The 72,089-nt window shown below is 37.7% G+C and overlaps 4 protein-coding genes across 4 annotated transcripts; all 4 read right to left on the bottom strand.

Annotated features, from left to right (window-relative positions):
* Positions 1-20,784: 20,784 nt before the first annotated feature.
* On the bottom strand, positions 20,785-21,708 carry LOC114632364 (taste receptor type 2 member 106). Its single transcript, XM_028780898.1, has one exon. It carries the CDS (start codon positions 21,706-21,708, stop codon positions 20,785-20,787), a length of 924 nt encoding a protein of 307 aa, XP_028636731.1.
* Positions 21,709-31,277: 9,569 nt separating this feature from the next.
* On the bottom strand, positions 31,278-32,129 carry LOC114632317 (taste receptor type 2 member 104-like). The gene has a single exon (XM_028780853.1). It carries the CDS (start codon positions 32,127-32,129, stop codon positions 31,278-31,280), a length of 852 nt encoding a protein of 283 aa, XP_028636686.1.
* Positions 32,130-38,192: 6,063 nt separating this feature from the next.
* LOC114632417 (taste receptor type 2 member 105-like) lies at positions 38,193-39,143 on the bottom strand. The gene has a single exon (XM_028780922.1). It carries the CDS (start codon positions 39,141-39,143, stop codon positions 38,193-38,195), a length of 951 nt encoding a protein of 316 aa, XP_028636755.1.
* A 1,912-nt stretch (positions 39,144-41,055) lies between these two features.
* LOC114632416 (taste receptor type 2 member 114-like) lies at positions 41,056-42,081 on the bottom strand. Its single transcript, XM_028780921.1, has one exon. The coding sequence runs from the start codon at positions 42,079-42,081 to the stop codon at positions 41,056-41,058; it is 1,026 nt and encodes a 341-aa protein (XP_028636754.1).
* Between the last annotated feature and the right edge of the window lie 30,008 nt (positions 42,082-72,089).

The raw sequence follows: 72,089 nt of genomic DNA, 5'->3' as shown, positions 1-72,089 counted from the left end.
TAAGATGGTGGTTCATAGACTCATAATGCCTTCTTAGTCATGAAGATTGTGTGAAAACCTCAAGTAAATGGATAAATGACTCTAAAGTTAAAAGTGCCAGTTAATGAGTGTTTAATATGGTAAACACTTCATATTTACCTTCTCACCTAATTTTCAAAACCTCCCTTTAATATAGGCACTGTTTTCATTATTGTTATTATTAACTTATGTCAGTATGTGTGTGTTTGGGATAGGATCGCGCTATGTATCTTGAGCTAGATTTGAATTTAGAACCTCTTGCCTGACACTCTGAATTCTGGGGATTCACCGTCTGGGGATATTCTTGTTTTTAATAGCTGAATAACATTCCATTGTTTAAATGAACCACATTTTCTGGATCCACTCTTAGGTTGAGGGACATCTTGGCCGTGTTCCTCTTCTGTCTGTTATATGAATGAGGCTTCTCTGAATAGTGGAGCAGGTGTCTATGTGGTGTGGTGGAGCATCTTTTGGGTATATGCTCAGGAATGGTATAACTGGCTCTTCAGGTAGAATCCCTGATCATTCACCAACCCCAATGACATTTTCAGATTTGAATGAATAAATGGACATTTAGAAGAAAGAAAGACTACCCCCTCTCTCAGCATGTTCATGGGTAGAGACTGCTGGAGCTCACAGTGAAACATAAGCATACTGTATATGAGAGTCATTAGGGTACAGAAAATATTCTTAACACCATTGCTGTAAGTATTAGATACCCACATAGAAGGGAACAGAGTGAACCCCTCCTTTAGATATTGTGAAAACATCAAATGAATGTAGGCCATAACCTCACCCCCTACCCCAGATAAGAGATGAATTAATAGCACTTCAAAGAAAATCTAATGGTAAATCTTCTTGAAATAGTATTTGACAGAAATTATCCAATATGACTTGAAAAGCATATCCAAAGACACTGAAAAGATATACCGGATTTTGTTTGCCAGGAAAAGTTGTAAAAATTGTGTGTCTTGCAAGGTTACACAGAAGCTATATCATTAATACGATTTATGTGTTTTGTATAAATTTTAATTTGACAACATTAAACTTTTTGAAGATAAGGAACTATTAATAACTACAGGCCTTCTATTAAGACAAGGAGATTTGAATGCATTTAAGAAAATAAGAAAAATACTGAAAAGAAGCTAAGGACCTTTTGGGCCTGGGTTATCTCATTCAGGATGATATTTTCTAATTCCATTTGCCTGCAAACTTCATGATGTCCTCGTTTTTAATAGTTGAACAGTATTCCATTGTTTAAATGAACCACATTTTCTGCATCTATTCTTTGGTTGAGGGACATCTGGGCTGTTTCCAGCTTCTGGCTATTAAGAATAAGACTGCTATGAATAGTGGAGCATGTGTTTGTGTGGTGTGGTGGAGCATCTTTTGAGTATACGCTCAGTAATGGTGTAACTGGGTCTTCAGGTAGAATTATTTACAATTTTCTGAGAACAGCCAGATTGATTTCCATAGTGGTTGAACCAGTTTGCAATCCCACAAGCAATGCAAACGTATTTCTTTTTCTCCATATCCTCACTAACATATACGATCACTTGAATTTTTAATCTTAGCCATTCTGATTTGTATAAGATGGAATCACAGGGTTGTTTTAATTTGCATTTCCCTGATGAGTAAGGAATTTAAGCATTTTTTTTTTAAGTGCTTCTAGGTCATTTCAGATTCCTCTGTTGAAAATTCTGTTTAACTCTGTACTCCATTGTGGTTCAAAACTCGTGCAGGGGCGCAGGGCGGGTCAGGTGTGCCCACGCCCCGAATGCCAATGTTGTCCCTGGTTCGATCTCGTCAGTGCCACGCGACGAGCAGCCTACACACACTGTAGGCAGCTGCAGGGTCCTGGAGCAGTGGCACAGGTGAGAAGTGGGTGTCCGGAGCAGGGACGGGGCAGCCCACGATGGCCTGGAAGCAAGGACCGCCACTACAGGGGAGAGGTCTCAGCAGACTGCTTCTGTAGAGGAGAGCGGGTGGGGAAGGCTTTCCCGAGTGCTTGTTTCCCACTTACACAAAGAGAGTTCAGAGTCCCAGGAGACATGTGGTATTGAAGACATGGAGATTTTATTGATCATGTTGATGGTTGTATCGGAATGGTGGTGCTCTCCCACAAAATACCAGGAGGGGCTTGCTTATATTGGAAAGAGGAGGGGCTTAGGAGGTGACTATGCCCCGGCCTTTAGGTAATTTATTAATATGTATATCTTGAGGCAGAGACCTGTTAGCCACGCCCTCTACCTGTTTCTTACGTGACCCACTGCATCTTAGGTCTCTGGGTTCTGGGAGTGTGGCCAAACACCCCAAGATTTGTATAGTCCCACACTCCATTTTTATTTTTTCTTTTTATTGGCTATTTTATGTTTTAATTTCAAATGTTGTCCCCCTTTCCAGTTTCCCCTCCACAAACCCTTATCCCTTTCCCCCCTTCTGCTGCCTCTATGAGGATACTCCCCCACCCACCCACTCACTTCCACCTCACTGCCATAGCATTTCCCTACTCTGGAGCTTCGAGTCTCTACTGGACCAAGGGCCTCACCTCCCACTGATGCCAGATAAGGCAGTCCTATGCTACATATGCAGCTGGAGCCGTGGGTCCCTCCACGTGCACTCTTTGGCTGGTCCTTTAGTCCCGGGGAGCTCTGTGTTAGTTGATATTGTTATTCTTCCTATGGGGTTGCATTCCCTTCCTCAGCTACTTCAGTCCTTCCCCTAATTCTCCCCTTGGGGTCTCTGTGTCAGTCCGATGGTTGGCTTCAAGCATCCACATCTGAATTGGTCAGGCTCTGGCAGAGCCTCTCAGTGGACAGCCATACCAGGCTCCTGTCAGCAAGTGCTTCTTGTTATTAGCCGTAGTGTCTGGGTTTGTTGTCTGCAGATGAGATGTATTCCTAGGTGGGGCGTTCTCTGAATGACCTTTCCTCCAGTCTCTGCTCTACTCTTTTTCTCTGCATTTCCTTTAGACAGAAACCATTTTGAGTTAAAATTTTTGAGATGAGAGGGTAGTCCCATCCCTCAACCGGGGGTCATCCCTATTTCCTGGGTATGATCTCTACAGGTTCTAGCTCCCCTTTGTCAGGAATTTTGGCTAATGTCATCCCCACTGGGTCCTGGAAACCTCTTGGGTCCCTGGCCTCTGGGACTTTCTAGTGGTGACCCCAGTTCCCTATAATTCACTGCTACACACCTCCATTCAATTTTCTGACACTCTGTACTTCTCCATGCCTCCTCCCATATTTGAACTTGCCCCCCCCTTTTCCCTACCTCTCCTTGCTCCCTCCCAAGTCCCTCCCTCTACTCCACAAAACTCAAGTGACAGCAGATGCTTGTAAGGATGTGGAGGAAGAAGAATACTTCTCCATTGCTGGTGGAATGACAAACTGGGTACACCCACTCTGGAAATCAGTCTGATGGTTGCTCAGAAAGTTGGAAATAGTTCTACCTGAGGATCCAGCTATGCCACTCCTGGGCATATGCCCAAAAGATGCTCCAGCATACAACAAGGATGGGGTCTCTGTGCTCAGTCTGATGACACGTGCTCTATTATGTTCATAGCAGCCTTATTTATAATAGCCAGAAGCTGGAAACAACCCAGATGTCCCTCAACAGAGGAATGGATACAGAAAATGTGATACATTTACATAATAGAATTCTACTCAGCTGTTAAAAACAATGACTTCATGAATTTCTTAGACAAATGAATGGAACTAGAAAATATCATCCTGAGTGAGGTAGCCCAATCACAAAAGAACATACAAGGTATGTACCCACTGATAAGTGGATAGTAGGCAAAAAGCTCAGAATACTCATAATACAACTCACAGACCATATGAAGCTCAATAAAATGGAAGACCAAAGTGTGGATGCTTCAGTTCTGTACCCCATTCTGTTACTTATCCTGTACCAAATTATGTTATTTGGTTTTTTGGAGTCTAACCTTTGAGTTCTTTATATATTTTAGATAGTAGCCCTCTATCAAATGTAGGGTTAGTGGAGATCTTTTCCCAATCTGTAGGTTCCTGTGTTGTCCTATTGACAGTATTCTTTGCCTTATGGAAGATTTCAGTTTTATGAGATCTCATTTGTCAATTGTTGATCTTAGAGGCTGAGTCACTGGTATTCTGTTCAGGAAAATTTCCCCTTTGCCAGTGTGCTCAAGGCTATTTTCTACTTTTTCCTCTTTTAGATTCAGTGTATCTGGTGTTATGTGGAGGTCCTTGATCAATTTGTCCTTGAGCTTTGTACAAGGTGATAGAAATGGATCAATTTTCATTCTTCTACAAGCATAGTGCCAGCTACACTAGGCCCATTTGTTTCAAATTCTTTATTTTTCCCACTCTATGATTTTGGCTTCTTTGTCAAAGATCAAGTGCCTATAGATGTATGGGTTTATTTCTGAGTATTCAATTCTATTCCATTGATCAATTCATCTTTCTGTGTAGCAATACTTTGCTGTTTTTATCACTACTGCTTTGTAGTACAGGTTGTGGCTAGGTATGGTGATTCCCCAGAAGTTCTTTTATTGCTAAGAATGAATAAAAGTTAAAAATATCTCTCTGGGTTCCCTGAGGGACAAGCCTGACTGCATAGGGGTTGGTGTCAAAAGTATCCCCTCTCCAGGAAAAAGATATTGGGATGGGTACGGCCCTCATGCCTCACTGGACAACGACAGGGGGACTGGAGCCATTACAAGGTCCCCTTAAATTACTGGAGGTCAGGCCTCTATCCCCACCTTCGCAAGATTAGATTCACCACAGACCGTCTATACTTAAAGAAGGGAGGAGATGTCAGGGGCTTCCCTGCTTACACACTGAAGGCCTAAAATCTGCCATAAACCTAAAGTCAGCAATAGGCCTGTCATACAGGTATACTAACACCAAGTCTTGGGTCTCTGTGGAAAAACATTAAAACAGATGGCTATAAGCTATTGTATACAGGCAGCTTTTGTGACAATTTACCAGCCTGAGTAGTCATAGACCTTGTAAATAGGAAGCCTTGGCAGATAATACCAACCTAGATAAGGACAAGTGAATCATAGGCAGAGTCATAGTGACCTGTCCCCTGAACCTTCACCCAGCCGATACCCTGTTCTGAAAGACATCTGTATTCCCCCTAACACCCACTCCCCAGTGTCCTTTTTGTGTTTATAACCCCTGTGTGAATGAGTATAAATTGTGATTTGAAAAAGATAAATTATTTAAAAAAAAAAAGAATCGTTTTTGCTATTCTGTGCTTTTTGGTTTTCCATATGAAGTTGGGAATTGCTCTTTCCATGTCTGTGAAGAACTGTGTTGAAATTTTGATGGAGATTGCAGTGAATCTGTAGATTGCTTTTGGTAAGATGGCCATTTTTACTGTGTAAATCCTACTGATTCACAAACATCAGAGATCTTTCTGTCTTCTATGGTGTTCAATTTCTTTCTTCAGGGACTTGGAGTTTCTGTCATACAGATCTTTCACTTGGTTGATTAGAGTTCCAACAAGATAATTTATATTATTTGTGGCTATTTTGAAGGGAGTTGTTTACCTAATTTCTTTCTCAGCCCCTTTGTCATTTGTATAATGAAAGGTTACTGATTTGTTTGAGTTAATTTTATATTCAGCCACTATGCTGAAGTTGTTTATCAGCTGTAGACGTTCTCTGGTTGAATTTTGGGGTTGCTTATATATACTATTATATCATCTGCAAATGTGATACCTTGACTTCTTCTTTGCCAATTTGTATCCCCTTCATCTCTTTTTGTTCTTATTGATCTAGTTACAACTTTGTGTACTACATTGAATAGATATGTGGAGAGTGTACATCCTTGTCTTTTCCCTGATTTTAGTGGGATTGCTTCAAGTATGTCTCCATTTAATTTGACACTGGCTGTTGGTTTGCTATATATTGTTTTTATTATGTTTAGGTATGGGCCTTGAGTTCTGGATCTCTCTAATACTTTTAACATGAAGGGGTGTTGTATTTTGTCAAAGGCTTTTTCAGCAACTGATGAACTGATCATGTGATTTTTTTCTTTGAATATGTTTATATAGTATGTTACATTGATGGATTTTTATATATCGACCCATCCTTGCATCCCTGGCATGAAATCTACTTGATTGTGGTAAATGGTGGTTTTGATATGTTCTTGGATTCCACTTGCAAGAATCTTGTTGAGTATTTCTCCATCAATATCCATAAGTGAATTTGTTCTGAAGTTCTCTTTCTTTGTTGGGTCTTTGTATGGTTTGAGTATCAGAGTAAGTACAGGTCTATAGAATGACTTAGGTAGTGTTCTCTCTGTTTTGATTTTGTTGAATTGTTTGAGGAGTATTGGTATTAGCTATTCTTTGACGGTAATGTGGAATTCTCCACTAAAACCATCTGTCCCTGGCCTTATTTATTTATTTATTTATTTATTTATTTGGTGGGAGGATTTTAATGACTACTTCTATTTCTTTAGGGGTTATGGGACAGTTTACATACTTTATTTGATCTTGATTTAACTTTGTCATGTGGTATCTGGCTAGAAAATCATTCATTTCATCTGTATTTTCCAGTTTTGTTGGACATAGTCTTGTGTAGAAAGATCTGATTACTTTTGGAATTTCCTCCTTTTCTTTTGTTATGTATCTCTTTCCATTTATGATTTTGTTGATGTGGATACTGTCTTTGTGCCCTTTAGTTAGATTGGCTAAGTGTTTATCTATCTTGTTGAGTGTCTTAAGAAACCATCTCTTGTTTTTTGTGGGTTTTTTTTTGATTCTTTGTATCACTCTCTTTGTTTCTAATTAGTTGATATCAACTCTGAATTTGACTATTGCCACTCTCTGCTCTCCACTGCTCTTGGGTGTGTTTACTTGTTTTTGTTCTAGAGCTTTCAGGTGTGCTCTTAACTTGCTAGTATGGGATCGTTCCATTTTCTTTGTGAAAGCACTTAGTGCCATGAATGTTCCTCTTAACCCTGCTTTCCTTCTGTACAATAAGTTTCAGTATGACATACCTTCCTTTTCATTGAATTCTAGACACTCTTTAATTTCTTTCTTTCTTTCTTTCTTTCTTTCTTTCTTTCTTTCTTTCTTTCTTTCTTTCTTTCTTTCTTTCTTTCTTTCTTCCCTGACCGAGTTATCATTGAGTAAGCAGTTGTTCAGTTTCCATGACTATGTGGAATTTCTTTTGTTTAGGGTTGTTATTGAATCACCCTTAGATCATGATGATCTGTTAGAATGCTTGGGTTTATTTCAGTCTTCTTGTATCTGTTGAGGCTTGTTTTCTATCTTATTATATGATCAGTTTTGGAGAAGGTTCCATGTGTTGTTAAGAAGAAAGCATATTCTTTTGTTTTAGGATGAAATATTTGGTAGAGATCTTTTAATCTATTTGGTTCATAACTTCTGTTAGTATTATTGTGTTTAGTTTCTGTTTCAATGACCTGTCCATTGGTGAGAGTGTGGTGTTCAAGTCTTGCACTATTATTGTGTGAGGTTTGATGTGTGTTTTAAGAGTGTCCTTCCCCATCTCTTTTGGTTACTTTTTGTTGAAAATCTATTTTTTTTTTTTGGAGAAGAAAGAGTCCATTTCATCTTATATCTTACAGTACATTATGAATGGTAGTCAGGATAGGAAATCAAACATGAACTTGGAGGCAGGCACTGAAGAAGAGGTCATAAAGGAATAAAATTACTATCTTGTGTAGACTGATTTCATTCTTTTTTGTTTTTATCATTTTGTAATTTATAAAGTATAAGATACACCTAACATCGAGTCTATCATCTTTGACAATTAAATAGACCACTCTGTCATCTATCCTAACTTAAAAGACTTATAAATCCATATGTTTTTGTCTTGGTTTAGTTTGTATACTATTTGAAAACTATCTTCTCAAATATATTTTCTCAATGTTAAATAGCCTGGATTGGCTATGAGACTATAAGTAGTCTTTCAACCCCATCAGAAATCTGAGAATGGGCAACATCTGAAAATATAGAAAGCCTAACTCAGTTTCTAGAACTGAGATATGTAGAGACAGCTGCCTACCCATATAGCTCCAGTAAGTCAGGAGGTTGGAACATCAGTCTTCAGCCTTCTGGCCCAGGATCATCAGACAGACCTTTGAAAAATAGAAATTATTAAGGACTAGCTTATTCTGTATCTAAGCTGCAGAACTAAGCTGTCCTAACCTGTGACTTGTGTTCTTTGAAGAATGGTACAGGTCTGCAGGAAAGATAGGCAATTTCTTCCCAGTGGCCACCTAGCCACAATGTACTACCTCATCTGGAGGTAGAGACACTGAATTTCTTCTTTGAATCCACAGAAGGAGAGCTGCTAGGAGCAGATATGTCTTAACAATCAAAAAAAAAAATGACATTGAGTGTCAAATTCTGTGGATTTCTGACATTTCTGAAAACCAACTATCTATGTAAAGTAATCTGGACAGTTGTTCATTAACTACTCGCAGCTATTTCTAATTAAATTATTGGACAGCACTCTAACAATAAACTCAGAACCATGGATTTGCTATTGAACCCTTAACTCACAGGCTTAAATATCTCAGATCAGTTTGTAATGACATTATATAAGGACTGGGTCCAAGCATTGTACTTTTAAAATTTTTGTATCAATAGAAGAAATTTATACCAATAATAACCTTGATTCTGTATCAAATTAGATTCTGTACTAAAATAAAATATTATGACTTCAACTTAGTAACTATCATAAAGATTTCTACCAAATGTGATTATGATTACACAATCAATTCTAGCTATTTCTTCCCTGTCCCAATTATGACCATTTTAACATTCCCCAGAAAGACAGCTAGAATAACCACCTCTAGACCCCCAAATTCAGAGGACTGGGGTAATGAATCTTCATAACTTCTTTTTGCTGAATATGGGCATTCAGATATCTTTGAGCATGAAACTGAGGGAGTTGGTTGGTCATAAGAAGGCCACACCTATTATTGCTTTATCTATGATGTCTGTGTTCTGACTTGATCTGGCTGAAAGTCCAAGAAATCAGGAGTTTAAAGCAGGTCAGTTCAGCATATCTGCTGATGAGTCTCACCAAGGCTGTATATTTTCTAATATATAAATCTCAAAACAAAGTCTTAGCATCATCAAGATATCATTTTTTTGTTTGATTCTCTGTCATCTAGTCCTCTGGGGGGGGTCTCCCTTTGTCAGATTTGATCCATATATCTCTAGAAGGTATATAGACACTAATCATCTTATCTAAAAACACAAAGACAAAAATCTTTCTCCCAAATCAACATGTCCTTAGTCCAGTAACCAGAAAAATCTTTATTTTACCTCTCTCCTAGAGGAATAATATAATCACAACACTCAAAATGACACCCATTTTGAAAATTCACACAATCTAAAAAAAGTGAAGTAAACTAAAATACTGCATTGCTTATTCTTAAGCTTTTTCTATTTTGCCATGTCAGGAAATTAATCCAAAGTTCTTGTGGAGTCCATGTTCAAAGAATATGAGTTGTCCTGCAGGACTTCAAATCTTCCCTAAAGCAATTGTTTTCATATAGTCTCCCTGCTATCCAAAAAAAAAAAAAAAAAAAAAAAAAGAACCTTTTGCTTATCGTGAAAGCCAATTTAAGGCCTTTTTTCCTAGTTAGTCATGTCAAAATAATCGAATAATCAACCCAAAATTCCCGTGGAGCCCATTTTCAAAGAATATGATTTAGTTATCCTGCAGACCTTATACCATCTTTAAAACAATTGATTAACACTTCTATCTATACCTGCTTATAAGCAGAGAGCTTGACAAACCAGAATTTTAACTCAAAATTCATGTGGAGCCCATGTAAGGAAGAATATGTGTATTCTTTCCAGAGCATTATATCTTTATGCCATCTTTAAAGCAATTAATTCAAACTTTCACTAATATCTGCCTGTAGGAAGCAGGTAGAGTTTACTCGTTAAGCTCTGTGTCTAGAGCAGCCATTCTGTTATACCATTTAACACTTGTGCTCTCTACCTGAAGACATAGACTTACCCAGTCTGTTAGTCTGTGTCTTTTTATTGGGGAATTGAGTCCACTGATGTTAAGAGATATTAAGGAAGAGTGATTGTTGCTTCCTGTTGTTTTTGATGTTATTTTTATGTTTGTGTGACTATCTTATTTTGGGTTTGTTGAAAGACAATTACTGACTTGCTTTTTCTAGAGTGTAGTTTCCTTCCTTGTGATGGCGTTTTCCATCTATTATCCTTTGTAGGGCTGAGTTTGTGGAAAGCTATTGTGTAAATTTCATTTTGTCATAGAATATCTTGATTTCTCCATTTATTGTAATTGATAGTTTTGCTGGGTATAGTAGTCTGGGCTGACATTTGTGTTGTCTTAGGGTCTGTATAACAACTGCCCAGCATCTTCTAGCATTCATAGTTTCTGGTGAGCAGTCTGTTGTAATTCTGATAGGTCTGCCTTTATATGTTACTTGACCTTGTTCCCCTACTACTTTTAATATTCTTTGTTTTGTGCATTTGGTGTTTTGACTATTATGTGATGGGAGGAATTTCTTTTCTGGTTCAATCTATTTGGAGTTCTGTAGGCTTCTTGTATGTTCATGGCATTTCTTTCTTTAGGTCAGGGGGATTTTCTCCTATAATTTTGCTGAAGATATTTACTGGAATTAAGTAGGGAATCTCTACTCTCTTCTATACCTATTACTCATAGGTTAGGTCCTCTCATTCTGTCCTGGATTTCCTGGATGTTTTGGGTTATTAGTTTTTTTCATTTTGGATTTTTTGACTGTTGTGTCAATGTTTTCTATGGTATCTTCTTCACCTGAGATTCTCTCTTCTATCTCTTGTATTCTGTTGGTGATGCTTGTATCTATGACTCCTGATCCCTTTCCTAGGTTTTCTATCTCTAGAGTTGTCTGCCTTTGTGATTTTTTTATATTGATTCTATTTGCAATTTTGACCTTGGATGGTTTTGTTCAATTCCTTCATGTGTTTGGCTGTGTTTTCTTGTAATTCTTTAAGTGACTTTTGTGTTTCCTCTTTAAAGGATTCTACCTATTTATCTGTGTTCTCCTGTGTATTTTTTTAATGGATATATTTATGTCCTTCTTAAAGTTCCCTGTTATCATCATGAGATATGTTACTTTTCTGGTGTGTTGGGGTATCCAGGTCTCACTGTGGTGGGGGAACTGGGTTCTGATGATAACCAAGTAGCCTTGGTTTCTGTTGCTGATGTTCTTCCCCTTGCCTCTCACCATCTGGTTATCTCTGGTGTTAGCTGGTCTTGCTGTCTCTGACTGTGGCTTGTCCTTCCTGCAATCCTGTGTGTCAGTACTCCTGGGAGACCAGTTCTCTTCAGGAGGAATTTGGGTATGGAGACCTGTGGCACAGGGTCAGCTCTGGGATTCAGATGGAAACCTGAAAGATCTGATCCCTGTCTGTTCCTTGGTTCCTGTGCCCTGATGGCTCTTAGCGGGTCCCTCTTGAACAGAGAATTTGAGCAGAAGGTAATTTAGTCTTACCTGTGCTCACAGGTGTGTTGACACTCCTGGGAGACCAGTATTCTCAGCACTGAGTATGGAGCACTGTGGCACAGAATCAGCTTTGGATGCAAACAGAAACCAGAAGGTGAAAGTCTATTTTATTGGATATTAGAATGGCAACTCCAGCTTGTTTCTTGGGACCACTTACTTGGAAAAAATTTTCTAGCTCTTTACTCTGAGGTAGTGTCTGTCTTTGTTTCTGAAGTGTGTTTCTTGAATGGTACAAAATGCTGGATTCTATTTACATATACATCTGTTAGCCTGTTTCTTTTTATTGGGAAATTGAGTCCATTGATGTTACAAGATATTAAAGACCAATGATTGTAAGTTTCAGTCATTTTTGCCGTTGAAGGTGGTATTATGTGAATGTTATTTTCTTCTTTTGGGTTTGTTGTGAATTAATTAATTTCATGTGTTTTCTTCGGTGTAGTTTCCCTTCTTGTGCTGGAGTGTTCCTTCTTGTATCCTCTGTAGGGCTGGATTAATAGAAATATATTGTTTTAATTTGGTTTTCTCTTGAAATATCTTTGTTTCTCCATCTATGGCTATTGAGAGTTTTGCTGGATATAGTAGCCTGGGCTGGCATTTGTGTTCCATTAGGGTCTGGATGACTTCTGTCTGGGGTCTTCTGGTTTTTAGTATCTGTGTTGAAAAGTATGGTATAATTCTAATAGATGTACCTATATATGTTACTTGGCTTTTTCCCTTACTGCTTTTAATATTCTTTCTCTGTTCAATGCATTTAATATTTTGGTTATTTGTGACATGAAGATTTCCTTTTCTGGTCTAATTTATTTAGTGTTCTGTAGGCTTCTTGTATATTCATGGGCATCTCTTTCTTTAGGTTAGTGAAGTTTTCTTATATGATTATATTGAAGGTGTTTTCTGGTTCTTTGAACTGGGACTCTTCACCATCTTCTATGTCTTCTATTCATTTTATTCTTAGGTTTGGTCTTTTCGTTGTGTCCCAAATTTCCTGAATGTTTTGGTTTAGGAGCTTTTTACACTTTGCATTGTCTTTAACAGATGTGTCAATATCTTCTATGGTATCTTCTACACCTGAGATTCTGTCTTCTATCTCCTGTATTCTGTTGGTAATGCTTGCATCCATAGCTCCTGACCACTTTCCTAGGTTTTCCATTTCCAGGGTTGCTTCCATTTGTGATTTCTTTCTTGTTTCTATTTCCATTTTTATCTCTTGGATTGTTTTATTCAATTCCTTTACCTGCTTGAATGTATTTTTCTGTGTTTCTTTAAGGGATTTATTTGTTTCCCCATTAAGCTCCTTTAAGCGTATCTACTTGTTTGCATGTGTTCTCCTGTATTTCCTTAAGGCAGTTATTTTTATCCCCTTTAAAGTCCTCTGTCATTTTTCAGGTGGGATTTTAGGTCAGAATCTTGCTTATCAGGTATGTTCGGGTATCCGGGGTTTACTGTGTTCAGAGAACTGGGTTCTGATAGTGCCAGATTATATGGCTTCTGTTGCTTATATTCTTAGGCTTGCTTCTTGACATCTGGTTATCTATGGTATTAACTGGCCTGTTTGCCTCTGTATCCCTGGTTATAGCAGACCTCCTGAGAGATAGGCAGGGTATAGAGTATGGGAGGGTGGCTGGCATATTTACCTGAAAGGAAGGTGGAGCTTGGGCAGAGGGGATGGATGCTGTGCCTGATAGTCTCTGTCGGGGTCCAAAGTTGTGTGGGTGTTTGGGTAATGGTCTCACCTGTGTCCCAAGCTATTGCAAACCACCTGGGAGACAGGCAGGGTGTAGGATGTGGGAGGTGAGCAGTCACTCTAATTTGCTGAAAGTACAAATTTTGAAAAAGAAAAAAAAACGTGCTGAAGAAGTTGATTAGTAGTAAATCTCAATTTACTTTGAGCAAATGTTCATTAAAAAACAAAACAAATAAACACTCATATATAAGGTGAGCCCTCTGGCTGTGGTCCTCCAAAATGAGTAGTAAGAATGAATATTGTCAATAAACAAGAGACTCTGGAGGGTGGTAGTGTACAGAGTAAATGAGAAAAGAATGTGTACTCAGCAAAGGGCTCAAACGGAGATATTTATCTTTAAACCATGATATTCAATAGAAAAGAAATCGCCAAGTTTTGTTGCTGTGAGAGTTACTAACAACATTCTCAGATATACAAGCATTGGAACTGAAGAATATAAACACATTTCAATAAATTGTATAAGCAAAAATTTTAGTTTTAATGATATCTAAGTTATGTGCCATTGCAAATGGTGGTAAACTCAGCATATGGGATAGAATCACATAAGAGTTTGAGGCTAGCCTGTTCTGTATAGTGAGATTCTGTTGAAAAAAAATCCCAAGACTGGTCATGTCTTAGACATTGTTAATACTTGGGGCAATTTCTTGCTGTCAGAACACACTGAAGACTTGAACTTCAGATTCCCACAAACAAATATATAATAGAAGTGGGTTCAAAATAGAATCCTAAAATACAGGGCAAGTAAGTATTAAATTTAGGTAGTAGAATGCTTGTCCAGTATATAAAAGGCCTGGTTTTGATCCCTAGCATGGAATAAAGTCAGGCTGGTTGGTTCATCATTTATAGTCTCAGTGCTCAAGAGGGAAACACTTGAGGCAAGTAAATTCAAAACCAGGGACAGGGATAGAGAGAGGACAAGATGTAGCTATGAGTGTCTTGTGGGGATGATGGTGAATCCACCAGGATTCGCCATCAGAGCATTTAGATTTACTATGACTTACAAGATTAGGATTTTAGTTGTTGTGCCAAGCAATTGAGTTACCATTGATTCTGAACTAAGTTTGTGGGGTGTTTTCCTTCATATGGTGGCTCAACTGGGTTTTAGAGAGAAAGGTATGGTGACAAAGTGTGGGTTTGCCAGATGTTTACCACAAAGGCCTTTGGAGTTTTGAAGCATGAGGTTGTTGTGGTAGAGACCTGCCAGAAGGAACTTAGCAAGCTGGGTAGAGAAATTTTGGAGCCCTGAGTCAGAGAGTCTCCATGAGATGAGAACAGGCTGACCATTGCCCACCAGTGTATAGCCAATCAGCCTGCCAGCACCATATGGGCAATAGCATGGGTTCATTAATTAATATTCCCCGAAACAGGTGGCACCCAACGTGTTGGGTAAGAATCCACTAGAAATTTAAGATTATTAGCCTGAGAGTTAGAGTTTTATTTTCTAAGTGAGAAAAAAGTGGCACTGGGACAAGTCACATGGACTCAAGCTCAGGAACCTTGAAACAAAGAAAGAAGGCTCTGAGGTCCCCTGATGTGAAAAGAGACAAGATGGCTGTTTTGAGTCAGAAAGTCAGAGAATGGAAACTGTCTACTTGTTGGGGCAGATATTGATTTAACTGTGAATTTAAAAAGTTGGGATAATTTGCTTTTAGAATAGATTTATATACAGATTTTTTCCAAATCATGTGGGGGGAATTTCACCTGCAGTTCTTAACTAGGATAGGGAAAATTAGTCACTGACTCCAAATAGGGAGGGCAGTGATAGCTGCCTACTATGTATAGGTAGAAGTCTGTGGCTCTGGGTAGAGAGCATCACAGATAGATATCATAATAGGTATTAATAAAATAAGTGTCTGTGGCTCCAGGTAGAGAGCTCAACAAATAGGTGGTGTAACAGGATGGCTGCTCTAGGCAGAGAGCTTAACTAGTAAAAACTACCTGCTTCCTATAGGCAGATATTAGTGAAAGTTTGAATTAATTGTTTTAAAGATGGTATAAAGATATATTGCTCTAATAAGTCTGAAGGAGACTCATATTCTCTAACATGGGCTCCACAGAAATTTTGCGTTTATACCCAGACAGGACAATTTAGGAAAAGCCTAAATAGGCTCACACAGTATTTGTTTAGTTTACTTCATTTGTTTTAAATTGTTTTTTTTCTTTTTAATCAAAGTCATCCAGAGCTGAACAGCAAGTTTGAGGTTGACCTGAGCTATATAACACCTTGTTTCAAAAAGGAAGAAAACCCATTATGACTAGGCAACCAAAATTATGCCAGAGAGAGCAGCAAAGCAACTGATCAGGCCTGGAAGAACAGTGATTAGTGTCTGTGAAGTTGCAACAGTCTTCCCCTTGTCTAAGAAAGAATGTTAAGCACACATATTTTTTTCTTTTTACATATTTTAACTTTTATTCATCTTTTTTATGCTTATTAACAGTACACAGGAAATTTAGTGATTTAAAAAGAATTAAACAAGTAAACAAAACATATGTTTCATTATACACAGATAAATTTACTTATAAATTTAATAAATATTCCTTCTTCTTCCCTTCTCCCTCTCTGTACCTATATATCTGTCTGTCTGAAAATATAAGAATTGTGAGTATAGTAATTATAATCATTTTTTTGTTCATATCGTTTCATTTTATAACATTAGGCTTAATGAAACTATTATTTTATATAAAAATGGAACATTGCTATAAAAGGAGTACGTATAATTTAAAGTAAACTAATGTTGACAAAAAATGCAAGAAGAGAAAATAAAAAAACCCATAAATGTGACATCATATAAATTAAAATGGATTTCTCCAAACATCACAAAATATTTTCTAGATAGCAAATTAAGAGGAAATAACACAAAACATATATGGCATAATGTTAAAGTATAAGATAATAAAGAAAAGCATTAAGATAATGGTAAGGAAGATCAGATAAATAATTGCTAAACAGTGTATGCTGGCAGCTAAAACCTCAAACTCATTATTAAATACATATTCATTTGTAAAGTGAACTTTTGTAATAAGAAAATGTGGAAATAGTAAGATTGGTTGATGATGGATATTTAGTGACACTTAAAATATTTCTTTACTCTTTCTTGAGAAAGTTATCGGTTCTGTAGAATATTCAGTGTATTAGAATTTTGGAATTTTCCTTAAAAGAGGACTCCCACAGTGTCTTTGGCAACTTCAGTGCACAAGCTCTTTTCCCATCCTGATCTCCTTCTTTCCAGTCTACTCTTCCCTTTACTCAGATGTGATCCAAATCCATCTTCACTTCAAAGAAAACTCTTACCCAAGGATGCAGTCGTTTGCTCAGCACCAATTAGAGTTTTTATTTTAGAAATATAACAACAGATATTTTAGTCATTGCTTGTTTTCTTTTCCTAGAATATATTATCTGCTAAGCTAGTCTTGTAATTTCAATATGTATGAAACTGCTGCTTAAAGAAAGTTTTGTTGTTTGTTGTTGGTTTTTGCTGAGTCTGGATTGTCATAGCAGGGATGGCAAGGCATCGTTCTCACCCATGGAACAGAGCCAGCTTGTTTGTATAATAATGTACATACTTTCATGTTCCTTCTTTGAAAAATGTCCTCTGCCAAGGTTAATAACTCCATGATAATCAGAGACAGCATGAGTCAGGTAGGTGAAGGTGTGGCTATTGTATTAGCAAACATGGTTAATGCTGAGAGACCTTCCAGACAGCCCTTAAGGCTGTGGAAAAGAACTCTAAAAATCTGAGTTCAAAAATATGTAATGTCTCAACTATGCAGAATACAAGGATGCAATATGAATTGTGTAAGGAAATTCACAGATCCAAGAGTAAGGCAGCTGCACTATGAGCTAGCTTGTCAGAAAGATACTAGGGAAGGTGATAGAGATTTATGGAGTGGTGCTTGCAAAGTGAGATTCTACTCAGCTAATTTTTTTGTTTGTGCTTAGAGAGGCAGGTAGAGTCTTGAATTCAAGGTCAGCCTGAAACAGAGGGAGTTTAGGTTTGGGCACAGGTGTGATAGAAATGGTAATTTCAGGGCAGGGTCTCAAGTAGCATATTGTTTGTGCTTAATCAGTTATGCAGATCTCTGAATTCTTTTGCAATGTTAAAAAAAATGTGCTTGCTGTCTTTTTCTAAGAATCTGGGGACTAGGTATCAGAGGATGCAGATTTTAATCAAAAAGTAACCTGGAGTAGACTGAGATTGATATGTAAATAAAAGACTTAGCTGTTGATCTGTAAGGGATGTGCTATCCAGAGAGTTTTTTTTTTTCAGATTTCTCAATACATTTATTTTAAAAAATCAGATTAAAGATGAAAAGGAATAACAGCTTATTCAATTATATATTTTCTTTTTTTTTTTTTACTTTTTATGTCTTCTTATTAATAAAAACAAATGTCATGTATAAACAAAGAATAACAAAGACAAATGACCTCTTGGCCACAATCCCCTGCTTCATAGCAAAGTTTCCTCGCTTTCTTTTTTTTTTTTTTTATTATTTACAATAGCAAGAGAAAGCTGTCTTACAGAACATAGGGCTTCAGCTTGTAGCCCATTGTTTGACTTCAAGTCATTTGTTTAACCACTCTCAAGTACCCCTTTTTCAGAATGATTCTCCAAGCCAAAGCTGGTCCTTGGCATTTTTTGTTTTTGAGGGTAGGGGTTAAGGGATAGTACTTCAGTCTAGCATCCCAAGCACTTGGGAGACCAGGGCAGGAAGATTGCTGTGAGTTTGATGTATGCTTAGATTAAAGAATGAGACTTTAATCATATATATTAGTATTTATGTCTTATAAAAAAACATAATATAAATTCAAATGTTTACAAATAATTTTAAAGCAGGATGAATCAATTATATATTAATGTAATTGATACTCAGAGCACAGCTCTCCAGCAATACAGACAATATAACACATTTTCAACTAATCTTGTAAATTTTGATTAAAAAATATGTAGCAAAATTTGAGATTTAAAAAGTTATTCTAGGGCTGAACAGACAGTTCTGTGCTTTACAGTGCTTGCTGCTCTTTTAGAGACCTAGGTTTATTTTCCAGCACCCACATGATGGCTCACAACCATCTATAACTTATTTCACTGCCAGGGGATCCATTAACTTCTTCTGGCCTCTGTGAATACCAGGGACATATGGACAGATATGCATGCAGACAAAACCATAAAAATATTGATATGGAAACTTCACACAGAAAACAAATTAAGCTTTTATATTCATAAATGTTAAGACATCACTCTAAGTGTAAAGTTCACACACATTTCTAAAAGAACTAAATAAGAAACTGATGTGTTATTGATGTGTTACTGTGGTTTTGACATAAAATTCACTTAAAAAAATCATTCGAAATGTGTGTGTGTGTCTGTGTGTCTGTGTCTGAATGTGCATGTGTATTTGAAACCATAAGGTAGAAAATTTCTTACTACACCCAAATTCTACCCTGAGTTCAGCCCCTTGTCTCTTGGTCAAGGACAACCATGAATTCTTAACATCCTCAATAACAGAATCTATTCTCAACTTACATTCATTCATTCACTTCATTATCTGAAATCACTGCACTTGAAGAGTCTAGACTCCCTCTCCAGTGCTTTACTTCCCTCTTCCTTAGATAAACTGTTCTACAGGCTGTTTGTCATAGAGCCCCGTCCATCTGCCATTCAGATCATGGAGACTACATCAAACCTTACCCTTAGTATTAAGGATTTGGGGGAGGGATTTAAATAGTGAAAGTAAAAGTAATGTTGTAAGAAGTAAAATTGTCTTCATACAACCAGAACAAAACATAACAAAACAAAACAACACCCATTGCTTCCCCAGTTTCATTCTGTGTTTAAGATTGAGCTTAACTGTTCAGTTTTGCTTTTATTGGGTCTTCCTGGGGAAAGGGTTTCAGTGCTCCATAGAGGTCAGAAGAATCCTAAAGCAAAGTCTTGTTTCTCGTGTTTATCCTCATTTTGAAGGACTTTATAAGCAATGATTCCCAGTCAGACATTTTCCCTTTGGGAAATGTGTAGGAACAAGTGGCAGGGCCAGAAGATTGATTAAGTCACTGAATTTGTACATGGACTTAAAAGTCCATCAAAGAGGAAGGGTTTTTCAAAAAACAAAACAAAACAAAAAAAACAAAAAAAAGAGGAAGGGTTTTATGATATATTAAAAACCGAAATTGAGGCATTGGGAGGGTGAGTTAGTAACTTAACCAGTCATCCTCTGTAAGCAGGCAAGCCTTCCAGTGGAGGGACTGGGGCATAAATGCAGCCATAAATCTTCAATCTATAATTTATCTTGCCTACAAGATATTCAGGGGTAAAAATGGAGCAGAAATTGACTGAATGGCCAAACAATGACTGGTCCAGTTTCAGATGCAGCCACTGGTCCCACTCCATGAGATGGAGGCCACCCATGATAAAACCACAGAACCCAGAGACTGCATAATCCAGAGACATAGAATAGGTCCAAACACAACCAGCAGAAAAAAAAAAAAGAAACAATTCCTAATGATTCTCTGTTACACCAGAATATCATAAACCAGAGCCTCACACACACATTAGAGAAGCTTCATCCAGCAACAGATTTGAGTATATGCTGACATTAATCCAAACATTGGGCAGAGCTTAGGGAATTCTTTAGAAGATGAGGAAGAAGGATTGTAGGGGTCAGAGAGGTCAAGGTCAATACAAAAAACCTCACAGAATCAACTAACCATGGCTCATAGGGGCTCACAGAGAATGAAGCAACAATCAGATAACCTGTATGGGTCTGACCTAGAAGTCCTGTTATGGTTGTATAATTTGATCTTCTTGTGGGACTCCTAACAATGGGGCTGTGGGCTGTCTTTGACTCTTTCACCTGTTTCTGGGATCCTTTTCCTCTTACTGGGTTGACTTTCCAGCCTTAATATCAGGGAGGTGCCTAGACTTTGTGGAACTTGATATGCCATTTTTGATTGATAAATCTGGAAGGCTTTGCCTTTTCTGAAGGGAAATAGAGGAGGAATAGATTTGGGGATGTGGAGGTTGTGGTGAGGGACTGGGAAGAAAGGAGCAAGGGGATGAAATTGCTGTTGGGATGTAACATATGAGAGGAGACTAAACAAACAAACAAACAAACAAACAAGTAAACAAAACCAAGCCTCCCCACACAATTGTGTAGCCAGCATGGTGGTGCACCCCTTTAATCCTAGCACTCAGAAGGCTAAGGCAAATGGATCTCTGAGTTCAAAGCCAGTCTCATCTACAGTGTGTCTTCCAGGACAGCCAAGGGTACACAGAGAAACATGTCTTAGAGAGACAACAACAAAAAACAAAACACAAAAGGAAAGAGCTGTATGAATTTTACTGTTTAACCATATCTTCAGTTGTCCTCCTCCCCAAAAACACAATTGCAAGTTTTTCATGCTGTTCAACAAGACTTTTTTTTTGTTTAATTAATGCAAGAATGTGGAAGTGAAAACTCTCTTCAGAGATCTCAACATCTCCACATCAGGCTATTCTAACCATTCATTTCTCTGTAAGTCTATCATGTCACTCTGACATCCTTGTCTTTCTTGTGACAGTTTAATTGCTTCAGTGCCTTCAAAGAAGCCTTCTTCAGCTGGCTGTTTGCTAGAATTAGGATAAAGGAATGACAGCAAGGATACATGCATGAAATTATCAAACCCAAAATAAGTAGCAGTTTATTCCTGGATCTTAAAAAACTCAATGTTTCTATCAAAATACCTACAAAATGCAAGATTAACAGGATAATAAAAGAAATTAAAACTTTCAGGACTTTCACATGAACTTCTGTGTTAAGGCTTTTGAATCTTGAGACATGCAACTGCATCTTCCTGTTGTGTCTCCAAAGTGAAATAATTAATAGGAAGCATGCAATGATAGCCACCATAAAGAAGAATAAGACTCCCAGGTAGACAAGAATGTGGTTTACAATGAACTTACTCTTACAGAGGTAAAACTGCCAGGAAGTATTTCTGTGTTGCCCATTACCATTAAATATTTGCACTATTTGTGGAAAAGCAGTTGACCATGATATAAACAAGCATCCCAGGATAAAGATAAATATTGTATTGATTCTTCTCTTCAAGCAGAAGAAGATGTAGTGAGAAAAATTTGCTATCTTCAGGAGATAGAAGAGGTTGAGGCTGGTGGCAAACCACATACTTGTATGATGGATAATCATCCACAGGTAAGCAGTCACTGTTATGTGGACATCAGAGGCAACCATATCTGGAGAAAATAATTTTATATATCCATCAGAGATTATTATACATATGACACATATTCTGCAAATAGCCAAGCCTGTGAAAATAAAGCCAGCTGTGGAGAACTTCTTCCTGAGACAGTTAATGCAGTTAGCATGCAGGATAAACCCATTCCCTAGAACTCCTAGCACTGACTCACTAGTTGCAAAACAAAGGAGAATTCCTTCTGCTACAGTCAGCATCTCTACAGATCCCTAAGGTTGCTTCTGCTGTGACTATAACTATTTTAACTTTTTTTTTTTTTAATCTGCTGCGGAATGTTGCTTATAATGGAAGCTTGACAGATAATAATGTTTTTCTTCTGTCTTTAAAGACTTCAGAGTAGCCCACTAATACCTTTTAGTGGAATCAGAAATATCTGTTCTTTAAGGCTCAGACTGTTTATGGAATATGTGCATACTAATGTATTCTTTCAGTTTGTTAATAAGCAAATGAAAGTTTCTGTTTCATGGATTTCACTTGGCCACCTGACACTGTTTTACATTTACTAAACTGAATGGTGATATGGGAGTGCCAGACATACACTGACATGATCCAAATCAACAAAACTAACACTGCACTTTATCCTTTTCCATAGCAACTCACTGTTAGCTGGGCTTGGTGGAAACTGCCTAACCCTTTATGTAACTCCTGGAGAGACTAAGACTTGGAAATCATTTAAGCCTAAGGGATCCAGACTGGTTTGCATAACAAAGTGAGAGTTCACAAACAATCAAATTCACAAACTCTGAAAACTCCAACATCATACAAAAAAATAAACAAAAGGGTAAAAAAATTTATAATTTTCATTATTACAATAGTATATAGAACACTTGAATAAACGACTCTTTTAAATTGATTAATTTTAATTGAAATCTAAGTTTAGCTGTGGATAGGGTAAAATTTACAACTTTAAAAATGTTTTGTATATTTTTATTGGCATATGATCATTGCATATTGGAATAGTTTCACAAAGACTGTTTCATTCAAGTATCATGATGTATTTCCAGTTGATCCCATCTTCGTGCAAATGACATTCTTGTTTATGGCTCAATTGAACTCCTCTGTGTATATACATCACATTTGGTTTACCAATTTATCTATTGATAGATCAGCATAGGCTGATTCTGTACCTTCCTGGTTGTGACTAATGGTGCAGTAAACAGACGTACAAATATCTTTGTTGCATGTTGATTTAGAATCCTTATGATAGATGCCCAGGAATGATATAATTTGGTCATTCAGTCATTCTATTAACCTTTTATTTAGCTTTCACAGATGGCTCTTTATTTAGATTAATAGATTGAAACTTTACAAATACTTAGCAAGATAGGCATAGTAATAATTAGTGCATTGCATTTAATAGGAGAAAAGATCAGTCTCAGAAAGACTGATGTTTGATTTATTTCCTTACCACCCTGAATGTACACAGTATTATCTGTTCTTGGAAAGTAATCAGAGTTAGTGATGGCATGTACTGTGTAAGAGTAACAGTGATTTAAAGAGTAAATGCTATGTAAGAATTGGAGGGCGTGAGGGTTTGAGAATCTAATCTTGTAACATTTACATACATATGCATCATACCTACATGTATTCTACAGATGCATATGTATTTATACACACACATACCTAAGGTCAAATATACATGCATGGGATATAAATAAATATATAGAAGAACACACATGCCCATGATGCAGTCATTAGCAAATTACTTTGAAGCACACTTAGTACACAAGGTAATACAGGCACGTGTTTACATGCCGTATGCTCTTTAGCCAGGTTATTGACCCTTTCTGTGGCCCAGTTTCCCTGACTGTTAAAAAGGACAGGCAAAAATATTAACACTGAACTGGAGTCAATGTGAAGGGTTTAACAGAAGGAATAGTGCATAGTAAAGAGCCTATACATGTTAGGAAATTAGCTGTTATCTTATTATGCAAGTAGACTTTTTAGTTTCCATTTTCCATCTATCTCTCTACTTGTCTCCTTGAAAGAGAGTCACGCTGTAACCCTGGGTTTTAGATCTGGTTTGATGTGTATTCCTTCATGTTGAGGAGTTCCAATCAGAAAACACTTGCTTATTCATGCTTTCCAAGAATACATAGTTGAATTAAATGGTTGATAAGAGAGCCTCTATATTAGCCTTCATAGCACCATCTGGCACTAGAAAAGCTAAGATAGCATGGATGAAGCTTCAAGCTCAGTCCCAACTTGATTTCTCTATGCTCTGTCCACAAACCTGGGGTGGCTTCAGCAACTTCTGTACCTACATTTGAGGGGAAATGAATTCTATAGAGGCTGGAATAATTCAGTCTCACTAGCACTGTGTAAGTCTTTCCTTTCCACCTCATCTTCATTAGTACTAATAGTCCTTTGATGATTATTCTGAACAGGATGAGTTAGAAGCTGTCCTAACTAAAGAGTCAAAAGTTACAATGAAAGTTTCAAGTCATAGAAAAAGAAAATTGAAGATACTAGATTATGGAAAGATGTTCCTGGATTGGCAGAATTAATATTATGAAAGTGGCCACTCTACAAAAATTAATCTGCAGATTTAATGCAACACCTAATAAAGTTGACCATATTTCATAGATCTAGAAACATTTCAAGAATCCTAAGGATCATTAAAGACTACAAATAGCCAAAGTGATCCCAAAGAGTAAGACAGAGCTGGAGGTATCATAATACTTTTATTGACTTTAAATTATGACATAGAACTATAGTGATAAAAATGAGCTTGCTACTATCATCAAAGCAGGCAGGTAGAACAATGAAGCAGAACAGAGGGCCCATAAATATGTCAACACAAGTATTACTTTTGACAAAGGACACAAAACACACACTGTTCAAAAAATTACTCATACTACAAAATCTGGAAATAACACATCTGCCTGGAGAAGAATTAAATTAGATTTATTTCTTTCACCTTGTACAAAATTCAATTTGAAACAGACTAGAGACTCCTATTTAAAACCTGAAACACTGAAACTTCCAGACAAAAACATACTCTTCATGACACTGGAAGGAACTGTCTGACTGGAACATTAATAGCACATGATCTAATGTCAAATGTCAACAGATGGATCTACATTAAATCAATGGAAAATTTAAGTTTTATATACCTGATGGCTAAATGTGCTGAACAAACTTCCAAATGTTTATTGACCACTAGACTTTCTTCTTTTGAGAACTATATCTTTATTTTCCTAGCCTATTTCTTGGTTGGATTGCTTGATTTTTCATGTTTACTAAAACTTTTTTATTTATTATAGATATTAACCCTCTTATTCTGTCTCTCTGTCTCAGTCATTTCTTTGTCTCTGTCTCCCTCCACCTCCACAGAACTAGCAGTAGATTTCTCCTATTCTTTTGGCTATTTATTCACTCAATTCACTGTCTGCTTTGTAGTGCAGAAGCTTTTTAATTTCATATAATCTTACTTTCCATTTTTTTTTGTTTTTGTTTTCCACTATAGTACAGACCTGTTCAGAGAGTTCATGCCTGCACCTATGTCTTGAAATACTTTTCCTGTTTTCCTCTATCAGATATGAAGTTTCATATTTTACACTAAAGTCTTTGGTCAATTTGAATTGATTTTCATGAACACTGAGAAGTATGGATCTACTTTCACTCTTTCAAATGTGGATATATTTCCCTGATGCTATTTGCTAGAGATGCTGTTCCTTCACACCCAGTATGTGTTTTGACAACATTGTTGTCAGAAAGATTAAGTGGATGCAGCTGTGTGGCTTTATTTCTGCATTGTATACCCTATTCTATTGGTCTCAAAGTATGTTTTTTGAAGAACCATGTTGTTTTTGTTACAGTAAATTAGTAGTACAACTGGAGATTAGGCAATACAATTCATATGGCATTGTTCTTTGTGTTTAGGATTTCTTTGACTCTTGTTTCCATATAATTTTAGTATTCCAGTCCTGTGGTGAAAGTCATTTTAATTTTGATGATTTTGTTTTACTGAACCTATGAATTATTTTCAGCAATATAATCATTTTTATATTTTCATCTATGCTAATCTACGAACACAAGAAGTTACTTTATATTCTAGTGTCTTCTTTGAGTTTTTAAAAAATATTTTGTAATCTTCATTGTAGAGGATTTCCACTATCTTGGTCATGAAAATCACTATCTTATCCCTTGGTAGTTTTGTAGGAATTGTAAATGAGATATTTCCCCCACTGCTGATTTATTGTATAGTATGCTTGTTATTGGTAATAAGAAAGCAATTGAATTTATATGTTGATTTTATATCTTGCTATTTTCCTAGAAGTGTTTATAAGTTCCAATGTTTTATTTGTTGATTCTTGGACAATGTTATATCCAAAAGGATAATTTGACTTTTCTATTTGTATTTTTTTTAACTTCTCCTATCTCTTTGTTCTAGGTAGTACTTGACACACTACACTAAGATTGGGGCAAGTTAATCCTTTCATCTTATTCCTAAAAGGAGAAATGATTCCTGCTTTTCCTCACTTTGTATAGTATTGGCATAGTTTTTTCACATGTAATCTTTGTTAAAATATTTTTCTTTTATTCTTATTTTTTTCATGAAGAATTTCTGTACTTTATGAAAAGCCATTTATACATCTACTGCTATGATCATGTGATTTCTCTGCTGTTTTAGTTACATTCCTCTTGCTGTGATAAAATATTATCAACAAAGAAACTTATAGAAGGAAGAATCAAGTTGTGTTTTCAGTTTCTCAGGGTAAGAGTCTATCCTGGCATGGCAGTATGCACAAGGCAAAGTGACAGGAGAAGGAAGTTCAGATATTTCATCTTAATTCCAAGCATGAAGCAGAGAAAACAAACCGGAAATAGAGTGAGTATATACAATCTCAGGCCACTCTCAGTGATGGAATTATACCAGCAAGAATGTACCACCTACCCTACCCCCTGACCCCTCAAGCAGTGTCAATAACCGGGGACCAAGTGTTCAAATGCCTAAGCCCGTAGGGGACATTTCACATACATACCACCATGTGTGCTTTATTCTATGTGCTGTATTGCTTAAATTGTTCTTTATACATTGATTCATCTTTGTTTTCTTGGATGAAGATGGCTTTAATGTGGAGAATGACCTTTTACAAAATATCCTATTGAATTCAGATTTTTAAATATTTTATGGAGAGTTTTAATATTCATGTCTATCAGAAGTATTGACCTTCAATTTTCTATTGCTTTTTCCTGTTCTTATTCTGTTTTGGCACTTGTGCAATACTGGCTCTGCAAAATCAGTTTGTTATTGTTATTTTTATTTTATAGAGAAGTTTAAGGAGTCTTTTAATCTTTTTAAATGCTTTATGGTCTTCTACTATGAATCTCTCTAGACTTGTTCTGTTAGATGGGAGATTTCTTATTACTGCTTTAATCACATTGCTAGTCATATACTTGGTTAAATATATTATCTTGGTCTAATATTTTGTTAGGTCATGTGTTTCTAGAGACATCCATTTATTTCATTTATTTTAGATTCTCTAATATATTGGAGTATAGTTTTTTGTTGTTGTTGTTGTTGTTGTTGTTGTTTTTGGTTTTCTAGGCAGGGTTTCTCTGTATAGCCCTGGCTGTCCTGGAACTCACTCTGTAGACCAAGCCGGCCTCGAACTCAGAAATCCACCTGCCTCTGCCTCCCAAGTGCTGGGATTAAAGGCCTGCGCCACCACTGCCTGGCTCGTTTATAACATTTTAAGACTGGTAGATCCACAGAACATGCTTGGGAACTGCAGTTTTGTCTCTTAAAGATAATAGAGAGTTAAAATCAAGCAAGTAAGTGAGGAATTTGCTTTTTCAAAGATTAAATCCAAACTGAACAAAATTCTACCTCAAAACTTATCACTGAAATGTAATGAACTTGGTGTCAATATATTCTCTTCTCAACTTTGAAATTTCTTATAGCCCTCTAAAATAGTAATAGGATGAGCTCTTATTGAAAAGATGAACAAAACAATGCACCTCACCATTGGACTTAAAATTTTTTTTGATTCATTTTACTTTAATGATCGGTGTGATTTCCATGGATGTGCCATATGTGATTTAGTTTACTTTATCACACATATTTGTTTATTCTGTCATGGGTGAATGGCTTGTGTGTTCTTCATTGGCTTCAAGTTTGGAAAAAAATCTAAGAGATTCAACTAACTTTCACTGATTCATAAAGAAAATCGACTTTTTGAGGTATGGGTCACGTTTTAAGCTAGCCTGTTTAACTTGTTAGGATATGTATAAGTTAAAGATCATTGTCTGAGAGGATCTTTTAATGTGGTAGGAATGGAAGCTAAGAACACTTCTGTCAGCTGAGTCATGGTTTTATTTATTATTTATTATTTATTAATTTATTTATTTAGTTTTATTTTCCTGGATATTTTCTTTATTTACATTTCAAATGTTATCCCCTTTCTTGGTTTCCCCTCCTGAAACACCCTATTCCACCCCCCCCTTCTTCCTGCTTCTATGAGGATGCTCCCCACCCTGGGCATCCTACACTAGGGCATCGAGCTTTCACAGGACGCTTGACCACTGATGCCCGACAAGGCCATCCTCTGCTACATATTCTGCTGGAGTCACGGATTGCTCCATGTGTACTCTTTGGTTGGCGGTTTAGAACCTGGGAGCTCTGGGGTGTCTGGTTTGTTAATAACGTTGTTCTTCTTATGCAGTTGCAAACCCCTTCAGTTCCTTCAGACCTTTCTCTAACCCCTCCATTTGGGACCCTGTGTTCAGCCCAATCGTTGCCTGTGAACATCCACCTCTGTATTTGTCAGGCTCTGGCAGAGCCTCTCTCAGGAGACAGCTATATCAGGCTCCTGTCAGCATGTGCTTCTTGGCATCCACAATAGTGTCTGGGTTTGGTGACTCTATATGGGATGGATACCCAGGTGGGACACTCTCTGGATAGCTTTTCTTTCAGTCTCTACTCTACATTTTGTCTCCATATTTGCTCCTGTGAGTATTTTGCTCCCTCTTCTAAGAAGGACTGAAGCAGCTACACTTTGGTCTTCCTTCTTCTTGAGCTTCATGTGGTCTGTGAATTGTATCTTGGGTATTCCGAGCCTTTGGAATACATGCCTCAGCTGACGAACTAAAATGTTCTTAGCTTCCATTCCTACTACATTGATAGATTCTCTCAGAAAATGGTTTTTAACTTATACATTTCCTCACAAGTTAAACGGGCTAGTTTAAAGTATAATCAGTACTTTGAAAAGTTGATTTTCTTTATGAATCAGTAAAAGTTAGTTGAATCTCTTAGATTTTTTCCAAACTTGAAGCTAATGTTCAGTTATCAGTAAGGGCATACCATGTGTGTTTTTTGTGACCAGGTTACCTCACTCGGGATGATATTTTCTAGTTCCATCCACTTGCCTAAGAATGTCATGAAGTCATTGTTTTTAATAGCTAAGTAGTACTCCATTGTGTAAATTTACCACATTTTCTGAATTCATTTCTTTGTTGAAGGACATCTGGGCTCCTTCCAGCTATCATAAATAAGGCTGCTATGAACATAGTGGAACATGTTTCCTTGTTAGAAGTATTATAAAAATATCATTGTATGTATATTCTTTATAAGAACATTTTATGAAATCCTGCATTTTTTTTTTCCATTATCACTTGGGAACAGTAAAGTCTTACAAAGTAAAATAGGATCTGCTGTCTGGATAATGAGTAACCAAAGACTCTTGAAGAAAAAAAAGCAAACTAGTAAAATATGCATATAACCCTGAAATTATCAACTTGTGAAATTATCAATTGACTCAAAAATATCTAAGACATTTTGATTTTAAAAATGTCTGAGTTTATAAAGACGCGTTACCATGCCTCCCAAATACTGTATTTTCTTTACTTCTCCCCTTGCTTTTTTTCTATCTTTTTCTCAAGCCATTTTTGGGTTTCAATCTATACTAGCTTATCTCCGGTGACACCTTCACATTCCGAAGACCCAGTCCAGCCATTGTGGACTATTTTTAAATTATTGTTCACTATTTATTTTTCACTATATTATCATTGTACTGATACTTGCTTCTAGTCTATATTTTCAAAATCTAATAGTGTTATTCTTCAAAAATATTGGATGAAAGTATATAATTCATGTTTCATAATGCTCATTTTATATCTATTTGACACAGGAAAAACTTAAGCCAAGATAAGTACAGACAACACAATATAGATAGAAATTTATGATCCATCTTCATAGTTACTCATTATACACATTCATAAGCATTCATTACACAGGAGTTTTTTACAGCATGGGAAATCAATTATTTGTAATGTAATTGGTAGAAAAAGATTTGCTGCTGAGTATGGATTTCAGATGATCATATCTGATGAATTTTGTTGAAATTGGTTAGTGGCATTAGATTTCTTTTGTAATTTTTATTAATTTATTAATACAATATATTTTGATTGTATTTTTCCCCTCCTCCAACTCCTCCAAGAACCTCCTAATCTCTTTACCCACCCAACCAGGTGATTTCTGCTTTCTCCAAAACAGATATTTTTATTTTTTTGTTTCACTTTTATCTACATATACATTCTAAAACATGATAATTAAAATATAAAATATTGCTTCAGAAACTTACATAACAATGAATGAATCCTTCATATGTATAGGAGTATAAGTGACTGACCACTAACATAAAACCAGTGTACTTTTGTAAGTTGTCAACATAATACATTCACCTAGATCAGTGGTCTGGAAGATCTCATCTTCCTATTGCTGCACCCTTTGCTACACTTCCTCATGTGCCAAACCAAACCATAAAATCATTGTGTTGCTAATTCCTAACTGTAATTTTGTTGCTGTTGCAAATTGTAATGTGGATATCTGATCTGTGACTCCTGTGAAAGGCTTGTCCAGCCACCCAAGGGGTCAAGATTCACAAGCTGAGAACCACTGATTCACATTATTAGGTTGAACAAAAAAAATTCTCTCTAAAAACAGCAATAGACATATGTATCTGTGAGTATAAGTTTATATACATGAGTGTATGTGTGTATGTGTGTGTGCATGCAGTCACATACGTGTGTGTTTGTGTGTGTGTGTGTATGTGTGTATGTGTGTGTGTGTGTGCTGAAATCCTAAGGCAGAATGCTAAACTGCATAGATTTGCTCCTGGTTTTCTCTTTTTCTGTTTGTTCAGAAGCAGAGTGAGACTGTGACCTTTGGGTCAATTCCAGCAGAATCCTTCCTCAGATATCTTTGCTCCATGACTTGACTTCATCTGAAATCACTGGTTTTGATACACAAGAAGACTAGTTTTTATCAGTTCTATATTCTCTTCTTCCAAGACAGCCTGTTTCCTCAGCTATTTCCCACAGGTCACATCTACTCTCAGGACTGTCCCACCACTCCAAGCATCTACTGTAACTAACTGGAAAAGGAAAAGTAACATCCAGACTTAGACTGGGAAAGGAAAAGTAACTATGTGAGAAGTAAAAGTTGTAGACACAGAGAAGCATCCCTCTGGCTCCCCAGTTCCATGTTCTAAATGTCAAGATTCATCATACATGTCTGCCTATCCCCACCCACTTTGGTTTTTCCAGTGAATGGGAAGTCAGTTGTATAAGACTGAGGAGTCTTATTTCCAAAGTTTGATCGCACTATAAAGTCTTACACTGGAGTAGCTGCAGTCACATCAGTTGCCAAAGGTTTCAAAGACATTTAACAATTCAAGTAAAAGACAGTATGAGAGCATAGTGGGAATGGAAAGGATTCCCTTGCTGAACTGTGCCAGAACATCCATTTCTCTGTTATGTCTCACAGCATTTTGACTCCTGCAGTACCCTCACAGAGGCTTGCTTCAGCTCTGTGATTGTTAGAATTGGGATAAAAGAGTGACAACAGGGAATACATGGATGACAAAGTGAAGGCAAAAATAAAGAGAAGTTTATTTTCTGTGAGAAACAAGCATAATGTTTCTATGAGAACACCCATAAAATGTAAGATAAAGAGGACAATAAATGAAATTAAAACTTTCATGGCTTTCTTGTGAGCTTCTGTGTTGAGGTCTTTGAATTCTGATCCAATGGATTGTGTCTGCCTGCTGTGTCTCCAAAGGGAAATGGTTAACAGGAAACAAGTATTTAGGGCCACCATAAAGAGGGAAATGGGCCCCATATTGGCAAAAACATAGTTTATAAGTAACTCACTTTTCTCCAGATGGATCAGCCAGGATGTGTTGCTCTGATGTATTTTAATATCTTTAATCACTTTCACAGCTAATGGAAAAGAAGCTAGCCATGTTATAATTAAGTATCCAATTAGAAAGACAAAAACTTTATCAGCCCTTCTCTTCAACCAGAGAAATATGTAATGGGAAAAATTTGCTATCTTCAGGAAATAAAAGATGCTCAGGCTGGTGGCAAAGCAGACATTCAGGTGCTTAATAATTACCCATATGTAATTCATGCAGTCATGTAGATTGCTAGACATAAGTACAGACAGAAAGAAAACCTTTGCATATGCATCTAAAGTTATTATCCATATGGTAAAAATCCTGGCAATTGCTAAGCCAGTGAGAATAAAGCCAATCTTAGAGAGTTTCTTATTCCTGACCCAGTCTGTGCAGTTTACAAGTACAATAAACGTGATCCCTAAAACTCCCAGCATAGCTTAACTAGTGGCAACAGAAAGGAGTGTGCTTTCCAGTGTGCTCGACATCTGTGCCAATTTCCGAGACTGTTGTTGGACCTGGTGTGAGTCACCTGTTGCAGAATTTTTGCAAGTAGTAGCTACTTGATGTAGAACTGATATTTATCTTCTTCCCTTAAATAAGAACTCCAGAGGAAATCAAGTGTGTGTGGTGGTAAAATGAGAAATAATGTTGTAGTGTTCACCCCTGTGGCTTCTGTAAGATTCAGCTAGTCTACAGAAGTCTGTGGGCTAAATGTCCTCTTGCAATTTGCTAAGATGCAAATTGAAGTTTCTGTTTCATGGATTTTATTTGTCCATCTGAGACTATTTTGCATTTAATAGCCAGAATTATATAGTAAGAGCATTATATATTTATATATAAAATATAAAATACAAAAATCAATATTGCCTTCCACCTTTTAAGTATGAAAATGAGAAAGGAGATGGCTCTCTGTGATTTAAGGGAGGGTCCATTGTAATTATGAGATAGTACTGTAATACATGAAGAAGACAGTGCAGTCAATCAATAGGCTACTAAATTAGTAGAACATTTTGAGCAAGAGACTGAAAAAATGATCACTTCCTTGACTAGAAGAGCAATGTATAATCACCTCTTCAGTTTGGCTGAGGATGCTTGTAAGGGAAATATGGAGTACACACAGATTTGACTCTCAAGAAATTCACTCAAAGAATGACAAATCCAATAAAGATTAGTCTCTACCTTAGTCTCTACCTAGTTCCTTCCTTAAGTCTTTTGAGAGGTAACTGGGTAGGATAACAAGGTTGTATCCTCCTCTTGGGATGACTTATCCCCCTCAAGAACATTCTTAATGAATTTGATTTGTTCTGCTCAATCCTTGACTGACTTTCCTATTCTTGGTCTGAGACAGAGAACCCAAAAGTCAATGGCCCAGGACTAGTTTGATGATTTTGGCCATAAAGCATCCTTTGTTCCATGAGTTAAGCTAATGAGGGACAAAGGAGCCTCCATTATACTCAAAGAACACACAAAATTTACAGGTACTTCATAGATTTGAAGCAGACTGGAGCAGGCTTAGAAAGGAGTTAACTATTTCCCTCACAGTCTTTTAACTATATCCCTCCTCTCTGGACATTTTGGCAGCAAATTTTCAAAACTACCCATTTTAATATTCTTTATCAATATAAAATATTGACACTTCTCTGCTCATTTGCTAAAGACACATGCTGTAAATACTATCACATATAAAATACTCCTTGAAGCTAAAATCACTTCAGGCAACGGGACATGCCACTCTGCAGCTGCGCTGGCCCAGATATCACTATGGACCTAGGTGGCAGTGTAGGCTACCCAGATCAGCATGGCCCTTGGAAGAAGCATGGCCCACAACAACAGCGTAGTTTCAGGATGCAGCATAGACCACAGACATCTATATTGCCATTGGTGTAGCGTGTAGTTTCTGCTAGCCTCCTTTAAGCTCTGGGTCAACTGATCTGCCAGCCCCACCCCTCCAATCCACAGATGAAACATACACACATACATTAACTTAATTTTCAACCTAACTTATGGCTCAATTGTGGGGTGCTTCTAATCTCCCATGGCTATCATGCTCTTCCCAATACTCTTAGCTCAGCCCCCTAAATCTGTCTTCAACTTTAATTGCTCATTTACCTTCTCTTTGTTCAGCAATCCAAAACTACCTTCAGCTTTAGTTGTATTTCTAATCTTCCACCAGGGGAAATGGTCTGTGGCCACTCTGCCCTGAGATCTCACATGGCTGATCACCTTTTCTCCCTCTGAAGCATGGTGAAAATCCTCCTCTCTCCCCTGTGTCTTCTAACTTGCTTGTGGGGACTTGGAAGTCCTGCCTCTTCTGCCCAGCTCATTAGCCACTAGCATCTTTATTGATGGATCAAGAACCAACTGGGGAACAGGACCGTAGCGTTAGAACCACTCCCTACATTGTGTCCTATATTTATAAGTTTAATATGATTAAGATAAGAATTTTTTCACATGTGTTTCATTGTAGAAACTTTTATATCCAATTTTTATTTTATTTTTTATATCAGTATTTTTAAAAATTCTCAAAACCTTTGACCACAAACCATTCAAAATGTAGCATGGGGGAGTTTAGAAATAGGTAAGAAAAATTTCAAATTTAATTTTAAAGAAGGCCAAGACTGGAAACATTCACAACCTTCCTTTATAAGTTAAGTTGGGAAGATACACTGTGAATATGAACTCAAGGGCCTACTATACATAAAGTTCTAATGAAACCAGGTTCAAAATGTAATTAAAAAATAAATGAGAGCCAAGTCAACCTCCAGCAGGAAGACAGAGCATCAAATGAGAGAAAGGGTTGCCATCCTGCAGTCAAAACTCTGACCCACAATTGTTTCTGTTTGAAAGAACTGCAGGGATGGAAATGGAGAGGAGCCTGAGGATAAAAAGGTCCGGTGACAGGCCTAACATGGGATACAGCTCAAGTGGAGGTCCCAAGGCCTGATACTATTCTTGTGGCTCTGGATTGCTGACAGAAATGGACCTATCATGACTGCCCTCTGGAAGACCCACAAGCGGCTGAAAGAGTCAGATACAGGTATTTGCACCCAAGCAATGGACAGAAGTTCCTGACCTCTGTGGTTGAATTAGGGAAAGGCTGAAAGAAGCTGAGGAAGAGGACAACCCTGTAGGAGGAACAGCAGTCACAATTAATCTGGACTCCTGAGATCTCTCAAACACTGGACCACCAAAATGGCAGCCTATGCCAGGTGATATGAGGCCCCCAACACATATACAGCAGAGGATTGTTGGGTCTGTTTCAGTCAGAGAAGATGCACCTAACCCTCAACTGACTAGAGGCCCCAGGGAGTTTAAAGGTCAGGTGGTGTGGGGCAGTGGGCTATGAGAAAAAGCCAGAAAGCTTGGTAGAAAGATCTGAAGCCCCAGGAACCTTGGTCTGAAGAGGGCCAGTAGGACGGGAGGCTGCTTCAAACTTTCCCAAATCCATATGGCTCTCTTAGCTTCCACTCCCCACAACCCCTCCTATGGAGAGGTCCATGTCCTTGATCACGTAGGAATAACACCTCCATGCAAATAAGGCATTCCCAAGCTCTCAAACCAAACCAAACCAATAGAAGCTACCTGCTCTCCCCCCAAAACTGTATATATCCCCCGGAGCTCAAAAATAAAGGTGTTGTGTAATGTGAGACCTTCCTGCTGTCGGAGTGCTTTTTCACGATTCCTCGCCAGTCGCTGGCTATCCTGTGCATTTCAAAGGATGACAACACTTCTCTCCTCCCTGTGGGCAGAGCTGTAACACTTTTCCTTCTGTGGGCACTCCCGAGCTGCCCTCGGAAAGAGGGAACCTAAAGAGCTGTAACATTTGCCTGCCTTTGGAGGCTGGGACAGAGGCAGACTCTCCAGTCTGTCCCCCCTTCGTCCTCTCGGGCCCAGCTATCCAAGGCTGCTGTAGACGCGATTCGAGAGGCTACACCGGCCCTGCCCCGTGACTGAAAAGTGCGCTGTGCTCTAGCTCACAGTCAAACTCTCGCTCTCTCCTGCCAGAGCCTTGCACTGCTGCAGCCCTGGCTTCCCAGACAGTCTCGGAGCGGAGCTCCGTGCCCCACCAGCTCTCTCTGAGCCACGGTGTCCAGGACACCTGCTGCTTATGCCGCCTGTGCCCTACAAAACCGCCCACGACCCTGCACAACAAGGTGGGGTGGGGGTGGGGAGTGAGAAAAGCTCCACGGAGACAGATGGGTGGGTTGGAGGTATGGGACGTGGAACAGTCAGAGGGTGGAGAAGGGGGAATAAAATATATAGTGTCAATAAATAAATGAATGAATAAATAAATAAGTAAATTTTAAAAAAGAAAAAAAAAGAATTATTGCAAGGGAATTAAAATTTTTAAAAAGATTTTATTCATTTTGTGCATGTTAGTACACTGTCATTGTCTTCAGACACACCAGAAGAGGGTATCAGATCACATTACAGATTGTAAGCAATCATGTGGTTGCTGGGAATTGAACTCAGGACCTCTGGAAGAGCAGTCAGTGCTCTTAACTACTGAGTAATCTCTACAGCCCAGAATTTCAGAATTTACAAAGCATTAAAAAAGAAAACCCAAAGCACCTGTACTCATTATACAGAGATAAAGGACCTATTTATCCAGTCTATACAAAAATGAAAGAAAAAGTTTCTAAGTATTAGTGATATATTTCTTACAGCTATCACTGAACATCTGTGAATCTGTCACTGCATATCATGTATCTATCATAAAATTTATACAGAAACATTAAACATGTAGAGTTAAGTATTGCAAGAGTTTGTATTTAAGTGCTTTTTAAAGATTTTTTTTTATTTTTAGCATTTTGTTTCTAAGATTAGTATAATGGAAGCTGCCTTATTTTATAGTAAAAATCAAACTAATGATATAAATGGAAAAACCACCAATGAGAGTTTTTAAAAAAATTATTTATTTTTGTATGTGAGCGCACACATGCTGGTGGGAGAGTTAGACTCTCTTCAGCTCAAGATTTTTTCACTGATCTGTTCAGAACCAAACTAAGCAGTAGCTTTGTGTTGGGATACGTGACTTTAGGGTCTGATAGATCAGGTAGACACTCCCTCTCCCAGGTCCTCTTGGTATGTCCCTTAGCCTCTTCAGACTATGCTGGGAGCTCAGGAGTGATGATACACGTTTTCATTCTAAAACAAAAAAGTTTAGGAATTGATTATTGAGAAATCAACAGTTCAAACATGCCTGTGGATTTCTGGATATGAATGATAATATGTGTATATTTGTTCTAAACCCTTAACAGGACATTGTCTACTCCACTCAAGTCCTGGACTTGGTCCACTATTTTCTGCTTTGGCCAGACACTGTGTCTTTGGATGTTTTCTTCAGGACAACCTCTCCTCAGCTCTAATGTATTTCTGGGTGCTTCATTTCAAATACCCCTGGGGTTGAACACCCTGAAGACTTCTTTTGTCATGGCTTTTATCCATCTTCCACACATTGTCTGCTTCTCTAGATATTTGTCATAGAGCCGCATCCACTCTTATAACCATTGTTGCTTCATCAAATATCTACTAGTAATAAACACTATGGAGCTTAATGGATGAAGTAAAGCAACTGTAAGTAGTTACACCCCTCTCTGTTCTTCAGTTTCAAGTGGTAAATGTCAAGAGTGACAACTCTCTGCCTAAATTCCTTTGTGAGTCTTTGAGAAAGGGTATCTGTACTCTGGGGAAAATCAGGTTAATTGCAATGAGGTCTTGTTTCAGACATTTATTCTATCTGTAGAAGTGTTTACTTGAAGTAGTCTGCAGGTTGATGATTTTCTTCTACCAAGTGTATGAGAAAGATTTGGTAGGAAATTGGTAGGAACCTAACTGAAACATCAAATTTTCACATGACATTAAAATCCCACCATAGAGTGAGATTCTAAGAGACATAGTCAGAATTGTTGCAGAAGATTTCAGTAAAGTTTAACACTACAGTTGGAAGTCAATAGAAATGGGCTAGCAAGAGAGATTGGTAGATAAAAATGATTGGTGTGCATACCATATGACATGAGTTCCATGTTAAAAAGCTGTATGGAGTAGCATGCATCTGTAATCCCAACACTGCTTCCATGAGAAGGGATGTTTAGACAGGTGAACTGGCTGAAAGTTCGTAGTTCATCTAGTCTGGACTGTCAAAATGACAGCCACAAAGGAGAGACCCTACTCTAAGGTTAAAGTAGAGAACCAGTTCCTTGGCCTGTGAATATCAATGTTAAAAATAACACCAACAAATCTATTCCCTCTTACATCTCCTAACACCTCTCCATACACACACACAAACACATACATACACAGAGATACACACACACACATATACACACACACACACACACACACAAACACATACACAGAGATACTCACACACACACATATGTTCACATAGAATAAAAAATAAAAATAAAAGAGGAGTTTACACTTCCCCAAACACAATGCAAGAACACTGTACAAATGAAAAAGACCTTCTATGATTTCCTTATTATTATTCCAGACTAACCATTTCTGTTCCAGAGCCATGTGGCCCTTAGATATTTTCCTTTCTCAGAGAACTTTAATCCCTGCAGTACCTTTACCAAGGCTTGTTTCAACTGGCTGTTTGTTACAATTAGAATAAATGAATGACAGCAGGGATATACAGATGCAGTTGTGAAACCAAAAGTAAATAGCAGTTTGTTTTCTGGGATAAACAGGCAGATAATTTCTATTGAAACACCTATAAAATACAATATGAAAAGGATGATAAATGAAGTTAAAAATTTTATGGCTTTCACATGAACTTCTGTGTTAAGGTCTCTGAATCCTGAAACATTAGACTGCATCTGCCTGCTGTGTCTCCAAAGTGAAATAATCAACAAGAAACAGGCAGTTAAGGTCATCGTAAGGAGAGAAATGATTCCAATATTGATTAAAATATAGTTCACTGAGAATTCTCTTTTCTTCCAGTTCGTCTCTGAGGTCCTGTTTCTATGATTCACTTTATTGTTCTTCATCACCTTCACAGCAAATGAGAAAGAGATTACCCAAGAAATTAGCAAACACCCCATCAGAATGACAAAAACTTTATCAGTTCTCCTCTTCAACCAGAGAAATATACAGTGGGAAAAATTTCCTATCTTCAGGAAATAGAAGATGCTGAGACTGGTGGCGAACCAGACATTCAGGTGATTCACAGTCATCCATATATAAGAGACAATTTCAGTGGGAAGGTCAGACAAATACTTACTTTGGTAGAACAGTTTTGCATATGCATCTAAAGTTAATATCCATATAATAAAAATCCTGGAAGTTGCCAAACCAATGAGAAGGAATCCAATCTTAGAGAGCTTCTTGTTCTTGGCCCAGTTCATGCAGTTTATAATTGCAATAAATGTGTTCCCTAAAACTCCCATACTGGCTTGAACAGTTGCAATAGAAAGGAGGATGCCTTCTGCTGCACTCAGCATCTCTGCAGGTCCCTAACGTTGTATTTGTTGAAACTATACTATATCTGCTGCAGAGTGTCCTCTATATCGATAGATTTTTTTCTTCTTTCCTTAAATAAAGGATTTAAAAATAAAGGAAAATATGTTGCAGGTGAATCTTCAGGGTTTTCACAGAGTTTTGTCCAGTAGCCCTGTAAGACTCATCTTGTCTACAGAATATATGCAGAATAAATCTCTTGTAATTTTCTTATAAGCAAATGATGGTTTCCATTTCTTGTATTATAATTTCCCCTTTGATTCTATTTTGCATAGTAGTTGAGTAGAAGTGGCTGATATAAACAGGATGAAATTTAGCAAATGGAATAACATTTAATTTTATGTTTTAAATATGAAATCATCATCTTGAGTTGTGCAAGGTAAGAACACCTACCAGCTCCTCAAGAGGTGAAATATTGCACCACTTTAGCCTGGGAGTTCACCTAGCTAAACCACAGCACTCTTCTGAAGAAAAATAAATTCCATACCTGTAAAACTAAAAGGACAAAGAAAGAATGAAAATGAAGAGTGAGAAGCCATCATAATTTTATTGTTCATAGACATAACCTGAGTGTACAAATAAATACTATAGAAAAATATAAACACTTTACTCTAGACTATTGATTTAATGTTTAATAAAAATGTAAGTTCTTTTTTAGGTATGGTAAGTTTCAGAATAAAAAAGTTGTATCTATGAATAATTGTACTTAGTGATAGGTTTCATAAAGATTTTTTAAATCAAGTATGTCATGATTTTAATATTTACAAACTTCCACTATAATAAGTTACATTCCCATTAGCAGGGTAAAAGAACCCCTTTCTCCAATGTCTTTGTCAGCATTTGTTGTAATTTGTGTTCTTGATTACAGCCACTCTGCCTGGGTTGAGAGGAAATTCCAAAATAATTTTAATTTGTATTTCCTATATAGACAAGGGTGTTGAACAATTTTTGAAATATTGATGGGCATTTGTGTCTTTTTTAGAACTATTTGTTCATCCCATTAGCATATTTATTGATTGGGTTTGTTGGAATTTGATATTTTGAACTTGCCACATATAATAAATATTAATCCTGTGTTGAATATATGATTAGGCAATGAAGATTTCCTCTTACTCTTTAGGCTGTCTCTTAACTCAACTATCTATTTTCTTTGCTGATTTACCTTGTTAGTGGCTTAATTATACAGTATTATCAGGAGTATATAATCATTTTCTTTCCCGTGGTGATCAGTATAAGTATCATCTTCAGTGTCCTGTGTCCTTAAGATTGTCTTCTTTTCCTAAGTAAGGTCTTTTAAAACCTAGTGAGTAAACAAGAATAATGGAAACAGGTTGTTTATTTTAGGGGGCACCCTCCCTGTCCAATTTTGTGTGATAGTGTCACTGACATTGATCATTATGAAGAATCATTTCATAATTCTTCTGATCTATTGTCCTATGACAATTTTTCTAGCTATTTATCAGAGTTGAATCCACTATTATAACAATGGTACTATATCAAATACTTAATGTAACATGAATGTTGTGGTTTAGTGCGTAAAAATAAAGGAAACTTTGTAAAACGTAAAAATGTACACAAAAGTTTCATTTTGCAAATGTCCAGATTGATTGTAACATGGTCTTGCTCTCCTTTTCTTTGAGTCTCCTGGGGAAAGGGAGTCAGTGGCACAGGAAAGCCAAAGGAATAGCAATGCAGTGTTATTTTGGATGTTAGGCACACCATGAAATCTTTCTTTACATGGGATGGTCTATAGTCGATGTTTTTCCTTTGGAAGACATACAGGAAGAGATGAAAGAGTCAGGAGACTGACTGTACAAATGAACCGGTACATGGAATTAAAATCCCACCTGGTAGTGTGCTTCCTCGAGAGGCAGAAGACTATTCCAACTGTGTTTGTTAATGATGCCAAATCAATAAAAGAACATAGTGCAAGTGAAAGGATCCACAGAGATTTTTCTGCTGACTATTCCAGATTGTTTCTCTTCCAGGCTGACATGTGCCTCTGAGTCTGTTTCCTTTCTCAGAGCACTTTAATCGCTGCAGCATCCTTACAGAGCTTTGCTTCAGTTGACTGTTTGCTAGGATTAGGATAAATGAGTGACAGCAGGGATAGATGAATGCTATTGTCAAACCAAACATGAATAACAGGTTGCTTTCTGGAATTAACAGACAAATTACACTGATGGTAATACCCATGAAATGCAGTATAAAGAGGATAATAAAAGATAATAAAACTTTTATTGTTTTCACATGAACTTCTGTGTTGAGATCTCTGAATCCTGATTCATTTGATTGCATCCTCTTTCTGTGTCTCCAAAGGGAAATGATTAAGAGAAAACATACAATTAACATTATCATAGAGAATGAGAATACTCCCCCATTGGTGAAAACATACTTTACGATCAATTCATTTTTCTTCATGTGGATCTGCCAAGATGTGTTTACATACAGAATTTTACAGTCTTTAACCATCTTCACAACTACTTGGAAAGAAAACAGACATGACATAAGCAAACACCCTATCAGGAAGATAAGTACTGTATTAATTCTTCTTTTTAACCAGAGAAATATGTAGTGGGAAAAATTTGCTATCTTCAGGAAATAAAAGATACTGAGACTGGTGGCAAACCAGACATTCAATTGACCGAGAATTATCCATAGATAACTGTTGAGTTCAACTATGTTGATAGGAGACAGCAATTGTGGAGAGAATATTTTCATGTATGCCTCTGTGATTAAGAGCCCCACAAGGCAAATTCTGGAAATTGCCAAGCCGGTGAGAATGAAGCCAATGCTAGAAAGCTTCTTGTTCCTGGTACAGTCCATGAAGTTCACAAGTGCAATGAATGTGTTCCCTGCAATGCCCAGCACAGCCTCACTAGTTGCAACGGAAAGGAGGACACCTTCCATTGCACCCAACATCTTTTAAGATCTTTAAAATGGCTTCTGCTGAAGCTGTTCAAGATGCCAATCTATTGGCTGCTCAATAAAGGAGCGGTTTTATCCTCTTTCCTTAAAGACTTAAATATATTTCAAAAATTATTTGTGGTAGAATCTGAAATGTCTTCATGGAGTTCTCTCCAGTTGCTCCTGTCTTAGCTTGTCTACAAGATGCTCCAGACTGAATGCTTTCCTGCCATTTGTTAATAGGCAAATGAGAGTTTTTGTTTTGTGTGTTTTATTTGTCTCTGTGAGACTATTTTGCATTTGAAGAAGTGTCAGGTTGTGAAGTCAGTGATCTGACTACAGGAAAGGAAGAAGGTCAAGGAAGCTGATGAGAGTATGAGGAATGGCAGACTAAACAGACATACTTTGTTCACTCTTGATGAAGGCTTCAGGGCAGGTATATACCACTAGGAACCCAAGTATGTTCTGGTACTCAAGGACCACACATAGGTGAGTAGCATATAGGCTTCATAGAAGTGGGCACACAAGCCCTGTACACACACATCTATAGCCAATAAGGCAAAGGGGAGGCAAAGATGAGGTTCTCTGGTATCACAGTCCTATTAACCTAGAATCATACAAAAGTGGCACTCAGTGAAAAAGAGGTATATAAAAGATTATTATTCTTTTGGGCTTTACCTACACATTTGATATCAGCTAACTTGTGCTGACTAATGCTGAATACCCATTTTAGTACTAGATTATCTAAGCATAAACTTGCTCTTAGATATTCTCTTTTCTAAAGACAGAAATGATAGAAAGTATGAAATCTGACACTGATTTCTGTCTTTTAAGAAATCAAATTCAGTATCACTAGCTGGTCACAGTCACACTCTTAAATATATGCTCTCTGCAATGTTGGGATAGGGGCATCACTTGACACCTGCCTAGGTGACACAGTGCTAGCTGTGTTCTGGAAAAAATAACTCAAAACTCCAAACAACAATACCAACAACAAACGCAACCAATCAACAAACGCAACCAATCAACCAACCAACCAACCAACCAACCAACCAACCAACCAACCAACCAAAGAAATAAAACCAAAACCAAAACAGAAATAAAAGACAAAAAGGTAAAATCATCATAATGCTCATCTATAAACACATTTTAAATGCATAAATCAAATAGCATGTAGAATTACATATGCAACATCTGGTACTACTACAATGATAATGGCAATGTACATTCTATGTTGTAAGAGTGCATTTGTGCTTTATTCTGTATAATGTAATTATATACACACTGTGCTTGACAGTTATTTTGTTCTGAGCTGAAGTTCAACTAGATATCATAAAAGGACTGGCAAAGGAGGAATGTGAGATTCATTGGCAGTACTGTTTATAAGTGTGTCCCCTGCCATAGAGAGGAGAGGATAAGGAGAAAACTGTTAAGGGCAAAAGAAAGAGCTCTGGCATCAAAGGAATAAACAGATGGTTTATCCTGGACCCAAACATGAGTGATTGTGGTCTGGGAACAAAGATTTAGGTCTCCCTATAAATAACACGTTCTGGGGAAAAGGCCAATTTAAGACTTTTTATTGTAACAGGACAAGGAAAGTAATGGAAAGCATGCTTTTCAAGTATACTGGTGGAAACATGAAGTAGGCAGATTACAGAAAAATGGAGAATCTCTGCCATACGCTTTGATGTTATTTGACAATATTTTCAGGGCTTTGGATAGAAACCAGGATCTCTGTTTGTACATAAAAAGTTGCTGATGCCCTTTCCCATTTTTGTGATAGCTCTTAAAAATTGGTGAGGGTATCTGTGGGCAGCAAGGTCCACATTGCATTCTGATGTTGAACCAAATTGACAAAATAGACATGTAATAACTCATCACTTTATGAGCCTGAAAGTTCACAGAAGACTTTCTGAATAGCATTTACATTTTTCAAACATGTCATAGAAGTCAGATATAGGTTCTCCTGACCTTTTCTGACATTGTTGCATTGAGGCTGAAGCAATAAATTGTGGGAAGACTTTAATATAGTATAAGACTTATGGTAGGTATTTTCAAATGTCAGTGCTATGAAAGTTGTCAAGTGGGTTTTTTCTTTAAGCCAGGGAAAACAATTTTTCTGTTAGCAATAATTCCCTGAAGCCAATAGTTGAATTATTTGGTACAAAATCTCAAATCTCATAATACTTGTAACAAAATGTATTTTCTATCAGCAGATATGAGTTAATGTAGTGTGACAACTTTATCATCCCAGTAGCAAAGTTAGCCCATCTCGGACTTCAAAAGAATGAACATATTTCATATGGAGAAGATCCAGAAACAATACACAAGTACTTTATGTTTCCATATACAGAGAGGCACTTTCATTAAAATTTTTTGTTAGATTAAAATCATTTGAGAATTTTATACTGTATTTAGATCATTTTTTTCTCTTCTACTACTCCCCTCAAACTTCTAAATTTACCTAGTATAAGTGAGTTGAATTTAGTTTGAAAGATTTTATTGAGAATTCTTGTATCTGTATTCTTTAGGGTTGTCTTTCCATAATTTTCTTTCTTGTATATTTGTCTCATTTGTATATTAATGTAATATGAGCTTCACACAGAGTTGGTAGAATTTTCTCTTTCTATTTTATGGATTGGTTTGAGAAGCATTAGTTCATGTTCTTTTAAAAGCTGATAAAATTCTGTGATGTGTTTATCTAGATCTTGGATTTATTTGAAGATTGTCTGTTATTTTAATCTCATTGGTAATTATGGCCTTAGATAAATTTTTATCTCTTCGTGTTTTACCTTTGGAAGATCATACACATGAAGAAATTTATACCTATCATTTAGGTTTTATAGTTTGGTAAAGTATAATCTTTTGAAATATATCTTTTTATGATCCTGTGGTTTTAAATGGTATCTATTTTAATGACTCCTTTTCATTTAAAATTTAATTAATTAGAGTCTTCTTTATAGCTTTGGTTTATTTGTATAAGATCTATCAATCTTTTCTTATCTTTTCTTTTTTTGTTTTTTTGAGACAGGGTTTCTCTGTGTATCCCTGGCTGTGCTAGAATTCACTCTGTAGACCAGGTTGGCCTCAAACTCAGAAATCCACCTGCCTCTGCCTCCCAAGTGCTGGGATTAAAGGTGTGTGCCACCATTGCCAGTTTAGGTCTATCAATCTTATTAATATTTTCAAATAATAAACTTTTTGTTGCATTTTTTATTTATTTTTCTATTTCTTTTATATTAGTTTCTGACCCAATCTTGATTATTTTTTCCTGTCTACTGTTTTTGGATATTGCTTGCTCTTCTTTTCCTCAGGCCTGAAGGTACATGTTTAAGTTGCTCTTTTTGTTTGATTTTTTGTTTTTATGGAGAGCTTCATAGTCATAAACTTTCCTTTTAGGATATTTTTCATTGGAACTCACATATTTTTATGTTTGCATTTTCATTCAATTTTAGAATTTTTAATTTTTTTGGTGATATACTGATGATTTATTAATGAGTTGTTTAATCTCCCTAACTGTGTGTATTTTTTTAAATTTTTATTGCTATTGATATTTATCTCAATTGTGTTGTGGTCAGGTAAAATACAAGGAGTTATTTTAATTTTCCTATGTTGTTTGAGACTTACTTTTTGTCCTAGTATACGATGCATGTTAGGCAAAATTCTATGACCTACTAAGAAGAATGTACTCTTTCTAGTGTTTAGATGGAATGCCCTTCCCGCTCCCTTTGGTGACTTGTCTACTGGTTGAAGGCTATCATGAAGTTATTTACTATTAAAGGGTTATGGTTGATATGTTGCATTATGTGTTATAACAATTATGATATAAAATTGAGTGTGCCAGAGTTTGTTGCATATATATTTAGGGTTGAATTATCTTCTTGATGGATCAGTCCACTGATAAATATGAAGTGACTTTATTTCTTTTGATTAGTTTTTGATTTAGAGTCTATTTTGTTAGATTGGGGTACCAGCTCTTTCTTATTTCTTGGTTTCATTTTATTGAATTACTTTTTCCCATCCTTTTATCCAAATGTAATAGCTATTTTTGGTGGTGAGATATGTTTCTGGGAGGCAACAACATGATAAACCCTGCTTTAAAATCTATTCTGCAAATCTATTTGATTGGAGAGTTGATACCATCCATATTCAAAGTTATTCCTGAAAGATATGCTTGATTTCTTTCATTTTGTTGATTTTAGTGTTTGTTTGCTTAGATCTCATTGCTTTCTCCTTATTATTCTTTGGGCATGATTACTTTCCTCTTCTGTCCTAAGTATTTCTGCTAGTATTCTCTGCATTGTGGGGTTGTAGTCAAAACATTTCTTTAGTCTGTAGGATTTTTTTTTTTTTGTGTGTGTGTGTGTGTGTGTGTGTGTGTGTATGTGTGTGTGTGTGTTGTATTTTCTCTCTATATTTTCTAAACAACTAGTCAAGAAATCCAAAAGTATTGATTTTGAAAATTCACAGAAAAAGAGTTAAGCCTTTATATATAATAATATTTAGGTGTCAGACAATAAACATAAGAATGATGAGCTTTTGTAAGTTTTCAAATTACTATCATATTGAACAATGATACAACTTCTAGATCAATAAATCGAATATATTTGTAAATGTATATTTTCAGAAATGAGTGTTTGCATGTGTAGGTATGTGTGTATATGTGCATGTTGAGTCTGTGTGTGTGTATGTATGTATGTATGTATGTATGTATATATGTATGTGGGAGAATGCCTTTGTGTGAGTGTGTATGTGTGGGAAAACCCAAGGCAGAAAATTATATACCTTACACACATTATCCTTGTACACTCTTTTGTTCTTTGATTAGACATTGTATTGGCTACTTTGGCAGTACTCTTCAGCCGAATCTATCCTCTGCTCTAATTTGTCTACATCCACTTCATTTCGACTCACTGTATTCAGAGAGTATGAAGACTCCGTTCATCAGTACTCTGAGCTATTCTTCCACAGATAGACTCTGTTTCTCTAGTTAACTTTTAAAGAGCTGGATCTGCTGTTGTGACCATTGTTAATGGAGCAAACATCCACCCATAACTGGAACTTCAGGGTTTAGTGGGTAATAGTGAACTGTGTGTCTGTAAAAGGTAACGTTGCACACAGAAGTACAATCTATTTCTGTTCCTCAATTTCGTGTTCCAAATGTGAAGAGTAATCAAAGCTGTCTGTCTTGGTTTCCTTTACCTTGGATCTTCTTCGGAAAAGCATGTCATTCATCCATGAAAACCAAGAGAATCATAACAAAGCCTCATTTCACATGTTAGGCTCACTTCAAAGTCTTAAAAAAATGAACTAGTCTGTGGTTAATATCTTTGCTTAGGTCTCTGGGAAGTAGTTACACACTCTAGAGACTGTATAAGCAAATGAATTAGCAACCAGGATGAAAAAATTTTCAAAGAATGAAGATCCTTGAGAGGCAGTCATCATACTTCAGATGATTGCAGGAATGTTTAATAATAGTCTTAAAAATGTCTCTTCTACAGTATTTACTGTAAGTTGCATTGACTGTGTACTTTCTAATTATGTCTTTCACAGGAGCTTCTGGTTTGAAGTCTCTAAATCCTGAGACATGTTTGCATCTATATGCTATGTCTCCAAAGTAAAGAGATTAAACATGCTGTTAAGGCTATTTTAAAAATGTGTCTTCTACATTGACAAAATCATAGATAATAATGAACTCACTTTTTATCATGAGGACCTGTTGGGATTTTTTTTTTAAATCTTTACTGAATTTTCCAAGTAGTAGATAAAAAGCAATCACATCCTATAAGAAAGTTATTAAAAACCATATTAATTTTCCTATTCAATCACAGAAACATATAATGGGAAAAATTTACTATCTTTATAAAATAGGGCAGATGTCTGTACCTGTCACCAACCCACAGTCTGCAGCATTCTCAGGGAATCTCCTGCAGCTACAGACAAAGATCACTCAGGGGGTCTTTTGCAACCAGGGAAATAGGAGGAAGGATCCACAAATAGACACCAGAGATAACCAGATGGCAAGAGGCAAGCACAACACATAGGCAATAGAAAGGAGTATATTTTGGCACCATCAGAATCCAGTTCTCCCACCACAGCAAGCTCTGTATACACCAACAGAACTGAAAACTAGGATGCTGATGTAAAATCTTATCTCATGAAGATAATAGAGTCCTTTAAGGAGAATATAAATAACTCACTGAAATAAATACAGGAAAGCACCCGTAAATAGGAAGAAGCTCTTAAAACAGAAAACAAATAAATCACTTAAAGAAATACAGGAATATACAATCAAATAGGTGAAGGAATTAAGCAAAATGGTCCCAGATCTAAAAGCAGATGTAGGAACAATAAAGAAAGCACAAATGGAGACAACCCTAGAAATGGAGAACTTAGGAAAGAGGTTAGAAAATATAGATGTAAGCATCAATAACAGAATGCAAGAGATAGAACAGAGAATCTCAGATGTAGAATATACTTTAGAAGATATTGACACAATGGCCAAAGAAAATTTTAACAGAAATTCTTCTGACCCAAAACATTAAGGAAATCCAGGACACAATGAAAAGTCCAAATCTAAGAACAATAGGAATAGAAGAGAGCAAAGATTCCCAGTTCAAAGGACACGAAATAATCTTCAACAAAATCTTGGAAGAAAACTCCAACCTAAAAAAAGAGATGGCCATAAATGTACAAGAAACCTATATAATATCAAATAGATTTGACCAGAAAAAAAATCCTCTCACCACATAATAATCAAACAATTAATGTACAGAACAAAGAAAGAACATTAAAAGGGAAAACAGGCAAATAAAATATAAAGATAGACCTATCAGAATTACACCAGGCTTCTCAACAGAGACCCTAAAAAACAGAAGGACCTGGAGAGAGGTCACACAGACCCTAAGAGGACACAATGCTCACCCAGGCTATGACACAATAGATGATTTGATTACAATAGATGGAGAAACCAAAATATTTCAGGACAAATGCAAATTTAAATAATATTTATCTACTAATCCAGCCCTACAGAGTATTTTAGAAGGAAAATTCCAACACAGGGAAGGTACTTACATCCAATAATCATCTGACAACAGACCCCAAAGGAGAGAATTACACATATATAATTCCATCTACAACAACGAAAATAACAGCAACCAACAATCACTGGTCTTTAAAATCTCCCAACATCAATGGAATCAATTCCCCAATATTAAGACATAGGTTAACAGACTGGAAATGGAAACAGGATCCAACATTTTGCTGCATATAAAAACATACATCAATGACAAAGACAGACACTATCTCAGAGTGAAAAGTTGAAAAGAGCTTTCTTAGCAAATGGTCCCAAGAAACAAACTGGAATAGGCATTCTAATATCCAATAAAATAGACTTTCAACCAAAAGTGATCAAAAGAGATGAGAAAGTACATTTCATACTCATCAAAAAAAAAAAAATCCACCAAGATGGTTTCTCAATTCTGAACATATATGCCCCAAATGCAAGAGCATCCATATTTGTAAAATAAATGTTACTAAAGCTCAAAACACACATTGAACTTCACAAATAATAGTGGGAGACTTCAACATCCAATTCTGACTAATGGATAGATCATGGGAACAGAAACCAAACAGAGAAAGTGAAAGTAACAGGAGTTATGAACCAAATGGATTTAACAGATATATACAGAGAACTTCATCCTAAAACAAAAGAATATACCTTCTTTTCAGTACCTCATGGTACTTTCTCCAAAATTGATCATATAATTTATCACAAAACAAGCCTCAACAGATACAAGATGATTGAAATAATCCCATGCATACTATCAGATGAACAGGTTACCACAGGCTAAGGCTGAATTTCAACAACAACAAAAATGATAGAAAGCCCACATACCCACGGAAACTGAACATCTCTCTACTCAATGATAACTTGATCAGGGAAGAAATAAAAAAGAAACTAAAGACTTTTTAGAATTCAATAAAAATGAAGACAGCATACTCAAACTTATGGGACACAATGAAAGAAATGCTAAGAGGAAAATTCATAGCACTGAGTTCCTTAATAAAGAAACTGGAACTGGGCAGTAGTGGCACACGCCTTTAATCCCAGCACTTGGGAGGCAGAGGCAGGTGGATTTCTGAGTTCGAGGCCAGCCTGGTCTACAGAGTGAGTTTCAGGGCAGCCAGGGATACACAGAGAAACCCTGTCTCGAAAAACCAAAAAAAAAAAAAAAAAAACAAAAAACAAAAAACAAAAACAAAAACAAAACAAAAAAAAAACTGGCGTGATATTACACTAGGAACTTAACAGCACATCTGAATGTTCTAGAACATAAAGAAGAAAACACACCCAAGAAGAGTAGACAGCAGGAAATAATCAAATTCATGGGGAAAATCAACCAATTAGAAACAAAAAGAATGATACAAAGAATCAACAAAACCAAAAGCTAGTTCTTTGACAAAGTCAATAAGGTAGATAAACCCTTAGCCAAACTGACTAAAGGAGACAGAGACAATATCCAAATTTAACAAAATTAGAAATGAAAAGGGAGAAATAACAACTGAAACTGAGGAAAGTAAAAAAAATTATCAGACCTTACTACTAAAGTATATACTAAAAAAAAAAAAAACTGAAAAATCTAGATGAAATAAATGATTTTCTAGATAGATACCATGTACCAAAGTTAAATTAAGTGCAAGTAAACTATCTAAACAGTTCCATAACCCTTAAAGAAATAGAAGCAGTCATTAAAATACCTCTCAACCAAAAATGCCCAGGGATAGTTTTAGTGCAGAATTCTATTAGACCTTCAAAAAAGAGCTGATACTGAAGAATGAAAAACTATAAAGATCATTTTATAAAATATACATAGGTTCTTCGTTAGGTTTTTCTTTTAAGGGCATGGAAAATTTTCTCTGAAACAGGCTAAGAATGTGGACCATCCAGTTACAGGAACCGGCTAACCACAAAAGGGGAAGAATGCAAGTCAGCTAGGTGGAACCAAGAAACTGGTGACCACAATGATAGGACAAGGCCACAATGACAAGGCAAGGCCTCAATGACAGGGCAGGACCACATTTCTGAGAAGAATGAGTATACAGAGTGTTTTTCACATGACCCTGACTCACATAGGTTAGGTTCCTCTGGAATTTTCTGCTATTTTTATGTTATGTCTCCTTAGCAACCCCCTCACCCCCTCCTCCCCTGGTTTGTGGTTTTCCCCTTTAAAAACCCTCCTCAGACAAGCAATCGGTGTCAATTCTGCTCCTGAGTGAGCAAACGAATTGACCAACAGCTGGCTGTTTCTCCCAAATAAACCTCTGCTGTTGTATCCAGTTTCGGTGTTTTGCGAGAATTATTGGGTGGTCACATCATCCTGTGACTTGAGTAAGGGTTTCCCCAGAATGGGGGTCTTCAATACTAACATCCCTTAAACTATTCCATAAAATAGAAAGGAAAGAACACTACCTAATTCATCCTATGAAACCACAGTTACTCTGATACCTAAACCACACAGACACCCAAAAAACAAAGAGAACTACAGGTCATTTTCCCTTTTGAATATCGATGCATAAATACTCAACAAAATTCTTGCAAACAGAATCCAAGAACCCATCAAGACCATCATTTACCACTATCAAGTATGTTTAATCTCAGAGATGCAGGGATGGTACAATATAGGAAAGTCCATTAATATAATCTACTATATAAACAAACTCAAGGGAACGGTCACATGACCATTTTCATTAGATGCTGAAAAAGCCTTCCACAAAAATAAAATAACTCTTCATGTTAATAGTCTTCAAAAGAGCATGAATTCATGTCACACACCTAAATATAATAAAAGCAATATATACCAAACTAACAGCAAATATTAAATTAAACGAAAAGACTCTTGAAACAATACTACTAAAATCAGGAACAAGACAAGGCTGCTCACTGTCTCCCTATCTATTGAATATAGTACTTCAAGTTCTAGTTAGAGCAATTAGACAATAAATGAGGATCAAGGTGTTGTATTAATTATTTGAATTGGCTTCTGGTCAAACCGACTATCTAAGCTGCAACAGCTGTGCCTAGCTCAGCTGTCATGTTTCTTGGCCAAAGGCCAAGTGCATTCCGCAGCTAGAAACAGACAGCCAGAAACACCAGCATTGCCACTCACAAGACACCAGCATGTGAGATGGCTCTGCCAATCTTCCAGGCTGTCTCCACAAGGCTGGTCATTGACCTGACCATTCCGCCATCCATGCGGGCCCAGTAGAAAGATGAGGCTCTAATGCTTAAAGATTAATCAAAGGCTTAAATATTTGGTAATGATTAGTAACAAGATACAAATACAATTAGAAGTATAACCCAATACCCAACCTAGATATACCAACTACCTTTGACTGCTACAGACAAGTGAACATCTGCCTCCATCTTCTCTCTCTCTCTCTCTCTCTCTCTCTCTCTCTCTCTCTCTCTCTCTCTCTCCTCTCCTAGCTCCTCCTCTTCCTTTTCCTCCTCTCCTCCTTACCCCACCTCTTCCTCTCCTAACTCCTCCCACATTAGCACCTCCTACATCAAGGAAATACAAATTGGAAAAGAAGAACTCAAAGTATCACTATTTGCAGATGATATGATAGTATACATAACTGACCCTCACAATTCCACTAGAGAACTCCTACAGGTGATAATTTCAGCAAAGTAACAGGATATAAAATTTTCTCAAATAAATCAGTAGCTTTCCTTTATACAAATGATAAAGAGGCTGAGAAAGAAATTAGGGAAGCATCACCTTTCACAACAGTGAAAAATAGCATAAAATACCTTGATGTAACTTATCAAGCAAGTGAAAGATCGGTATGACAAGAAGTTCAAATCCTTGATGAACAAAATCAAAGATCTCAGAAGATAGATATATCTCCCATGATCATGAATTGATAGGATTAACAGTAAAAATGGCCACCTTACTAAAAGCAATAGATAGATTCAATGCAATTTCATTCAAAAGTCCAACACAAGAAGGGCTGAAGGGGTGGGTCAGAGGCTAAGAGCACTCTCTGCTCTTCCAGAGACCCTAAGTTCAGTTCTCAGCAACCACATGATGGCTCAAACATCCAACATAATTCTACACAGACATAGAAAGAGGAATTCTCAACTTCATTTGGAAAACAAAAAACCTAAGATATCCAAAACAATTGTCAACAATGAAAGTTCTTCTGGGAGAATCACCATCCCTGACTTCAACTGGTACCACAAAGCAATGGTGATAAAGACAGCATAGCATTGGTACAGAGACAGACAGGTGGATCAATGGAATAGAATTAACAATACAGAAATACACCTACATACCTATAGACACTTGATTTTTGACAAACAAGTCAAACATACAGAGGAAAAAAAAACTTCAGTAAATGGTGCTGGTCTAATTATTGGTCTGCATGAAGAAGAATGAAAATAGATCCATATTTATCACCATGCACAAAGCTTAAGTCCAAATGGATCAAGAACCTCCACATAAAACCAGATACACTGAATCTAATAGAAGATAAAATGGGAAATAGCCTTTAACTCATAAGCACAGGGGGAACTGTCCTGAACAGAACACTGATGGTTCATGCTCTAATATCAACAATTGAACGTGGGACATCATGAAATTGAAAAGGTTTTGTAATGCAAATGACACTGTAAATAGGACAAATTGGTAACCTATAGATTAGGGAAAAAAAAACCTTCCATAAACTTACTTTCCGTAGAGGGCTAATATTTAAAATATGTAAAGAACTCAAAAAGTTAACCTACAACCCCCCCCCCCAAATCCAATTAAAAATGGAGTACAAAACTAAACAGAAAATTCTCAGCAAAGGAATCTAGAATGGACAAGAATTACTTAAGGAAATGTTCCACATCCTTATTCATCAGGGAAATGCAAATCAAAATGACTTTGAGATTCTGAGGGGAGGGACTTGTGAGGGGCAGGCAGTGGGGGGAAGGCAGTGGGAACAGATGAGAAGCCCTGAGAGCCAGCAGAAGGAATGGAAATATGCAACCTTGGGAGATGGGAGCCCTCTAGAATGTTCCAGAAACCTGGGAGGTGAGAGACTCTTAGGACTGAAAGCAAGAGATCTTGGACGAAATGTCAAAAGTGGGGAGAGGGAACTTGTAGAGTCCGCCTCCAGTAAAGAGACAGGGCATCAAGTGGAGGGATGGGGTTTCTATCTAACAGTCAAAAACTCTGATCCAGACTTGTTCTTGCCTAAAAGAGCTGCAGGAACAAAAAATTGGAGAAGAGACTGAAGGAAAAGTGGTCCAGAAACTGTCCCAACTTGAAATGGATTTCATGGGGAGGCTCCAAAGCCTGACACTATTACTGATACTATACTATGGTGAGCTTACAGACAGGAGCATAGTATTGTTGTCCTCTTAGAGGCCCAACAAGAAGCCAACTGAGACAGAGGCAGATACTGAGGAGGGTGACCCACAGGAAGACCAGTAGTCTCAACTAACCTGGACCCCTGAGATCTCTCTGACACTGAGCCACAACTGGATAGTGTACACTAGGGGGTCCAAGGTCCCTGACACATGTACAGCAGAGGACTGCCTGCTTTGGCCTCAGTGAGAGAAAAAGTGCCTAAGCCTAGTGAGATTTGAGGCCCTAGGGAATGGGGAGGTCTTGTGATGGTGGAGTGGTGGGTAGGTGGGGACATCTTCTTCGAGTCAGGAGGGAGGAGGAATAGGATGTGGAACTGTGAGAAGATAGACTTGGAATCGGGTAAGTATTGGACAGTAAAAAAGTAAAAGTAATAAATGAAAGAAAGAAAAAAAAAGAAATAGAATAAGACCTTATAAAATGCAGAGATCTTCCATGCTTATGGATTGGTAGGATTAACAAAGTAAAAATGGCCATCCTACCAAAAGAATCGACAGATTCAATGCAATTCTCATCAAAATTCCAACATAGTTCTTCAAAGACCTATTTTTAGTTTTCTAAAGTGTTGCCATGATTGCATTTCAAATTAAAAATCACCAGAAATTTGTAAGGGGGCCCATTTCACCACACTGTTGCCTAGTACAGCCTGTGTCAGAGATGTAAGACTGTATTTCACGGTGATTTTGAGTTTAATTACCCTGACAATTACTAATATGCAATTTGCTTATCCAACTGTTACTCATTTCTTAGGTATTTTGAAACTGAGGTTACTGAGATTTTTTATACTCTGAATATTAATCCTTTTTCAAATTTTTTTTTTTTTACATTCTGAAAGTTGTCTCCTCACTGATCAATATTTCTTTAGCAATGCAAATGCTTATTTGTATATTTGGCCTTGTGTGCTTTGGGGATTTCTTTTTTTACTGTATTTTATTTTATCTTTTGACATTTCATGTGTTTTCCCTTGTAATCTTAGATTTTATTTAATTTAAATTGATATTTTGTGAAATTTACATCCTGCACCCTAGTCCCACGCATTTCCTTGTTTCTTCATATCTGACTTCTGCCCTTGCAACTCTCCTAAATTATTATTATTATTATTTATTATTATTATTATTATTATTATTATTTGGTGTGGAAGCTGCAGTGTACCAATGTGTGTCACATGATATATCTTTTTGATCATACATCCTTAGTTGCAAATTACCATTTCAATGAGTCACTGGTCTAGTTCTAGGCCTCTGGCTTCTGATATACTATCAATACTGGATCCTCACTGAGACTCCTCTTAGATATCTTGTAGCCCCTTTATCATGGAGGTCCTTCTTTGGATCTACAGGATTTTTTTTTTTCATATGCTCTAGCAGTTTATAGATGAGGTAGATGTTAAGTTTGGACAACTGAAAGTCCTGGATCTGGGCCTGGGTGGTAGTTGAGCTGGTCAGCCTGCCAGCTATTCTCCATCTACACCGCTAGAGTGAGCTCCCCATTACTGGTCTGGCTAGATCACTTAATGCTGTAGCTGGTAAGAGGCAGTACCAGCTTTTTCACTGTCATGCTCTCTGAGACAGCTCACTCACTCTCATGTCAGCAGGAATAGCTCTATTGTGCTGCCCAGGTGAGGATCACAACCCAGCTTCTTCTGCCTGCTGTAGGTGACAAGGGGCAAGGAGAAAGGAAGGCCATCTCTCTCTTGCCTATGCCACTGCACTGCAGGCACATAGTAGGCCCAGCTATCCCATACTCACATCCTCAGGGCTGGCTCAACTGCACTCTACCCCCACTGCCTTATCTACCGTACTGCCCAAGGGAGATAGATGGCATTCTTTCCAGAGTATTGCAGCTGGTAAGGGTACAGAGATAGCTTTCCTGGTCTCAGGCCTTTAGGCCAGCTTTCCCATGATGCCTAGTTGTGAGATAGGGCTAGTTCTACATAGCCCTCATACATCAACATATATTCAGGTGGCATGCCAGATTAGCAAGATAACCCCTCTTCTACAGGGCCTCAGACCCAGACATGACCCTTGGCTAAAGCATGAGCTAGGACCTCATCATTGTCTTAGGTTGCATTGCAGGATATCTATGTCAGGCTGTTCTTCAATACCCCCAAGTCTCTAGTTCTGTCTCTCTTTTTTGCGCACACATCCTTCTGCTTCTCTTTATCTTTCATTTTGCCAACACTTTCTTGCTTATTCCTGGTGGTACCTGGAGCCTCTGGGTGTCTGGGGTCTCAGGAGTGCTACACCCCACTTGTGTCATGTACTGGGCAGGGGTTTTCTCTGGCATAGTTTACTGCCTTGGCATCATGGCACTGAACAAGAGGAGGGCCTCTCAGGCTTATTCTAACTGTCTGGGACACATGTCTGGGCTGTGGGTCATCTCGGGTATGGTCTGTCTGTCTGGGTCCAGTGACATCAGGCAGGGGTTATTTTGGAGTGTGCTGCCTACCCAGACTGAGTTACTTGTGGAAATTTATTTATTTATTTATTTATTTATTTATTTATTATTTATTCATTTGGCTTTATGTTTCTCAGGATACAGAGTCAAGGTAGGTGGTAGTCCGGGATATGTCTAAAGAATTTCTTTTAAAATTGTGTTTTATTGTAGAAGCTCCCAGAGAATTAATGATGTAGCATCCCCTACCTCTATAGCTTGAGTGCTTCTTAGCTCAGTCATCCATTACTCATGCCTAAGATTCTATAAACTCAACTCTCATCAACAGTCAACCCAGAGCCAATGTGAAATAATAAGGTAAGCTTACTGCTGTCTCCCTTACATCTGCTTTTCATTAAGGTCTCCAAGGACCCCTGACTCTTTGCCAGTGACTGCTACCTCTTCATGCATATCTTCCTCCTTTTTGAACATCCTCCCACTAGCCTGCTCTTCATTAGGAGTGGAAGAACAAATACAAATATCGCAACAATTTCCTGAATGGGACCCTTCAGTTGCTGTATGTAACCTTGAAAGCCAACATTAATCCACACTTCCAGGAAAGACTTGTTTCATGGATTTACTATTTATTTATTTATTTGTTTGTTTATTTATTTTTCATCAAGCTATTGAGGTTACCAGACTGTAGCAAACAAGTAGAAGACCTAGAATGAAGAGCATAGCTCCAATCAACAGATGAACAGAGGAAATTCCAGATTCTTAACCTATTATGAATTAACCACCCCACCCCCACACTGTAAACACCTTCATGGAACAAAGAAAGGTGATGCCAACAACAGAAAAGGAAATGATTACCAATGAACTCTAGATGTTTAAATCCCAGTTTAGAAAAACAATAAAAAAAACCAACCAACCAAACACTTTCCCCCAAGTAACCAAAATATCATGTCTTCTCCAAAACTTACAAATTCCATAGTAGTGGCTCCTAATGAAAATTACATGAAAGAATATCCATTGTAATATTTTGAGTGCCCTGTGTGGGACCTTACAATTCTGGTGGGCTGGCAGGCACCACCAAGATTACCAAGTATGTGCTGGAGAAATGGGAGAGAAAGAAGGAGGTGAATCTGGACACAAGACAGCAGTGAGAAACAGAGTAATGTTGCAGAACCCTGTTACTAAGGTTCATAACTGGAGAGCTCTCTGAGCTTGTTGCAAAATGGGGGACTCTCTTTCTCACTGGGCTGCCCTTTCTCCCCTAACTTGGAGAGTGTCTCTGAGTACAGATGCCAGACATTGTTTGGAGTATGACTTTGGGCAGATCTCTTTGCAAATGCTGCAGACTCAGTTCACAAGTCTAGCTTTAGCTTCCCATCTATATGATAATTAAGTATTGTATTATAACCAATCAACCCTTTCTACCAACACTCTAAGAGTCCTTATCCACCCTAATGTCCCAACAATAAAATGAATTGTCTCACTGAAGCTCCGGAATTCCTTCCATCACATTGACAGTCCTCCAAACCTTGCTCATTGCTTCTGCTCCCTCCACATTCATGGGCCTGGCCACAGGTAAACAATGATGTACTCCCACCCCTACCCTAAAGATAATGGAGACTTATAGATGATTCCAGAACAGGGACCCTTGGAATGCCTAGAGTTTGTGTGAATTCTCCTAGTTTAGCAGCATTTTTGCCTGACCATCCCACCTGAGGATACGTCATTTCTGTGCCTTTATTTGCTTTAACTTCAGTTTGTGACTTGGTTTAGGGTCTGGATATAGTTTGTAGAACATCTGAAGCCTCTCAGTCACAGTGACTCCCTGATATTGGCCTAAGATCCCCCAAACATCTTTCTAGATCCTGACATCTTAATTGGGTGGAGGCTATAATTTTCGCATCTCCCACTGGGGGGAAAGTGGTCACTCAGCAACTAATTAAAAGTCTCTTAAATCTACAGGCAGGTTTGTAATCCTTGGAGTGTACTCAATTCCCCAGTGGTGAATTTGCCTCCAGAACATTGAACTTTACTGGCCATGCTTCCTCTCAATTCTTTTGAGTTGGGGAACTCAATGTCACATCACAGGGATTTCAAAATTTGTTCTGTTAGGGGCTTATTTAAATCAAGAGGAAATAAAATCTCCCAAAAGAAGGCCTAACATTCTGGGACGAAGTGCTTCAATTCACGTCATAGGTTCGGCCGGTGGATATTTCTGACCCTGACATCTGGACCTGTGTTCCCTACTTGCCTCATAGAAAATCCAGGAAAGCTATCTGTTACCCTTATCTATATCTGCCATCAGTCTATGCATAGGAAAACTAAGCCTAAGGATCATATGTTAGAGGAAAAAACACAGGAGAAGAAGACTCAAAGGAGAAAGATCCTGAGGATTATCCAGTGGCTGATTTAGATCTTCTAGAAAAGGCAGTTGCCTTAATTAGAAAAAAAATTACTTTGTAATCTACAACATCCTTCTCCGTTTACTCCCTACAAGTCCTCATTGACTACAAAGGGCAGAAACCTGGAAGTTAAGACCAAGGCTCCTAGAAACATGTGAATGAGTTCTCCTCTACCGTCAGTAGCAATATCAGTAGTATCATCCTCCATGGCTATTGAGCCGCTCTATAATCTCAGAGATGCTGGAAACAATTATCCCCAGACCCTTCAGCCACAATGGCTCAGGGATCTAGAACCTTCACCTATAGGGACTCTCCCATTAACCTATGTGTATTCAGACAATATCCACTGGCTTGGTATCCCCTCCTGGCAGCACAACTAAAAAAATTATGCTAAGACATCCTTTAGGACAGAATTCATACCCCATAGGCCAAATGTATTCTACAAAGTTTCAATAGCACCTTTTAACCAATCGTGACTGGAGAGATATATGCCAATCTACTCTCCGTAGTTTTTGATTTATATAATGGAGAGAAAGCCCTGTTTTGAGATGAATGTCAAATATAGATTAGAAAAAATAAAATACATAATCAAGAAATAGGACCATAACAAGGATATAATAACCCTGTTAAGTTCATTAATTGGACCTATGACCAACTGTGGGACTGTAATTTGGCCACGCTCCCCAGAGCCCAGAGAGAGGGCAGAGAGAACAAGTCTCTGCCTCAAGATTTCTCCTCTGTTTCCAATATATAAGCGAAACACCTTCCGACATGTTTGGGGAGAGCATTTTACCATTCACCACTCAAGTCATCTGTCAATAAATCAACATATTTTAAATTGTCACATGTCTCTTAAATTCTGCACTCTTCATTGGAGTAAGTCAAGGCTAGGGCGCGCCCCTGTCAGCGCTAGGCAGGGGGAGGGAGAGAAGTTGTTCGTCCACCCTGGCGCTCTCTGTACTCTAGTTAGCCAGCGGCTTGTGTCCTGTGTCACTTGCTGCTGCACGCCAGCTCACGGGACAGGGGATGAGAAGTCTTTCTCTCCGTGGTCGGCTCTGCATGCCCGCCATCTGTCGCCATCTGTCGCCATCTGTCGCTGCAGCCCTGTGACCGGAGTGAGCGCAGCACCCTACAAACAACTGCATTGCCAGGGTAATTTCTCCACAGGGATTCAACAGGGATTAGTCCCTGCTGGGTGCTTTGAGCAGGTTTGGTAATGTGCACTCCAGGCCTAGGGCCATTTAACAACCTTGTCTACATGTCCTGGGGGGTGGGGGTGAGGGCTCTTCACTGATCTGAAGCAAAACCAACTGAGACTCTCCTGGATTTTATAGTAAGCTAGTTTAGAGAGAAAAACAACAGACCCTACAGCCAAATACTTGTAAATAATCTTATTTAGGAAGAAATGACCCTGAAACACAGGCAGGCATGTCAGGAACTATTATGGCAAATGGATCATGGCTATCTACAACACTGGGACAAGCTTGTACCAGGCCTCCTCTGATGCCCAGGCTTTTGCAGCCACAACGTGGTCTAATTCAAAGTATTTTAAATGTAGGAAGACTGGACGTTAGAAAGGAGATTGCTCCCCTACCCCAAATATAATGACCCAACTTACCCCAAACCTCTCAAATACTTCTTCCCCCTTATGCAGGAAAGGCTTTTATTGGAAAAAGGACTGTAAATACAAATAAGACAAAGATAACAAGTCACTAGTATCTTTAAACTCTTTGTAGGACAACCCTCATCCCCACCACTAAAAGAGAAAAATTGACAAGTCCACTGGGTCACTAGCATAGTAGAAAAATCCACCCTAAACTTTCAATAAAAGCTAACAATAAAAATTTTAAATGTTTAATAGTCAGATGAGCAGATCAGAGCATTCTAAGACGATCTGAGCTTCCGCCATATTGCATCCTCCTACTAGTGCCTCAAACAATGACAATAGGTGGTCTCTTTTGATCACTTATTACTCAAGACTTTTATAAATAGGAAGACCTAGATGGAACAAACAGGATAATTAGATCCCTTGTGGCTGACATGACCACAAATATGCTAGATAGGGATATCCTAGATTTAAATATAATATTAGTAGAGGGGAGGGAGAATGTCTCCAAATAGAAGATTACCAAAAATATGAAAACAAATAGACCAATTCTAAGGGCCACTGTTGAATATCATTTTTCAATAAAACTTATCATTAAAATTGAAAAAAACAATCTTAAGTTTTATCTGGAAATACAAAGATCTAGGATAGCCAAAATAATCCTAAACAATAAATATCTGTGTAAGGTATCATCATTCCATATTTGAAGGTATACTACAGAGCTATAGGAAAAAACCAACAACTAAATATCAACAACAACAAAAAAAAGAGGTACACTAATCAGTGGAACAGAAATTAGGATCAACATATTACTCCATATTCTTAAAGATTCCTTATCTCCAACAAAGAAGCCAAAAAAATACATTGGTTAAAATACAGCATCTTCAAAACATGATGTTGGCAATAAATAGTTAAATGTAGAAGAATAAAACTGGATCCTTTTCCTTCACTCTGCACAAAGTTAAATCCCAAATAGATAAAGGGCATAGACATAAGATACTACTTTTTTTCCTCTACCGTAGTGTTGAGAAAAACTCAAGAGCTTACTACAAGATGTTTATTATCCTGTTAGGGTGGCTTTGCTACTCCTTGGCTTATGCCAAATGAAGGTATAACAGTTTGGATGTGATACTGATACCCTGAATCTGATAGAAAAGAAAATAAGAAGTAAACTTGATCTCATTGGCTTCAGAAATGACTTTCTGAATAGGACCACAGTAGAGTAGGTCATATGATTAATAACTAATGAACAGAAACTCACAAAACTAAACAGCTCTTGTGCAGGAAAGTTAAAAAAACATGATTATTAGCTATACATTTTCAGAGGATTAATCTTTAGAATATAAAAGAAACCAACTAAATCTAAATATCAAGGAAACAAACAATCCAATCATTGTACATAACTAAATATATTTTATATATCCATTTATAGTTTGCTCTCATTCAGTCCTTTGTGTTCTGTTGGGCTGTGGGCCCAACATCTGCTCTGCCACAGGGCACAGCCATGTGGGGGAGGCACAATGAGCAGAGTTTGACTGTGCTTATTCTAGGATTTGTAGGGAGGGTGTTTGGCTCTGGGGAAGCAATGAGGCACAGCATGAGAGTGGGAAAGTGAAGTTTGAGGCATGGGAAAGCCAAAGCTTGTTTGGGGGTCCCCAGGCCTACAACAATGGCTGGGGAAGTAGGGTTCTCAGACACTTGGACACCCAGGAGCCACTAAGAGTTACAGAAGTGCAGAGAACAGAGTGGGGATCCTTGGGCTGTGTCTAGCCCAGGGATGAGATGAAAAGGGGAGCACTCCCATGAGGAGAGTCCTTGGCTTGACAGGTGGCAAGCTTGGTGGTGGTTGTGGTTGGGAGTACAGAGAGGGCGTTCTACTGGAAAATTAGAGAATGACTCTGTAGGCAAAGGCCTTCTCCATTGCTACCTATGGCAGATCTCAGTGAAAAAGACAGTCCATGGTTCTGAGATGTTTATTATCATTGTGGAAAGTGGATGTGTAAAACCATTTCCCATTGCTCAGGGTTGGCCTGAGATTAAATGCACTTTTCAGGGAGGAATGTCTGGGAAGGGAATCTTATTGACAACACTCTCTATGTCTCTAGGTACTTTATTAGCATGGAGATCTCTGTCTTGAGCTTAAGTGATCATAGGTCACATCTTTTTTCCTATTCTCTTGGTTTGAGATGTTAGGGATGCCTAGCTTACATGTGGAAAGGCTTGGGACATTGCCCTTCCATGACAGATGGCCACAAATCTAAGGGGGACTGCAGCTATGTGACAGGGGCCTGGCACTGGAAGCAGACAAAGCTTCTACCATCCTGTAAGAGTCTCCAGGAGTTCAAGCTTTTAGCCTGACTGAGGACCAGGCTTCCACTCACAATCCACTGTCCCACAGTGTTCCATAAGCTTTCTCAAGAGGCAAGTCTAAGAATACAAGACTTGTACAATATCATATACACGATTTGTAGCATATTAAATTTCAAAATGTATTTGTGGCAAAAATGTGTATATTGGACCATGATTTTTCTCCCAGCAAGGGATGAAACTATTTCTCCACTTCTGAAACATATGTGATTTGTTTCCAAATACAAACATGTCCTTCATCCACCACTTTTCAGTGTTATTCATACTTCTGTTCTGTTCTGATAATAGGTCAGGTTCTGCCGAAGGTCACCTTTTACCCGCCTTACCATTTTCCCAGTCATCTTGACAACATAGAGAGATCTCTCTGCAAAGGAAAAATTTAATTGTTGTTAGGCCTGATCTGTATTGTATTGTTAATATCGGTTTCTCAAGAGTGATTACCAGCCAGGAGCAGACCATCACTTACTCAGGTGGTGCCATGTGAACCTTCCCTCCATTTTAACTGGTCAATAAAAGGATAGAGCCTGTGATTTGAAGTGGAGTGGAAAGATGGGACTGGAGGCTTGAGAGGGTGGCAGGTAGAAGAAGAAAGGGAAAGAACAGAGGAACAGAGAGGAGGAGGAAGCCACGGTGGACCAGAATCATGTACCCACAAGAAAATGCAAGTAGCAAGAGATCTTCCAGCTGGGGAATATGTTACTATAGTACTAGATCTACCCAATACATGTATGTGACTTAAAATTAAAATATCTAGATTGTACGTCTTTTTACATGGGTTTATTGAGGCTGGAAATCCCAACAACAAATTGGCGTACCCTACATTGGGCTTAGAACCAAACTGACCTGAAATAGAAGCCCATTCCCCTGAAAATAAACAACTAGACCTGTGTTCTACAGCTACAACAGGGTGGAAGTTAAATACAGAACGAGTCTAATGGGTCTACAGAGAGCTAACTGAGAAGCTTCTTCCCAAAGGACCAAGCAACCAGGACACCAGAGGTAGCATCGCAGCCCCCCAACCCAGCTAGAACATAAGGCTGTGCCAGTGCTACAACACAACTGGGGTTCCCTGAGCCTGAGAGATGGACCAAGGACCCTGGGGCACAGCTGCCTGAGACGTAGACTTCAGAGCTGAGGATCAAAAGCTAAAAAAATTGGGAGCTAATGTTCCCAAAACCTTCTTATAAGGCACAGGGCATCACTACCCCAGGTCAACCTCCTTGTGCTCGCTTTCCCATATTCCCCACATCTAAACAGTACACGGCACAGCCAGATCCACTCTCGTGACTGCTTCTACTGAAGGCTGCCTGAGATCGATGTACATTAAGTAGGCTGCATCCCAACAAAAGATGGAATGGGTCAGAAGCACAGAAGTCATGGGTCTTTCTTGAGAGTCAGTTCTTCCCTGGGAATGAAACAATTGAAAGGGACTGCAATGTCCTGGATTGAACACCAGAGGAAGACAAAAGTACAAGAAGGTCCGGATTACATAATAAGACTTATAAATTGATAATGATAATAAGAAGATTAGATACCTAAAAATAAGAATCACAATAAATACATTTTGGGTTTTATATGATACTACCTGAAATGCTTTAAAAGGGATGGATTTAAAGGAAATCGACATCTTGCTAGTTATCATTATTACAATATTAAGTGTCAATTATATCCTAATAAGCATCTTGATTTACTATGCAGTCTCAAAAAATAGGACCCCAGGAAAAAGTTCACGAGCCCTAGAAAATGGATTAAAGGATTGCATAAAACAGAATGAGAACTATGCCAAGATACTAGAGGGGAAAATAGAGAAAATTATAAATCAGAGTATAGAGATGGTTCAGATGGCTGGGAGACAGAAAGAGAAAAGGTCTAAAAATTGGAGAGAGGACCTGGAAAAGACCTTAGAACAAAAAAAATGCAGACTCAACTACAGAGAGAGAAATTTAAGACTTGGCAACACAGCCTAGATGAAACATTGGAACTAAAGATAAAGCGTTTTATAAGTCATGATAAACAACAGAGAAAGGAAAATGAAAGTGGGAGACTAGAGCTGGAAAAGACATTAGGACCAAAGATGCAGAATTTCATTGATCAGACTGAACTGGAGAAAGAATACTGTAAAAATTTAGAACAAGAGCCTAGAGTATAATTCTCTAAAGTTAAGACATCAAAATAAGGTAATGCCATAATATCAGAATTACAACATAAACAAAAATTAAAATTATGGAAGCAGGGCCTAGAACAGAAGATACAAGAATTTATAGAACAGAATGAATAACAGAGAGAGAAGTTTAAGACTTAGAAATGTGGTTTAGAGGAAACACTAGAATTAAACTACAGGATATTATAGGTGAAGATAAACAACAAAGAGAGGAAAATGAAGGTCGGAGACAGGAGTTGGAGAAGGCGCTAGAACAAAGGATGCAAATTTTCATAGGTTAGACTTAGCAAACATAAAATGATAAGGATTGGAAGCAAGTCTAGGAGGAAAATCTAAAATTAATGAATCAAAATAAAATAGACATCAGAATATTAGAATTACAATATAAAGAAAAAATATGGAAGCAGAACCTTGAACAGAGGATACAGGAATTTATAGAACAGGATGAACAACAAAAAGGAAAAGATTGAGACATGGAGCAAGTTCTGGAGAAGAGGTTATAAAATCTATTATTGAGGTTGAACAAAATGTCAGGATGACAAGGATTCAAGCACTAGAGAGACATGAAATATGGGAACAGACCTGAAGAGAGGAACTTTAATGTGTCTGGCATGGCTGTATAAGGGGAGGTGTGACATTGTTCCTGCCCCAGGAGTACCACCAGGCTGTTGATCCCATGACTCCCATGTGTGTTGATGGTGGCTATTGCACCAAAGTTGACCTGCTGTCTTTACCACTCAACTTTCAATCTTTCTTTCTGATGAATATTCTTTGCCCATTACTCAGAACTAATCATGCAGTAGTAAATGAAACATGCAGTTTTCAGGAATGAGGAATGGAGGTGGTCATGAGGTTGTGGAGGATGAGGAACAGGCCCTCCACTTGACCTTCAGGGTCATGGGAAAGGATTTAGGCAATATAATCATAAGGGTCATACAAAACTTACATGGTCCTCTTTGGATATGGTTCATTGCCAGACTTGGGCTTGAATTTGGAATCATGAAAGAGCATGTGTACCCTCCAGTCCAATGACTGTTACATTGATTAGCCAGGATGAAGCTAGAGACATTAAGGATAGAGAGTTAGAGTGATTTCAGGAAGAAAAGGTATGGATAGAAAATATAGAAATTATATGTATTATAATTTAGGAATAAATAGTATTAGAAAGAGAGTACATGGGGCTATAGAATTGCTAGGATAAGGAAATAAAGATTAAAGAATTAAAAGATGATATAGAAGCATATAGAACTTAGTGCTCTGTATTTCTAGCTGTTTGAAGAATTGAAGATAACAATACCTGGAAAGATCTTAGAATGAGCTAACTGTTTTACAGTTTTACTTACATAAATTCAAATTCATTTTAGTTTTAGTAGTTTGTCATTTTTCTATTCTTAGATTGAAGTGGTTACTAAAGTCTGCTGTACCAGAAAACTGAAAGAGCTGTACCCAGCTACCTATGAAGAACAGGTTGTGGAAATCTATAAAGAAATGTGCTGGGCTGGAGAGATGGCTCACTGGTTAAGAGCACTGACTGCTCTTCCAAAGGCCCTGAGTCCAATTCCCAGCAACCACATGGTGGCTCACAACCATCTCTAATGGGATCCGATGCCCTCTTCTGGTGTGCCTGAAGACAGCTACAGTGTACTCATATGAATAAAATAAGTCTTTAAAAAAATGTGCTTTTTGCTTTGTGTTTGGTCCTGCTCTAAGGAAATGGGAGGTGGGGCTGTTGATGTGGGACTTATAGAGTTTATGTAAGTTTAAAAATTATTGATAATTATTAACAATAATTAAAACCTTGGGGATGAACATTTAGACTGTGTTCAGGCTCTCTCTGAAGGAATTAGAAATTAGGAATTAAGAGTCAAGATATCCCGGAATTCAGCTGGAGAATAAAGAATCCTCAGGAAACAGAGAGAGGATCTGAACTAGCAGGTTGCATCTACTACTTACTATACTGTGTCCTGATTGAATGACCCTCCTTACGCTGAGGCAGGACCTTGGCAGGTAGAGGGAAACCTTCATTTATTGTTGGTGAGACTGCACGCTCGTAGAGTGAGTCTGGAAATATAAAGGAGAACTCTCAAAACCTAAAAGTACATTTTTCTTATGAACTAGCCCAGCACTCCTCAGCATGTCCCCAAATGACGCAACATCAAATTGTACAGATACTTTCTCAGTTATGTTCTTTTTCAAACCATTCAAAACACCCAGGGAGTGGAATCAACCTCAATGCCCTAAAAACTATTGAGTGGATTGAAAATGTGGTGCATGCACACAACTGAATGCTACTTGACTGTGATGAGACAGTGGTTTCCTAACAGCACTGCTGCCACCTGGGCCTGCTTTTCCCCTGAGGGTATACAGGCACCATTTTGTACCAGGCTGGACTAGAAGGAATGCTGTTTAGCTGGCTGGGTGGGTTAGAAAGGGTCTCAGTCAGTGTGTATGAGGGATAAGTAGCCTTCTTTGGAGATGACTTTCAATGAAAAAGCTCTCATTTGGGAGGCATGAAAAAAGGCTGTATGAATTTTGGGGAGTGGGTAGAGATTTTTGTACATTATTGTCTAGCGCTGATGTGGTGGGAATGGTTCATTTGCCTGAAGAGGAATTCCAGATGCTAGCTAGACATATCCTTAAATGGAAAGAGGTAGTTCAACCTGAATTCTGGCCACCAGGCTACATGACCATCTACATGTTGGCAGAGGTGTGAAATCATAAGACTTTTGCTGAGACATGCCTGCACAGTTCAAGGAGGAAGCAGTCCTATTTCTGCTGACTCAGAAAAGGGTCTTCAAGCTTGGACATGTATTGACTTCACTGTTAGTACAGAATAGCACCCCTGTTTGCAGCGTTTCCCTCCCCCCACCCCTCCCCCCGGCTCACTGCCCCATTATGCATTATTTTTTCTATAGTACATGTTAATAACACCCTCCACAATCTAGTTGCTGTGTTCTATTTCCAAAGACAGAGTCAAACAGTATCAACAATTGATGCTCAAAGACTCTATTGTTTGGCTCCTTTTTTAATAAAAGGAATGTCCTTGCATGTCAAATCACAAAATCAGGAGAGACTCCTGAGCCTTATCCATGATGCTGGTGGTCCTGTTCACAGTTGTCTTCCTGTCCTTGAGCACAGCTCAGATCACAGATGAAGGTATACACCAATACAGGGTTGGAGTTAGAGATCAAGAGAAAGAGGGGATAAAGAGGGAGAAAAAAATGGAATCCTGGAATGTAGGAGGAGTTAAGGTGGGAGGAGTAAGGTGAGGAAGAGGAGGGGCAGGAAGAGGAAGAGGAGAAGGAAGGGGAGGAGCTTGGAGACAGGAGGAAGAGAGTGAGAGAGCTAGAGAGCGAGGGAGAGAGAGAGCAAGAGAGAGAGCAAAAGCGAGAGCAAGAGAGAGAGAGAGAGAGAGAGAGAGAGAGAGAGAGAGAGAGAGAGAGAAAGAGAGTGAGAGAGAGAGGAAGAGGAGATGGAGGTGGATGTTCACGTGTCTGTAGCAGTCAAAAGTAGTTGGGAAGATTGGCAGAGCCATCTCCCATGCTGACATCTCGTGATGGCAGGGCTGGTGTTTCTGCCTGGCCGGTTCTAGCTACTAGGTGCATGTGGCCTCTGGCTGAGAAACATGATGGCTGAGCTAGGCAGAGCTACTGCAGCTTAGATAGTCGGCCTGACCTGAGGACGCTTTTAAATATTTACTACAACACTGGAATATGGTGAAAAGAAAGAAAGGCCTACAGAACTCCTGTGACTAGGACGAAAATGACTATGTCTTTAGCATGGAACATAGTAATTTTATTTAATATTTAATCTGAAAGCTATAAAATACTTGAATAGAGGAAGAAAATTTTAGAGGAAGGTTTTCCATACTGTAAAGGCATATGAAAAATGGCCATATTTTGAGCATATTATCATACTCAAGAGTGACTATTGGGTGCATTAAGCCTTGCTGTAGAGTTGATGACTGACACATGATACAGACACACACATCAGTTTTATTTCAGATATAGGGAATTGCAGAATACATTAAATGCTCTTGACATTGAAATACAAGGATCATAGCCCAATTGATATATTTTGCTTAACTCATCTTCATAATATTAGTATGCTTCAGTCAGTACAAGAGACATTAAGTCTATCTTGGGTTTTCCCTTGAGAGCTCAAAAGATTAATGAAGAAACAACCTGGTAAGGCACATCATCAATGTGACTTTAAAATATGCAGTATAATTAGCAAAAGGAAGCAGTGAGTTTTTTACCTATGCAGGGAAGAATAAAGGATTTTAAATTCTGAGCTGGTGGGAATAGCCCATAGAAAGCCCTCATGGTCTTGCATTCTAGAAACATCTCAGAAACTGACTGTTGTGCTCATTTATGCCTGTAATTTTAAGTCTGGATGTCATATTTTCTTTCAGGATATCTGTAAGCTCTGAAAGATTTTGTTCTGAATTTTCACTTCATCCCATGCTTTATTCTAGTGGTCACCAATGATGAGCCTCTTGCTGTCACAGCAGGTAAAGCTCAATCAATCATATTTCTCAATTTTTCAATTGTCTGTATATCTGTCTATCATCTTGATATCATTTTTGTCTTAGGATTAAATGAATATTACTTCCTCTAAAGATATAAATACTTATGGCCCAACCTTGATGTTGAGCATTATGATTGAATTCCACAAACTGAAAGGAGAGACCAAGTTTCCATAACAGCAGAAGAATTTGCCTTCTTCCTACACAAAATGACCACTGTGAGATGAGGCAGAAACCAAAAGCACCTTAATGCTGACTCCTATGGTAGTGAGAGGATCCACAGTTTCCTTCTTCCTCACTATTCATGTCTATGATTACACAGCTTTATAAATAAGAGGGAGAAATACCTGGCTTTCTCATTTTCTCTGTGCCTCCCAATTTCTTTCACAACTGTCTTTGATTTAAATCAAAATCACAGTTGTTCCCAGGAATTTAGTAAGTTTAGAGGAGACCAACTTTGATATTCTTTTTTCTCGGTGTTTCAGTGTAGAAAATTATGGTATTGAATAACTAACTCAAATTTCCTTATTGCTCAGAAACCAAGATTCTAACCTGTTGCACAGGCAAAGTGTCCTGAATCCCAATTGGCAACTCTCATGATGTTTGCATATTCTTCTTTTGTATTACTTTCTTTTCGTATTCAGACACATCTCATGTGTGGACTAAAAGTAAGCTTCTTGTTTGTCAGATGTAAAGGCACATAATTATCCTGTGAAGGTACATGCAAAACCTTCTGGATCATTTGGATATTGAAAATGAAAGTTAAAAATGAGCATGTGTGGAAGAGGAGTTACCAGGTGTCAGACAGGTTCTGGAAGCATCGATTATGTGATCAGATCAGACAAAAAAAACAAAAAACAAAAAACAAAACAACAACAAGAGGAAAGTCTTTCATTAATGTGCTCATATTTTCTGGGCCTTCTAATACAAACCCTGTGGAAAGTAGACATTTCCCAGTCTCATCCAGCAGCAACTATCACCACTACTGGTACAAGTGCAGTCTCCCTCTCCCTCTGGAAACCTACAAGAAACACCAGATCCAGCAGGCTAGCAGCAAGAATTTTCTCTCCCTGAAATCTAGGAAGGAAATCATTCTTTTGTCAGCAACAAATGCTCACTTCCCAAACATGGCCATGGAAAACTCAGATCAACCTCTGGTGTAATACGGGAGATACTAGGTTTGTTAACCCTCTTTTACTGTTCAAAAGGGACCCTTTGTAGTCTAAGGAAAATTACTATGTGTGTATTTCTCAAATCAATTTTGATATCAATGACAGGTATGAGTAAAATTCAATAAACCCAAAGCCCCGTTCTTGCATATTTCTTAATTTGTGTTATGTGTGTATTAATATAAACTTCAAATTTATATGAATGTATTCTATTTTGAACTTTACATTATTTGAAAGATCCACATTTCTTAGAATTCTATATTGCTTCCTACAAGTAGACAGTTCTTTCAATATCATGTTCTTGTTTTTATTTTTCTGATTGTACTCAGGCATTTTGTATGTTAATGTAGTAAACTGCTCTAATACATGTTCTGTAATCATCTCTGTAACTCTCCTCGTGTTAATAGACATTTTTGGCTGCATTCACTTATTTATTCAAACAGAACACACTGTAGTAAACAACTTTGGAAACATCTCAAGAAACATCTTAAATCAAAACTAAAGGACGAAGAAGCTAAGAGTAATCACTCAGGTTCATCTTGTAAGCAACAACTTTGTTCCATTGTTTCCCCTGTGAATGATAGGAGTAAACCTGAGAGAATGAGGGAGGTTGAGGAGAAAGAGATAGAGGAACAATGGATGTGACCTCAGGTCATTCTATTTCAGTGGCCCCAGCAGCAGTTCAAGAACCTCCAGCATGTCCCAATTTTTCATTAACTTTCTTCCTATTTTCTTTTCACAGAGTGCCTGAGAAGATTATGTATTTCAGATTTATAGACCAATGAACAAGTGCAGATTGTCTATAGTATCCCAAGAAAACTGTCAGCATCCAATTTCTGAAATTTGTCTATCTTGCTTAGTATCAAAGGTGCAAGAGAGGAGTGGTATTGCTCCTGGGTTGAAAGATCTAGGAAAATACACAATGAGCACTGAGGAAATTTCCATCTTCTTTGAGTACCACATAGTTAGCAAGTGAAAATCCT

The sequence above is a fragment of the Grammomys surdaster genome, unplaced genomic scaffold, assembly GCF_004785775.1.
Source record: "Grammomys surdaster isolate TR1022 unplaced genomic scaffold, NIH_TR_1.0 373, whole genome shotgun sequence".
Classification (NCBI taxonomy): domain Eukaryota; kingdom Metazoa; phylum Chordata; class Mammalia; order Rodentia; family Muridae; genus Grammomys; species Grammomys surdaster.
This window is presented reverse-complemented; position numbering and strand designations above follow the sequence as displayed.

Bases quoted from the DNA above. Each gene is read 5' to 3' on its own strand.
- LOC114632417 (XM_028780922.1), bottom strand. From the start codon at position 39,143: ATGCTGAGTGCAGCAGAAGGCATCCTCCTTTCTATTGCAACTGTTCAA.
- LOC114632317 (XM_028780853.1), bottom strand. From the start codon at position 32,129: ATGCTGGGAGTTTTAGGGATCACGTTTATTGTACTTGTAAACTGCACA.
- LOC114632416 (XM_028780921.1), bottom strand. From the start codon at position 42,081: ATGTTGGGTGCAATGGAAGGTGTCCTCCTTTCCGTTGCAACTAGTGAG.
- LOC114632364 (XM_028780898.1), bottom strand. From the start codon at position 21,708: ATGCTGACTGTAGCAGAAGGAATTCTCCTTTGTTTTGCAACTAGTGAG.